General features: G+C 34.9%; 5 protein-coding genes and 3 long non-coding RNA genes across 13 annotated transcripts; 3 read left to right on the top strand and 5 right to left on the bottom strand.

Annotated features, from left to right (window-relative positions):
• Positions 1-3,554: 3,554 nt before the first annotated feature.
• On the top strand, positions 3,555-10,286 carry LOC135130822 (serine protease inhibitor 28Dc). The gene is made up of 4 exons (XM_064058247.1): positions 3,555-3,719; positions 7,245-7,557; positions 7,612-8,074; positions 8,314-10,286. Exons 2-4 carry the CDS (start codon positions 7,245-7,247, stop codon positions 9,236-9,238), a joined length of 1,701 nt encoding a protein of 566 aa, XP_063914317.1. The 5' UTR covers positions 3,555-3,719; the 3' UTR covers positions 9,239-10,286.
• An 11,587-nt stretch (positions 10,287-21,873) lies between these two features.
• LOC135130853 (uncharacterized) lies at positions 21,874-24,040 on the bottom strand. Of its 6 annotated transcripts, none has more exons than XR_010280849.1 (7): positions 23,803-24,032; positions 23,466-23,559; positions 23,222-23,402; positions 22,921-23,152; positions 22,345-22,745; positions 22,128-22,294; positions 21,874-22,072 (listed from the first exon to the last, which is right to left on the bottom strand). It is a non-coding gene; the product is annotated as an uncharacterized LOC135130853 (long non-coding RNA). The 6 variants fall into 6 exon arrangements; XR_010280845.1 differs by adding an exon at positions 23,669-23,708 and having other exon boundaries at positions 21,874-22,294; positions 23,466-23,606; XR_010280847.1 differs by having other exon boundaries at positions 21,874-22,294; positions 23,983-24,040.
• A 62-nt stretch (positions 24,041-24,102) lies between these two features.
• On the top strand, positions 24,103-32,092 carry LOC135130830 (menin). The gene is made up of 4 exons (XM_064058260.1): positions 24,103-25,002; positions 25,059-25,223; positions 28,436-28,962; positions 30,072-32,092. The coding sequence occupies exons 1-4, from the start codon at positions 24,152-24,154 to the stop codon at positions 30,380-30,382; spliced, it is 1,854 nt and encodes a 617-aa protein (XP_063914330.1). The 5' UTR covers positions 24,103-24,151; the 3' UTR covers positions 30,383-32,092.
• Positions 32,093-32,151: 59 nt separating this feature from the next.
• On the bottom strand, positions 32,152-32,701 carry LOC135130847 (NADH dehydrogenase [ubiquinone] 1 subunit C2). The gene is made up of 3 exons (XM_064058284.1): positions 32,507-32,701; positions 32,302-32,445; positions 32,152-32,252 (listed from the first exon to the last, which is right to left on the bottom strand). The coding sequence occupies exons 1-3, from the start codon at positions 32,673-32,675 to the stop codon at positions 32,203-32,205; spliced, it is 363 nt and encodes a 120-aa protein (XP_063914354.1). The 5' UTR covers positions 32,676-32,701; the 3' UTR covers positions 32,152-32,202.
• A 50-nt stretch (positions 32,702-32,751) lies between these two features.
• Positions 32,752-35,113, top strand: LOC135130839 (coiled-coil domain-containing protein 134-like). The gene is made up of 2 exons (XM_064058272.1): positions 32,752-32,981; positions 33,045-35,113. The coding sequence occupies exons 1-2, from the start codon at positions 32,894-32,896 to the stop codon at positions 33,596-33,598; spliced, it is 642 nt and encodes a 213-aa protein (XP_063914342.1). The 5' UTR covers positions 32,752-32,893; the 3' UTR covers positions 33,599-35,113.
• Positions 35,114-35,616: 503 nt separating this feature from the next.
• LOC135130872 (uncharacterized) lies at positions 35,617-36,646 on the bottom strand. Its single transcript, XR_010280851.1, has 4 exons — positions 36,541-36,646; positions 36,200-36,491; positions 36,078-36,149; positions 35,617-36,022 (listed from the first exon to the last, which is right to left on the bottom strand). It is a non-coding gene; the product is annotated as an uncharacterized LOC135130872 (long non-coding RNA).
• Positions 36,647-37,031: 385 nt separating this feature from the next.
• LOC135130878 (uncharacterized) lies at positions 37,032-38,556 on the bottom strand. The gene is made up of 3 exons (XR_010280852.1): positions 38,247-38,556; positions 37,667-38,200; positions 37,032-37,363 (listed from the first exon to the last, which is right to left on the bottom strand). It is a non-coding gene; the product is annotated as an uncharacterized LOC135130878 (long non-coding RNA).
• A 9,114-nt stretch (positions 38,557-47,670) lies between these two features.
• LOC135130885 (chitin deacetylase 1) lies at positions 47,671-52,869 on the bottom strand. The gene is made up of 8 exons (XM_064058337.1): positions 52,695-52,869; positions 49,341-49,459; positions 49,180-49,291; positions 48,994-49,121; positions 48,739-48,944; positions 48,394-48,689; positions 48,101-48,347; positions 47,671-48,053 (listed from the first exon to the last, which is right to left on the bottom strand). The coding sequence occupies exons 1-8, from the start codon at positions 52,852-52,854 to the stop codon at positions 47,750-47,752; spliced, it is 1,572 nt and encodes a 523-aa protein (XP_063914407.1). The 5' UTR covers positions 52,855-52,869; the 3' UTR covers positions 47,671-47,749.
• Between the last annotated feature and the right edge of the window lie 326 nt (positions 52,870-53,195).

Below are 53,195 nucleotides of genomic sequence, written 5' to 3' on the forward strand. Positions count from 1 at the left end.
GGTCGGGGCTGTTCTCCCCCCACGACGGTGATTCTATCTATCGCAAAGCCAACCTGCACGCACATCTCCATGACGAACATGCTGTGCGAAACTAGGCCGTTGGACATCAAATAATTTATAGGTACGGTGGAAACATTCATCAACAGAATATTTAAAAAACAAAACTAGTAACGATTTATGAAAAACAAAAGATCTGGTGTGAAACAGACTTGTCCAAATGAAGACATTATGTGAGGTTAAAACTGTAGAGCATGAAATTTACGTTCAACAAAAATTATACAACAAAGGAAAATGACTGAGTTTAAAACTGTGAGATTAGAGAAATATTATATCAGGTGAAAATTTGCAAAGTTAACAAAATTTACATGAGATTAATATTTGCCACACTTTATCAACGATTCAAACAAAGAGTTTACATTATGTTAAGTTATGTCATAATCCAAGTGATTGATAACTTAAAAAAAAAACAATTTACTGTGAGAGTTTAAAATACCGTGAAGTGGTTACCCCAACAAAACAAATAATAAATTAGCACAAAAATATTCAGTCATCGTTGCGAGGAAAAAGCTTGTTATTTTAGCGTTGCGAGGAATAAGCCTCGTTGATGTTATCAATCTCTAGCGTTGCGAGGACATGCCTCGATGAAGTAATCAATCTGTAGCGTTGTGAGAACATGCCCCGATGAAGTAATCAATCTGTAGCGTTGCGAGGACAAGCCTCGATGATGTAATCAATCCTTAACGTGGTGAGGATATGCCCCAGTGATGTGATCATGATAACGATGCTAACCGCCTAAGGGAAGAAATTATTTTAACCCCCCGCCAGTTCGCAGTATAATGAATTTTGTTTAACTGCCGTAAATGAAGTATTAGCAATCTTGTGTGAAGAATTAAGAAGTGTCATAATGTAATACTTACGTATATGCATCCAGAAACCTATTCATAATTAAACAACAAAGGTATTTTCCTGACTAAATGAATTTCATGAAATCTCCTAGCAAGTGGTTTATTTAAATAATCCTGATTGTTAAACTGTGTTTGTACTAGCTAACGATTAAGAAAAACTAACTCGATTGGTGAATTCACAAACAATAAAACAAATTTACAGCACGTGTTCCGCGTTGAAAGATGTTTTTTGATTAAAAGCCGAAAGAATTAGCCGCGCGGTTTGGGGAAAGCTGTGTCGTCATAGAAATTATGATTGATTGTCATTAAACAAAGGCTTCCTCTCTTTTATTAACTATCAAACCACTTAATTTAAACCTAGCGACTTACAGCGTCTTTTCACCATGCATCCACTACACCGAACAGATAGATAATGAATCACGCTTTCAACATGCTGCCCTCTATCTACCAAGCCGCCCTCTAACTAAACATGCAAAACTAACCCCTAAGCGCTACGTGCATATTTGATTGCCTATGTTTAACGAATTCTTTTTTTTTGTGATTGAATTTTTTTTCCTCTTTCATATTCAAATTATTCAAATGTGATTTCGCGCCGCTGTTACTCTGTTGGCGATTTTTTTACAGACGCAATCTTGTTGCGGAGTTTTTTAATTTTAAGACTGTTCTGTAGGTGGTTAAACGCTAACCAGAATGTATTTATTCATGTGGTCATCTCAAAATTGTACTGGGTGAATCCAAATTAAATTTCATAAAATATAGTCTGTCTATACTTGTGGTTTATTAATTTGGACTTATTATTTATTTTATTAATGTCTAAATTAAAAGAAACAATTCAGAATTATACACGAAAATTTGATAATTAAAATGATTGAAATTTCTTAAAAAAAAAATCTTTATTTCTTCAACAAAATCGAGTTTGAAATTTTCAGTAGTCGAAAATTTTATATTACTGAGATTTTTCAAGTAAACTAGTGAAAAATAATATGGATATTGATCAAAAATTTTTGTCTTTGACTACTGTTTTATCTTTTCGTTTTTCGTGTAAAAATATCTCTTAATGCTTATTCTTCAATGTGCTTTAATGAGTTTGTTTTGTTCTTTTAGTTTGTAAGTAAGTTTGTTTTGTAATTTTTGTATTTCTTTAAGGACAATACTGTCTACTGGAATTTTGTTTAATAGAAACTTTTCAACTCAAAACAGGAATTTATATCTCCTTTTGAGAAATACTAGAATATAAAATAATGTATACAGTTTTTCCAGCACCACTTAAAAATTTTCAAAAAATAAAAAATCCAGCTTGATGAACATTTCGAAACAGGTTTGATGCAGTTAAAGAAAACACATTTTTAAAGAAATTTAACTTTCATCAAATTTATGTGCATACATTTAGTATATATTATTTTGTTGTATTTAGTAAAAAAATATTTTACTTTATCAGGTTCAAGTTTTTCGTTTATAAATTACACACTAAACCTATACTATCTGTAAATCCATACATATTGAGAGCTAATTTTGTATGAGTCTTCAGTTCAAACATCAAAGAAAATATTTATTTAAAGAAAATAGACATACCTATTTAAAAATATACTATTCCGTTATTTTTAAAGGTGAAAATCTGTAATTTTGGGCAAAATTAAAAAAAAAAAACTTAAAACATATTTATACATGACGGCGTGGTTTTTAAATTAACAGTTTTCTTTATGTTTATTACTTACTGTTGAAATTTATCCTAATAATTTCTTTCTCCCTAGTAAATTTGTTTAGTATACATTTAATTATCAAGTATATGTATTAGATATGTAAACCTGTAGCGATTCTTCATTATTTCAATATATGCCTTGCAAGATATATTTACCTACAAATTTCTGAATCCCACCACGTTTTCGTAAACAATTTTTTTAACCTTCGACTACCTGATGCGTGTTCTATTAAAATTCATACTATGACTAAACTAATTCGCATCGCTGTTCTTTGGAGTACCGCCTTTTAAGTGTAAAAAGTAAATTTTAGCTGCCAAGGACTAATATAATGTACTCTAGGTAAATAAAGCGAGAAACTCTTATTGTCCTATAATACAGCAAAACGATATTAACTTGATTTTAGCGGATTTTTGAATATACAAAAAAGGTAAGAACTTGATTTTATGGCTTAAAAATCTTTTCAATATATAAAATTAATTGTTACGCAACAAATATAGTGAAAATTAAAAACCAGACGAAAAAGTTAAGAGTAATCTTCTCATAATTCATACTCCAAGTCGGAAAATGTCTCGGTGCAAATTTTGAATGAATTGACGTACCATTCTTAGAGATATCTTACAATAATAGAAGAACACAAACATGTTGCAAAATTCCTGTTGCAAATTTAAAACAATTCAACAACAAACATCCAAATTGCGAAATACGTAACGTTGATGACAGTAACATTGACCCATATTATTTTTTGAAAACTTTGTTTACATGAAATGTGTGGATTCCTAGATAGTCTACTTCCGAAAAAAAATTTGTTTGCTTGACGATATAATGATAAGTTGAGATGATCTATAATCATCGCTGTTATTTTAAATAACGAAATAGCAATCTTGTTCGGGTCTTCTGGTTTTAATAAATGGCAGGCAGAAGTGGGGACAGAAGGTCAGCTTGTTGCACATGGATTCATTTCTAATCAGATTATTATAGGTTGCGGTGTTAGTGCTGTGTGGTACTCTGTGTTCTTGAAAATTTTGTTTCAAAAAGAATTTGAGTGAATGAAACATGTGTTAATTCCGACATAGATTTATATTTGTTAAGTTCCAATTTCAACGGTCAACTCAAGGTAAAAAATACGAGATTCTCTGTTAATTTGAAACGTATACATATTCACTAAATGTTGAGAGTTTAATTAGTATATTTACCAAAAAGAAATACGCTTCCCATATATTTTCTGCATGGCATTGTTCTTGAAATTTGTTTAATATGTTTTAATGGCAAGGTAGATGTAGTCATTTCCCCTTGAACGTTATCACTAGCAATGAATGTAAATAATTTCAATAAATTCTTTAGAACAAATATGCCACAGTTAGGATGAGAATACATAATTTTGCGACCATGCCACTGGGGACTTTACATTTTAATCTCTCCTTGCAAAACGTACTCGTACGTACGAGAGGAATCCCATTGACCCAAACTGACCTATTCCGATTCTTAAAATTTACGAGCACTAGGAATCACTCTCCGTGTGGGAGATAAAAAAGAGACAGAGATTCTAAGAAACATACATTCAATCGTAAGAATAAGTCAGTAATTACTGCAGTGAACAACACTTTGGGGTATAATCAATTTTATGTAACTGGTTTTTAGTCTTTAACTGAAATATTGGACTCAAACATTTTTAACTTCTGATTACGGATTTTATTATATTAAACCAGTTACATAACTGAATCACCGGTAAAAAAATGTTAAAAAAAGTTCTCTCATTATTGTTAATTTATTTATTGTTGGATCGTATTTCTAAGAAAGACGCATATGCTTCTTTGAAATGTAAAGAAGATTGTTTAAATAAATCATTATTACTTTTAATTCTAACAACTGGCAATAAATTGTCTCTTTATTTTGACCCTCGTCTCATAACTAGAGAGAAGTTTTATAACAGGATCAGTTTAAAGAATGACTAATGTCTAACTTCTCATTTTCTTAGTGTGTTTTTAAATAGGTTTCTCGTTTCTGTTTGCCTGTAGCTTATTCGTTGGAAATTATTATGAAATTTTAAATATACATTCGGATTATCAGTAAAACGTTTAAACACTAAGCAAACTTTATCTTGTCATCATTTTCAAAGAACTGATGATTGACAGTAAAATTTTATTAAGTAAGTCTCATTTAAAATAAGCAGCTTAACATGCTTTTTTAGTTACATGTGGTTCCACCATTTTTCCCACCAATCATCAAGATACGTGGGAACAGATCTTCACTCTTGATAAGACATTTTTAACCATATTATTGTGCTGCTGTTTTTGTTCATAGTAGCAACTACAGTTTTTGCAGAATAATTTACTTAGTTTTGGTATTTCTGCCCAAAATTTTTCTTTCATTGGAAAGTTTAATCTCGGAGTAAAAAAATATTCATTTTTTGAAGTTGGAACAAGACGAACAATACTGTATCAAATATAATTCGTGGCTCTGAAACAATATAATATTATTAATGTAACAGCTAGCGATAAATTTCCTTTACATGTTTCAATAGGTTCATGAAAATCAGTGGATGTAGTCTTACATCCTAATTAAGAATGCCCATTCTGGTAACTGATATTAACCGGAGTAAAAAACATACAATTTTGACCCAAATCTTTGAATTTTATGTTACCACAATTGAATATTTGTAACAATGTAAAAATCTTAAAATTACTAACTAGCAAAACTTTGATTGTGTGTTTTTGAATATTAAAAAATTATAGAAACGTTTTGAGACATGGATAAGTAAATTAGTGAAAGACTCACCCGTGTAAAAAAATATGTTGATAACAAAATTTCCTCTTGGAGAGAACAAAAAATTGATGGGAGTGTTCTGTTTTTCCAGAAGAAAACAATTATATATTCAAGAAGATTTTTTTTTCTCATATCAATAATATCAATTCAAAATAAAAACATTGAAATGTATGCTAATAATAAAGATAAACTTCATTTGAAAGTGTAATGTGTCTTACCAATATTTACTAATAGAAATAAAACGATTTTAAATTATAAACCTTTACAAAAAATAAATTTTTCTTTAACTAAATATTCCTGTATGTTATATGCACCTTTTTTATTTTGGGAGTGATAGTTTCTTATTTGAACATTTTTGTTATGAAATAATTTTTAATTTATCAAAATTTTTTTGTTGCATATGAAATAAATGACTTATATGTTATTATTAGACAGCGGATTTCTGTCGGGCTACGTCACGATTATAGGTGGGAACGCGCTGCATCGCCGGGACTCAGTAGCGGGTGAAAGGTAATCACTGAATTTAATTGTCACTTGATTCCATAAATACAATTAACGATTTATTAATCAAACGGTTAAGTAAATGAGAACTGGAATTAACAGCAGAGTGCAACGAAGCAGCGTTATTCTAATCTCAAATAAACGAAGTGCAGTCCGCAACAGCAATGAATTCCCATCCCGTACGAGCCGTACCGAGTTTGGCCTTGTCTAGCCCGACAGAAATCCGCTCCCTAGTTATTATTATGGAGGATCAGGGACAAAATTAAATCATAAAGACGGTCGTAATGAGAGCAAGAAAGACCAGTCCGCTTCTTTGGATATGATTACTGAGTATTCCACAGTCGGACAGTCGGACTCTGTAAACAATAGTTTTGTAATCCATTTTATTGATTCAGGTTGTAATTTTGTTACATTTTTGTCAAAGTGTGAGGATTTCCGTTTGTGTTTTTTATACGTAGCACATCAAATTTTAATTTATAGGATTATAGTCCGTGTTTTACTTATTAATCATATAGGGGAAGGGGGGGCAAAAGCGGGTATAATTCAGGTTGGACGTTAAATAAAATTAAGAATTTTATATACAGAGAAAACTTTTTTACGTTTACTTAACATTGAAATATTGATTTACTTAATTAACGATTAAAAAAAGAAGTCAAATCTGGAGGTATTGGTTTTGTACGATTTCTTTATTTTTATTTATTTTTTTCCACTATCTTTTCTCTTTTTAGTATGTTTTTTTTCTAAATAGTTAATGTCACGCGCTTAATTTAAAAAACAGGTTAACAGATGAATAATTTTTCAGTATTGTGTCAAAAACATAGTTTCTATCACAAACAGATAAAAAACAGTACACATTATTTAAACTACATACGTAATTATAAAACTATGGTAACTTAAAAAGTGAGTTTGTAAAGTGTACCTAATTATCTGGGTACTTTACATTTTTAAATCAACAACGATAATCATCATGTTTTTAATAACAATGTATAGCGAACGCTGCAAAAATAAAAGATTGTCGAAGAAAAATTTGATGACGCAATGTTTAATAATAACTATTATATGAATTGTATTCCTACTGACTTATACCCAATAATTTATCTCACTCCTAATATGTACAAAATATTTAACACAGAAATTTACTTTTTTCATGAGACCATATAAAAGCAACGATACATTAAAATCATACCACAATGCAAAATTATATTTATTTATTACAAAATTACTTCCTCACTATTGCTACATCCGCTACATGTCAGCACGTTGGAAATTACTCTTAATCTAGGAAGTTCCGTTATTTACAATAATTTAGTTACTACATCATGAAAAATATTTTTGCCTGTACACGTTATACTTATGACTGAATATTTTTTTACAGATGTGGTACAAGAAAATTATTATTATTTCAACACTTATCCCGCTGTTCAACAGTCAATTGTATTTCCCAGACGAACAAACAGGTGGTTTTAAGCAAATGCAAAATGGTCGAGAATTCGCAGCGGCATCACCGGTTTCACCATCATTTATAAACAATTTAACAGAACTCCGAGGCACCTCAGTCTATGAACAATACGTAGATAAAATTATAGCATCAGGAGTACTTAAACTAACTCTGGATGTACAGAAGGCACTTATTGCATCATCACCAATCGACTACAATAACATTGTTTACTCTCCAGTAAATATAGCTGGTATGTGTCCATAACAAAATACATATAAGCAACTTTTAAACGTTTTCATTTTAGGTGCGTTAGCTTTAGTTTTGTTAGGATCAAACGGCAAAACCTTTGAAGAAGTTTCAACTATAATGGGTTTAGCAACAGGAGTTGACATTCAAAGCAAATCTCAAATAGTTCATGAACAATTTGGCAGAATGCTAGAAAAGCTGCAAACAACGTCCGGCTTTGACATTGGTCGTCAAGTCAATTTTGCAACAGCAATTTTTGTGCAAAACAACTATCCGATTAGACAAATCTATAAACACACAGCCGAAGCAGTGTATGACAGCGAGGTCTTAAATGTCGATTTTGCCAGCAATCCAGGAGCTGCACAACAAATAATAAATGCATGGGTGTCCGAAAGAACGAAAGGAAAAATCAACGATATTTTAGGTGAACTTCCATCTGGGGATACGAAAGTGATTTTAGCGAGTGCCATGTACTTCAAAGCGGAGTGGGAAAAACCATTCTTCGACGGTACCACGAAAAGGTAAAGACATGGTTTGAACAAAAAAATCACCAAAACGGTAAAACAAAAGTCGCACTATTAGTAAAGCGCTCCTAAATCCCATTGTTCCGTATGTACCAGTAACTAACACCGTCTAACTTCATAATTCTTTTCTTTGTTGTTTGATACACACTAATATGTCTACATAAACTTAGAACTAATACTTAGCAGAAAATACTTCCCGTTTTCATATGTCTGCTACAATGTCTTTAAAATTTCAGGAAACCGTTCTACACCAATGGTAGACACGTGAAAAGTGACGTTATGGTGGAAATGATGTCAAACGGTGGCCTCTTTCCGTACTACAAAGACAGGAAACTAAACTGTGAAATTGTTGGTTTTCCATACAAAGGTAACCAAACCACCATGTACGTTGTGATACCCAACAATTCAAACAAGGAAAAACTAAAAGAATTAGAAGCCACGCTAACCACTCCAGAAATAGATCGCCTAGTTAGCAATGTCAAATACACAGGAGCCATAATTATATTTCCCAAAATGAGAATCGACACCACTATCGACTTGAAGAAAACCCTTCAAATGTTAGGAATGAAATCCCTCTTCGACCCATCTCAGTCAAATTTAGCACTACTTTCTCCCGGAATTGGAGCTCCTGTTGAAAATCCGGTTATCGGTGACTCATATCAGAATCCCATCTCAGTTGGTAACACCGGAAACGATGTCATAATTTTCAGCAGGTCGGGGGCGCCTGTCAACTGTACACAGATTTTTGATCCAACCAGCAATGTTAACACTTGTGAAGAAGTAGTAAATGGAACGAACACACCACAAACCGTGACGTACAAGAAGTTCGGTAACAAAGTAGGGCGAAGGATCGAAAGAAAAATTACGCCAAGAATTGCAGAAACTTTAGATAACATTCGGCAGTATTTGAATCGGCAAAATGATGCTGAAAAGTTCGAAAACCCGGGACTGTATGCAGATAATGTCATTCATAAAGTTTATATGGATATTACGGAATCGGGGACCGAGGCGGCTGCAGCAACCTCCGTTAGCTTGTCAAGGGATGGAGGCCGAGTTACAGTTAGAGCTGATGTTCCTTTCTTTTTCTTTATTATGCATGAAGAAACTAAAACTCTGTTGTTTTGGGGATCTGTAAATACACCAACTCCTAATTTTAAATGATTCGCGTTTCCAGAGTGATTGGTGCAGCAGATGCAATACTTATAACTTTATTTTTCCATCGGTTATTTCAAAATTTCTACCCATACTTAAACAAGCAAAAATAATAAATATTGGAATGTCAAATATTTAAACACTTACCATTACTTTTGCAGAATTTTATGAAGATCGAACTTAAAAATTATTTAAAGTGTCTGTGAAGGTAATATGAGAGGATAAATGGCTACAGCCGTTGTTCAAAACGCTTAGTAAATAATAAAAAAATGTAATTATATTTTTTATAGGATAAAAGTGTACAGTAGTTACGAAAGAACAAATAATTCATTTTAGACAGCAGTGAATAAACATTGTTTTCATTTTGTTAAAAACTGGCTCTACTTCCAGCATATAACCATGTTGTCTAAGGCACTCCAGTCTTATTTGACAACTATCAATAGGAAGACAACCATGGTTCCTTACGATTTCGTTTCTTTGCTATTGTCGGAGCTTTAATACATGCAAAAATATTTAAATAATCCGATTAATAAGGTGTCTAACTTTCATAATACCCTTCTCTACACTATTAATATTGTAATAAAACAAGTAACCAGTGGACAACATTAAAAAAGGTAACAGTTTCAATAATTTCATAGTTAAAATATAACGTAAGTATACTCGTACTTGCTCCACTAACGCATCTTTTTTCCAAATACCTTATCTTAGCAGGTCGTTTTTTAGAACAGTTAAGTATTTCGAGAGATACAGATTGACATTTCGAATCGAACGTACCTAACAATTTTTAAACGTTCAAGTCTTAGTTATGTATTTAAATATCAAAAAATCAACTTCAGAATTACACACTTTTAGCTAGTAACGATTTCCTAGCTGCACTAGTCACAATGCTTGTATATTATAAATAGTTATAGTAGCATTTTTACATGACATTGAGTAATAGTGAAATAGTTACACATGTGCACACAATTGTGATAAACTTCTTTTCTTTTTTACCGATTATATATTTACCTATTTATTTTGTTGATGTGTAAGAAATAAAAAGTTTTTTTAATAACAAGTGAGAATTTTTTGATGCTGAGGAACACAAAATAAAATTAACAAAGATTCGCCAATTTCTTAATGTAAACATTACGTTATTTTTTTTGGAATGAGTAATCAAATCCATCGGGAGACTGGTTAGTTTCATTTTTCTCGATGCGTCATGACTCCTAGAGTACGAAAAAATGGGTCGCCCGTTTCCGTCTGTCGTCTGTCTGTCGGTCGGTCTGTCTGTTCGCCGTCCGTGACGATTTTTGTTAGACAGATATTCTCCGAAACTACTGAACCGATCCGATTGTTGTTAAATTTTTAATGTGTATTATGAATATCATGTAGGTAGTAAAACGCTAACCAAACATTAGGTATCTAATCATCCCCACCAAAGATGTGATGACGTCGCCCCAAATTGTACATAGTAAATTGTATAAAATAACATAGTCTTACACGTGTAGTTTATGAATGCGTGAGTGTTGAGTTTTTAGCCGAGATACCCAAATTTTTAAAAAAACAAATCAGAGTTATATAAGTACATTTTGCAAATTAATTTTGAATCTGGCAAATGTTTTAAAATTATTATAAGCATAGTAAATTTTTAATCAAAATATATTTGTTTATCCATGTGAGAAAACGCACGTCCTTACTTAATAATGTTTAAATAAGAATTATAATGATAATATGTAATCAGAACATTTTGTTCGATTGTGGCTTAATTAATAATTTTGACCCTCTGTTTTAAGGAAACAAACTTATTCAAACCAAAATAATTTCTACCTGACATTCTTCCGATGTATAAACATAAACACTTCACGTTTTCAGCACTTATTGCTGAAAAACCATTTTCACTTATTGACCGTAAGCTAAGGAAGCAGTGGCGGCTCATCAGGGGAGGCAGGGGAGGCAGTGCCTCCCCTGGAAAAATTGACTATTAGTTTTTGTTTTAATATCTGTCAACTTCAAATATATTTTAAAGATATAGCAAATAACTTTTATAGAAACTGTGATTTATTAAATCGCGCCTTGATAACATATTTTGAAGTACGCGCTTTCGACAGGAATAAGCGCCGATCATCACCGTGTAGGCCAGCTTCAGACGGAGGCATGCCTCAGATAGACGTATATCTTCGGCACGATTAGTCAGTGGTGCTAATATGTTTTTGAAAAAGACAATAGTCAGCAGTGCTTTACCAAAGCGCCAGCGGAGGCACCAACGCCTACCGTCCTTAAACCAATCAGATCGAATTTTTTAATCTCACAGTGCACAATGCTGAACAGGGATGCTGAATGCATTTAGTGTCATAGAATACCCTCCCTGATTTAGTGTGCATTTAGTTGAGCAGTAAATTAGACGCGAGAAAAGGTGTTCACTGCATGTGCATTGTCAAGGTTATGTATTAAAACTTTTAAGCTAACTTGAAAACATTAGGACAATGAAAATGTCAGGTTTGCAATGCTGATAGGAACATAACAATCTCTAATTCTCTAACGACATTGTAGAATTTCTTATAAAGTTTAAATATTTAAGCACGGTTTTCTTACGACGAACAATTGTATGTCCAAGATTTAGCAACCTCTCATCCCAGATTTGAGCAGAACTTTATTAATTAATTGATTAATATATTTAAATCAGCCCTAGATCATATGAATTAATATTTAATGTTAATAAAGCAACTTTTGTAGTCTTTACACCTTCTCATTGATTTGTGTGAAGCAATTAAATGTTTTTTATTCGAGAAATGTACCTATTCCTATCGAGATATGTTACTGACTCAGAGTTATTTGTATTGTTTTCATAAGAAGGGATAAATAATCTGTCTTTTAACAAAAGTAATTGCGAACATGTTAATTAATACCTGCTGATTTTGAAACGAAAAAGTTGCCTCCCCTAACCAAAAGACCACGAGCCGCTACTGTAAGGAAGTATAGTAATCGAATCTCTCAGGCGACTTGATCCGTTCATATTTTCTCGACGTTTCACAGAATCGTAGCTAGAAAAATGTTTGCCTCCCTTACTCCCTTATAATTAACCAAATGGAGTTGCAGCATCGAAAATCAAAATAAAATGCAATGTTTTATTTAATATGCGAAAGTTATTGCAATTTATAGAAAATATCGTTTAGTTTTGTTTCTCTGTTACACTCTCACGTATACGATATCGACAAGCGTTATCACTATTTGTCTTAAATTACGAGTACTTACAAATGCTTTTAAGTTGTTTCGTTATTTTATTTATTGTTTCAATCAAGATTCAAGAACGACTCACTCCATTTTTCTAGTATTATTATTAATATTATATTATACACTGCATCTGTCCAAACTGATATGTGTCCTTGCAAAAATGTTGATGACGTCATCACAAAATTTTGTAATGGAAAAACTCACTTGAAACAAACACGTAACACGCCTCTTTACCTTTACTTGAACATTATACGTATACTTATTTTTAACTGATAAGTTGTTAAGGGTTATCGTAAAAAAATAAAATTCGCGAAATCAATAATTCTTATAATATTTCGAAACAGCTGGATTTGCTGTACTATACTTTATGAAAGAGGGAAATTCTGTCGAAATAATCTTCGACCAATTTTTAAAGAAGAAATTTATTGGGCTATATTTCAGGGCGAAGGAAAGTTCTGTCTTGATAACCTCATTTTAGATCATTTTTTTAGAATGATTTATACAGGTGATTAAAAAAAATTAATAACTAAGTCAAATTATTTTATTGATCAAATCAAGAACAGCTTACCCCATTTCTCCGAAAATTTAGGAGTACAGTACTGATGTTAATATGTAATGGAAAATTAACTTGAAACATACGCATCGTATGCCTGTTTACATTTACTACAGTTGCACCTAAAAAGGTGAAAAAATAGCCGCTATTGTTAGATTCATTTTGAACAATGCAGGATTTGTTAGACTTGTACTTTAGGCGCGAGTGAAGTTCTGTCGAAATAAACTTCTACCACTTTTTTTGTAATATTATAAAATAAAGAAAACTATGGTTAAATCATAATATTTTCAAAATTATTTTGAATAATGAAAGTTCGATTGATTTAATGTACCCAACACTAATTAGTAGTGAACTAAAAAATTAAATACTACTCTACTAAAAGAAAAATTAAAATTTGAAGGGCTACATCCAGCTTCTACATCTGGATTCTGGACCCAAGGATTTTTTAAATTATTTTTTCTATGCCCAATAAACAGTCCTTAACAACGTGTCCTAGAGTTAAATGCGCCATTTTTGAATCACTGTGTATTGTATACCGAGTGTCTAATTAAAAACCTGGTCAAGAGGGCTGCCTCCTATTTTATTTTATTTTCCGCATAACGTAGTATTTGCCATTCTGTTCGAGACAGTTGTCATTTCATGTCAAACTAAGTTTAAAACATATTTACAAAAAAAAATTAATTCGCAACAGTCGATATATGACAAGCAGATGAATACGAAAAAGAAAAACAAAAACTGGTGACATAACCCTCTTGACCAGATTTCATTTAGACACTCGATATTACACACCGCGTGTTTAATAATTAATATTGAAGACACAGTTAAATGGAAAAAATTTAATGAAAGCAGTAAATACATTCTGCGTTCCACTGCTAACATATTCTTTTGGAGTCATTAAATGGTCCAAAACTGATCTTGAAAATTTAAACATCGCAACAAGGAAAATCTTCACACAGTATAGAAGGCATCACCCAAAATCGTCGATTGAAAGATTCTCATTACCAAGACAGAATGGAGGAAGGGGTTTCCAGAACTTAGAAAACTTATATCAGAGACAAATCTCAGATTTGAAGAAGTATTTCTTGAAACGAGCGGAAAGAAATGAAATGTTTCGCACCATCACAAGAGCAGATTTGAATCACACACCCTTAAATCTGTCGAACACCGAAGAAATCCACACCCCCCACACAATAGATAAAATAATAAGTGGGCTAAAACAAAAACAACTACATGGAAAATTCTACAAAGACTTAGAAGAAAATCATGTCAATAAGAAGATGTCATTGATTTGGTTAAAAAAATCAAGTTTGTATGCCGAAACAGAAGGATTTGTGTTTGCTATTCAAGACCAAGTAATCAATACCAAGAATTATAGAAAATACATCATCAAAGATCCGAACATAAAAAACGACTGCTGTCGCCTATGCAAAGCAAAACCTGAAACGATCCAGCACATAATCTCTTCTTGCAGCATCCTAGCACAAACTGATTACAAAGCTAGACACGACAACGCAGCCAAAATCATTCACAAAGAATTAGCAACACTTATGAACTTGTGGAAATGACTAACACCAGGTAGGGTTTCTCTATAGTTTATTTACAAACGGATATCTTACACGTGGAACAGGAGACGGTACCCATCTTCTTCGTTTCGATGTCGGCGGCAGAAGAGAGTACTTGCCGTACTCGCGCCTCCTTGTGTCCCCAGTTGGTCTCTGCGTCGGCGCCAGGCTAACCAATCACGAGTGGTGTTCGGTGAGCATATTGAGTTGCCTACTCGTAGGCGAGAGGAAGTAGTACGTGTGCGTTGTGTTGCCTACATTAACATCACAGCAACGCCACATACCCCCCCCCAAGTAACGGGTGACAGCTGTCAAAACGGCTGTCAGTTGTCATTCTCTGAAACGTGCGGGGAGCGTTGACCTGCGGCCTGACCTGGTGGTTTGAGTAACTTCCTGTGTTCGTACTGGGGATGGAGCCGGTGGTGGTTCTGGTTCTTGGAGAATAAAAGCGGGTTTTACTCTGTCGATATTCACTGTTGTTTCCCTACCGCCTACATTGACCTTTATTGTCTTAGCAGTACGAGACAGAACAAGGTGTGGACCGGTGTAGGGCTGTTGGAGCGGTCTTCGCACGGTGTCGTCTCTTAGGAAAACATGGCTACATTTACTGAGCTCTGTGTGGACGAAGGTGCTTTGCCTAATGTGGTGCGACGCTGGAGTTGGGCGAAGTTTCCTCATGTGGTCCCGTAGTTTTTCTACAAAGGTAGTGGGTTCTACGGATCTGTCGATATTGCTGAAAAAGAATTCGCCTGGGACTTTCAGTTGCGTTCCGTAGGTCAGCTCTGCTGGTGAGTGACCGATGTCTTCTTTGATGGCTGTACGTAACCCTAATAATACTGTAGGTAGAACGTCTAGCCAACTTTCTGCTTCATGGCACATGATGGCTGCCTTCATGGTTCGATGCCATCTCTCGATAAGGCCGTTGCTCTGGGGCCTATATGGCGTCGTCCGAGAGCGCTGAATGCCCAAAATTTTCGCCAAGGCATTCATGGTGGATGCTTCAAATTGTCGCCCTTGGTCGGTTGTAATTTGTCTTGGGCAACCGAATCTTGAAATCCATGTTTCGTAGAATGTCTTGGCGACTGTCTCTGCGGTCATGTCGGTCATGGGTGCGATCTCTGGCCACCTGGTGAAACGGTCAGACATAGTGAGGCAATACCTGTAGCTTTGAGAGGGAGGTAGCGGACCTACTATATCGATGTGCACATGTTGGAACCGTTCTGTGACGTCATCGAAATGCTGTAATGGGGCTTTGGTGTGTCGGCCAACTTTGGATCGCTGGCAAGGGATGCAGCTTCGTGCCCACTTCATTATGTGACTCTCCATAAATGGCCACACAAATCGCTTCTTGATGAGCTTACTGGTCGCTCGGCCGCTGGGGTGTGAGAGGTTGTGAAATCCTTCAAAAATTACTTTTCTCGAATCTTGTGGAACGTATGGTCTAACCACCCCCGTTGACGTGTCACACCAGATAGCTTTCTGGCCGGCCTGTGGGGTGAGTTTTTCTAACCGCAGGCTTGTTGTATCAGAGTTTAAAAGTGCTTTTAGTTCGGCGTCTTTTTCTTGTTCCTTGGCTAAGTCGTCGGTGTCAATGAACGTAGGAGTTGTGATTTCATTGACCCTTGAAAGTGTGTCTGCAACTGTGTTTTGTTCTCCTGAAATGTGGATAATGTTGGTGGAAAACTGGCCGATGAAATCTAGCTGCCTGACTTGTCTTGGGGATGCTTTGCCTGCTTTCTGCTGAAACGCGTAGATGAGGGGTTTGTGGTCGGTGAGTATGCAAAAGTCTCTGCCTTCCACCATGTGCCTGAAGAATTTTATGGTTTCGTAAACTGCAAGCAGCTCACGATCGTATGCGCTGTAGTTGCGCTGCTCCTTGCTAAGTTTTCTGGAGAAGAAACCTAAAGGTTGCCAGGTCCCATTGGAGTGCTGCTCTAGTACGCCCCCGATTGCGTAATCAGAAGCATCGGTGATAATTCTGAGCGGCAGATTTTCGGCGGGATGTGCCAGAAGCGCGGCGTTGGCTAACTCTGTCTTGCACGTTTCAAAAGCGGCTTCAGCTTCTTCTGTCCACTCGACTATTGTTTTGTCATTCTTCCGCGCGTTGTTCAGATATTGGTGAAGTGGTGTTTGGGTCTGGGCTGCGTGGGGAATGAAACGTCGGTAGAAGTTGATCATGCCAAGGAACCGTCGCAGATCTTGAACTGTCTTTGGTTTGGGGAATTCGCGGATTGCACTGACCGACGTCTCAAGTGGTTTGGTTCCACTCCCGGAAATCGTATGTCCTAAATATTTCACTTCGGCTTCACCAAACACGCACTTGGTCGGGTTAATCACTATGTGATGCTCCCGTAACCTAGAAAATAACATTTTTAGATGTTCGACGTGCTCTGCTTCATCTCGGGAGAACACTAAGATGTCGTCTATATACACGTAGCAGAAATCAAGGTCACTTATTAGAGAGTTCAGGTGTCTTTGGAAAGTCTGTGCGGCATTACGTAGTCCGAACGTCATAACTGTAAACTCGAAGAGCCCGAACGGAGTGCACACGGCTGTTTTAGGAACGTCTTCTTCAGCCACGGGAATTTGATGGTATGCGCGCACTAGGTCTATGGTGGAGAACACACTTTTACCTTCGAGTCTGTAGGTGAAGTCCTGTATATGAGGGATGGGGTAGCTGTCAGGCACTGTCACGTTGTTTAGGCGCCTATAGTCGCCACATGGACGCCATTCACCAGGGAGTTTCTTTGGGACAAGGTGAAGCGGACTAGCCCAAGGGCTCTTGGATGGTCGGCACCAGCCCTGTTCCATCATATATTGGAATTCGGCTTTCGCCACTCTCAACTTCTCGGGTGCAAGCCTGCGAGGAGCTTCTGCGACCGGGGGACCTCTGGTGATGATGTGGTGGAACACGTTGCCCCTGTGCTTCGTTCCAGGTGGCGGTGGGCGTGTAATTTCTGCGAAATCCGCTAGCAGTGCGTGATATGGCGTCGTCTTGGCCACTGTCGTGATCTGAGGCGACTTGCATATAGCCAGGGTTCCGCGAGTTGATAAGAGGGTGGCTGCGTCTACGAGGCGTCGGTTGCGGAGATCAGGTAGGAGGTTGTGATGCCTCAGGAAGTCTGCTCCGATGATGGGTTTGCCTACGTCTGCCACTATAAATACCCACTTGAACGGACGTTTCAGCTTGAGATCAAGGAACATTAGCTTTTGGCCGTATGTTCTGATCGCGCTGTCGTTGGCCGCGAAGAGCGTTGTCTCAGCTGGGCTGAGATGTTGTCTGCCTGAGAACAATCTCTTGGGTAACACGGAAACTTCTGCCCCCGTGTCGATTAAATATCGGGTACCTGATTTTGGGTCGGTGATGAAGAGGCGTTGTGTTTGCGCTGCGTCGTGGACCACCTCAATCGTCGACGGCGCCTCTAGTTTAACGGCCTTTTGTAGTCACAGGGTTTGGCGCATCTTCTGGCGTTTGCTCCGAACCGATTGTGATAATAGCAGATATTATCGTCCTGCGGATTCGACCTTGACCTAAATTTGGCGCGATTCCAGTTTTCGCCTTGCCCATGGCGCCTTCTGTCGTCTGCGAGTTGGTTTACTGTGGTCGATAAAGTTACGAACTGCTTCTGCAGTGCCGTAATGGCGGCAGCCATTCCATCTTCTTGCGCCGATGTAACGGTTTGAGAGGCGTGCGCGGAGGTACCCCGATTTAGGGCACCAATATTTGCTGTGATGGCGCTGGTATGGTGGATTTCGGTCAATTTGTCCGCTATGGTCGCCATTTTGTCCAGCGTTTCTTTATCATTTGCGGCGAGGATCATCTGTAGTTGTGGGGGTAAACGCTGCAACCACAGAGTCTTGAGGACGTCACCGCTGATCCCCTTACCCGCTAGGGCTTCCATTTCTCTTAGTAGTTGTGACGGCTGCTTGTCCTCTAACTCTATTTCGTACACGAGCTTCCGTAGTCGTTTTTCGGGGGTGTCTGCATAGGCGGCGATCAATCTGGATTTTATGCTTTCGTACTTTGTCTCTTCTGTTGGGGGGTTGGCGACCAAATCGGCAACCGGCTGGAGCGTCGCGCAGTCTAAGGCGGTTACCACGGTCCAGTACTTGGTCTGGTCGGACCTGATTCTCGCGCAATTAAATTGGGCTTCGACTTGTGCAAACCAAAGCACCGGGTCTCGCTGCCAGAATGTCGGTAGCTTCAGATTTGAACCACTTCTTACCTCATCCAGGGCTTGTTTGTTGGAGATGGTAGCCAGTTGTGTCTGGAACTGGCAAATTATTTCTTGTTGTTCCTGCAGTTTCTTTTGCATTTCTTCCATGGTGCTAGCTCTTCCTATTTTCTTTCCGGGGTCACCAATGTGGAAATGACTAACACCAGGTAGGGTTTCTCTATAGTTTATTTACAAACGGATATCTTACACGTGGAACAGGAGACGGTACCCATCTTCTTCGTTTCGATGTCGGCGGCAGAAGAGAGTACTTGCCGTACTCGCGCCTCCTTGTGTCCCCAGTTGGTCTCTGCGTCGGCGCCAGGCTAACCAATCACGAGTGGTGTTCGGTGAGCATATTGAGTTGCCTACTCGTAGGCGAGAGGAAGTAGTACGTGTGCGTTGTGTTGCCTACATTAACATCACAGCAACGCCACAAACTTAATCGAAGATACGACACCCTATTACACTTACATTCCGTCTCCATTCCTTGAAAATAACAAATACAAATTATACTGGGATCGCACAATACTTACAGACTTAAACATTACAGCTAACAGACCAGACATCATACTTATCAAAAAACACACGAACGAAGCCATTCTCATTGACATTGCTATTCCTAACACAAACAACATTATTCAAACATACGACACCAAGATTTCAAAATATCTACAATTATCAATAGAAATGAAATCCATGTTGAATCTTAAAAAAATTTCAATTCTACCCCTAGTTATCTCTAATGTAGGTGTAGTTCCAAATAGCTTAGTTGAGAATTTAAAGTCTTTGCATTTGAATGATTCAATAATTGTCAAAATTCAAAAAGCTGTTTTGTTAGGAACATGTCATATTGTTCGTAAGTTTCTTGAACAGTCTGATCATGTCAGTCAGATTAGATTAGCACCAGTAGGTCAGAGTAGTGTAGGTCACTTTTCATGTGATGCGCGGATAAATGGTCGGTAGTTACGCTGGACTCTTGGGGATGGGGTGAGATTAGAGAATAATAGCAGACTAATTTGTATGCTGTAATTCTAGAATCTCGAAAGTTGTTCTGTTAATCTAATCAATGCATATCATTACTTGGTCTTAGTACCCGTAATGATAGAAGTCTTGCCTGAATGCCGGTCATTTCCGGGTCAGTGGTGGGTCTTAATATAAATTTAATAATAAAAATTTGTGGTGAAAAAATTCACTTGAAACTTCGCATAGTACGCTTCTTTATCTTTACTTTAACACTACAGACATATCTTATAGCAGGTTATCATAAAAAATAAATAAAATTGCAAAATTAAATTTTATTATGTTTCGAAAAAGTTTTAGAGTCGATTTTTAGATATTCTTCATCTGTAAAGGCTGTTGAACTGCTGTTTCCCTTCTTTGATTCATCTAAGCACTTTACGTCTCTTGCAGATCTCGTTTCTTTAAATTCTACGTCTTCAAATGGGTTTATGACTCGATTGAAGTTGTCATAAAATCAAAAACCTCACTTGGAACTAAGCATAGCGTGCTTCTTTATTTTTACTTTATCATAAAAAAATAAATAAAATTTGCAAAATTAAATTTTATGTTTCGAAAAGGATAGATACCTATGTTTTACCTACTATATTTCAGTGGAGAGGGAAGTTCTGTCTAAAAACCTTATGTCAATTTTTTTATATCAAAAAAGCAATAGATTAATGTTAATGACAATGACTAAAAATCACGCCGCAACAATGATCCTGAAACAAGGACATTATTTTTTATTTAATATTAATACAACGTCCTTGTTTCAAAATCAAAATCGTCGTGAACATCCGTTCCATTTTCGGTTAATTTCGCCAGTTCAAAAACCCGGTATTCGCAACGCCACCTAGAAACAAGGCCTTGCCACTAAAGAATTGATCTGTCAAGATGGCGTCAATAGTAGGTTTCTAGACAGCGTCAACCCATCGCCGTCAAGCTGCAGCTGCGCAAAAGCAAGATTTTTGAATTTGAAATTGTGGTATATTTTTATTGTATTTGTTTTCTTTTGTGAATAATTGTTTTTCGTTTTGTGTTTTTGTGTATTTGATTTGTTACTCGTTGTAATTTTAAGTGAACAATGCCTTTTAAGTGTTGTGTCAATCAGTGTAAAGACCAGAAAACGTTGTTTTCCTTTCCAAAAGAGGAAAGTCGGAAAAACGAATGGCTACACCGATTAGGCCGTAAGGATTTGCTGAATAAAAATATTAAAAATTATAGGGTACGGTACAAGAGAAGCGTTAATATAAACTTACAAATGATCAAATGGAATATTTATTATTATTAGGTATGTGAACTTCATTTTCAAGAAGGGGATGTAAAAAGAAGTGAAGAAGTTTATAGTGAGGAAACCGGCCAGTTAATGGCAGTACCCTTAGATCGCCCTCGTTTAAGAAAAGGTGAGTTTTCGATAAAACTTTCCATAACCAAAATTTTCCAAAATCCATTTTCTGCTCTTAGAACCAACCTAATCTCAAACGTTCATCTATTCCTCAATATTTCCTTATTTCTAGATGTAACACCTATTTCCCTCCCTTCAAGATCATCCTTTCAAAAAATTCCTCCAAAAAGAATTTCTCCAGAGAGAAAACGACAGAGGCTGGAATGCGAAATGCTACAGTCAGCAATCGCAACCAGCATTGCCTCTGAAGAAATATATTGGAAGGAGAGAACCTTTTCCAATATTGCTGATGTGACTAATTTTTTGACAAAACATCCCCTATCAGATTGGACCGCCTCATTTAAGCCCGAAGCAATTTTTCTGTTTTTCATTTTGGAAGATGCTAATTCTTCCGAGTTAAAGTGTGGCTTGAAAATTTCAAACGAATTGAAATTAATATTATTACATGGTAGTGTTGAAAGCAGCATTTTAAATTTTTTCTCGCCTTTGACCAATGCAGTTCAGTTAGAAAATGGACTAAAGGAAATTGCAAAATCATTGACTGACCCAATAGATAAGGGTGTTGATGAAAAACTGAACTTAGTTAATAAAACATTAAATAGTTTGTTGTCTGAATTGCCACCAGAGACACACAATACAATAAAATTCATAACTGATCAAGTGAATTTATTGAAAACTTCAAAAAACCGACACAGATATTCATGGGAAACTGTTTTATTTTCTAGTTTAATACACTCAATTTCGCCACATTGTTATAAGTTTATACAAAATTCAGGAAATTTAATACTTCCATCTTCAACAACAATAAGAAGAGTTTGTTCAAAATTTTCTGGAGATCCACAATTAGAACAGCACAATGCCCACTTTCTTCATTATATAAAAATGAAACAGCAATTCCTAAATGAAAATGACAAAATTGTTGCAATATTATTGGATGAAATCCATATCAAACCATATATGGACTACAAAGGTGGTACTGTTGTGGGGAAGTCTTACAACAGCGCAGATTGTGCTACTACTGCTCACGTTTTCATGTTAAGTGCAATACGATCAAGTTATAAAGATGTTGCACATATTTTACCAGCGTGTAGATTGACGGCCGAAGTTTTGCATGGTTTTCTACAAAAAATTATATTAGAATTAGAAAACATGGGCTTTAAAGTAGTAACTGTGGTCACTGATAACAACGCCATAAACAGGAAGGCAATGAGTTTCTTTTCAAATCCACCACAAATTTGTGAGAGCTATAAACACCCTGCAGATAATGACCGACCACTTTTTTTCATTATTGACACAGTGCACATTTTGAAAAACATCCGGAACAATTGGCTGAACCAAAAAAATGGCCAAATAATGGTATATCCCGATTTTGATGACTTTTCCATAAAAAGGGAAGCACGGTTTGAGGCAGTAAGAACTTTACATCTGGTAGAAAAAGATAATCTGCTCAAGTATGGTTATACACTGTCCTTGAAGGCACTTTTTCCCACTACGATGGAGAGACAAAATGTAAAACTTGTTCTTCAGGTGTTCAACCAATCGATCGTAACAGCTCTCAGACAGTTTGGGCCTAGAAAAAATTTGATAAGTTTTGAAGACACTGCCATTTATCTACAAATTTTTTGTCAATGGTGGGATATTGTCAACACAAAAACTTTATTAAAGGGCAAAAGATCTAGAAACATCTTCCAAGAACCATTGACAAAAAACTCAACCCAAATTTATGAGTTCTTAAATAAATTTACATTGTGGCTGGATCACTGGAAAACGTTTGAAGATGGCAAATTAACAAAAGAAACCCATCATGCCATATCTCAATCTGTGTCTGGACTGATCAAACTTTCAGAATATTGTCTACATCATCTAGATTTTAATTTCTTCCTTTGTGGAAAAATTCAAACTGATAAGTTGGAGGAGCGGTTTGGAAAATACAGACAATATTCAGGAAGCCACTATCAAATTAGTCTTCGGCAAGTGCTGGAAAATGAGAAGAAAATTAGGATGCAAAGTCTTGCACCTTTGTTAATTAAATCAGAGAACGTTCACCTGCAAATCTCTGCACAAGATGTACTCAACTCTAGTACCAGTGCTGACGATAACGATATTAAAGGCTATGATAGTTCTGCTTTTTTCTTTGAAGCTCTTGTGAACAACAGCGACTTAGATGAAATTCCAGATTCTACTTGGCCCATTCTAACATTTATTGCGGGCTATGCTTCTTACGTCGCTAAAAAGAAATTTACTTGTGGTTACTGTGAGGAATTTTTAATTACCAATAATAATAGACTACCTTTTGAAAACCTAGACTACAGCTTAATTGATGTCAGCGATAGAGGTGGTTTATGTTATCCCACAGAAGATGTTGTGACGATTTGTGCATACACCTACAAAACCGTGGAAAAACTTTTAGCGAACGAAGAACTTTTTTTGTCTGAAATAAATCAAAAACAATTTGTTCGAAATGTGACATTTGAAAACATGTCAGATACTGACTTTTTTTTGGGGCACAACTGTCAAAAACACGATACATTTGCTATAAAAAAGATTATAATCAGTTGCACGACCAACATTTTGCTAAACAATTACTGCAAAAACAAAAATAATGTAAATATAAAGACACAACTAACCTCTTTGAAGAGAGGTAAAAGACATTAACAACATCAGATTTTGCCGAACTATTTGCTGCAACTCCAATTATCCGGTAATTTTATGTCATTTGAAGCGTATAATCTAAATAAATACTTTTCTATTTCTTGCAGTAACATTTTATGCGGCTTCGACGTCGAATTTTCCAAACGTAAACAAACCTTCTATTTCCGCCATCTTGTTTCTGCGCACAGGCCTTGTTTCTAGGTGGTGTTGGTATTCGTCACTAGAGCAAATAAACAATATTGCGCAATAATTAATTGTTTTTATGTTGGTAACAGCCGCTTGGCTTTTTAATTTGACAAGTGACAGAAAATGTAAAGCATCGACATGGCGGGTATTCGGGAAATAGACAAAGCATTATTTCCAATAAAGAATATATCATCAGTTATCCAACTTTTCAAGAATCAATTAGAAGATGCTTGCGAACCGGATTTAGCTTTACTGTCAATAGTCGCAGGTGCTGTCGAGAACTCGTTGACATGCCGGTCGAACGCGGGCTTGCAGGTATGCGAACCAGTGGAACCCACAAGTCTACCAGTCCTGGAGTTTCACACCATCGAGACCCTCTACAGTAAGTTCCACACCATAATGAAAAGTGCCGTCGAGCCCAACAAGGGTTTCAAATCTTACGCCACGAGAGAGCTCGTCAAGAAGGTCTCAGACGTCGTTTGGAACTCCTTAACCCGCAGCTATTACAAAGACAGGGCCCATTTGCAAAGCTTGTACAGTTACCTAACGGGCAGCAAGCTGGACTGCTTCGGAGTCGCTTTTGCCGTGGTCGCCGGCTGTCAGACGCTCGGCTACACAGACGTGCATTTGGCACTGTCCGAGGACCACGCATGGGTCGTCTTTGGAGAGAGAGGCACGGAGACGGCAGAAGTGACGTGGCACGGTAAAGGCAACGAGGACAAGAGGGGCCAAGAGATCGGAAAGGGAGTTTCGGCTAGATCTTGGTTATACGTAAACAATAGGCCAGTAATATGTACGAGGCACATGGAGGTGGCTGCTCTGGTTTCGGCGATAAATCCTTCCTTAAATGCCACTCATGACGCTTTCGAAGTGGCTTTACTACAACAGGAGTTACTGTGGCTTTTGTATGATCTGGGGCACTTGAAGAAGTATCCCATGGCCATTGGCAATCTTGGAGATTTGGAAGAGATTGCTCCTAAAGAAGGAAGGTGAGAACGTTACAGAGTCGTGGGTTTGAGTAATTGCTAAGTTTATTTTGTTTTAGGACGCCATGTAATGTGTTATTCGAAGAGGCCATATCGTCTGCACGTACCTATTATAATAATCAACATGTATATCCTTATACTTATCAGGGAGGTTACTTTTACCGTAACAAAATGTACAAAGAAGCTTTTGAGAGCTGGGCGAACGCCAGTGATGTTATTAGATTGTAAGTATTTATATTTAGAATTTTATGATTAAAATTTGACATACTAATTTTATCTTATCTGCTTCCTATGACTTATTTTTATAGTATTTTTATCATTTTACATGCTGAAAATAACTGTAAATTGCTTCTAGAGGGTAATAAAAGCAGTATATAAAAATATATTGCAAGGCTTCAGAATGCTTAAAGTTCAAAATATTTTGTAGGAACAAATATTTATACTTCTTTACTAAGTTTTGTGACAGGTGTATAATCTACAATTTGACTTTTTAATAGCTGTAGACAAAGTTGGGATTATAATTCCTTTTTCTAGAGTATTGTTGCGTGCAGTCTATGAATATAATTGCCATTACACCATAAATATGACGTGTTAACGTTAAAATCAATTTTTCAAATTGTATGCTTTCTGTCCAGTAAATAATATGAAAATAAATGTGCCCTTCGCACTTCTCATTTATGTGGTTATTTGCTTCAAGTTAACTTTAATTACAAATAATAACCTCATTTTTGACTAAATATTATAGTTGATACAATTACCATTATTTTGTGAAACTTGATTCTTTTTTTAATAATTGGTTTTATAACCACTAAGTAATTGCGTAGGAACATTGTTGACGGAAACACTTTGCCACTTTAGCCATGCAAACAAAATTTTTGTCAAACATGTCAAATCATAACCCAATTTTTGAAATTTTGCCCAAAAGAAAAAAGTACATAAAATATAAATTATTTAATATTACCAACTGGTAATAACGTTTTTGATTTCAAATTCGTTCTTTATATTTTTCTGGAAATTTATTAGACTACTTTTGTTTAGAGATGTACCGACTATAGTCGGCCGACTGTTCGGCTTTGCTAAAACCCGTTAAAATTGGTTTAATCGACCGAAAATTGGTGTCAAATTGTAGATAATCTTCCGCTAGTTACGATTCTGAAATCGCCGTCACGATATCTGGTCCAATAAACACGCAAAGTGAATTCAAAATTTCCAAAAATTTTCCAAAAAAAGCGGTTAGAATTGGTTAAAGTATTGTATAAACTGACTCTAAATTGTGTTATTCTTTATTTTTGTACTGAGTTACTACAAAAAATTAAATGTTAAAATTATCCAAACAAATTTAACACATTTTTTGGAAAACAAAGGAACTTTAGTTATTCCTTTTATTAAAATAAAACAAATTTTAAGGTAGTCAGAGAAATAGAAAAAAAACACACTGTCTGTTGCATTTATAAACCGGTTTTAGCAAAGCCGAACAGTCGGCTGACTATAGTCGGTACATCTCTACTTTTGTTCACAATGAAGTGCTGAAAGTATCAAAAAGTTGGGGATACATTTTTGTATATGATTAAGAATAGTGATTTTCAATTTTTACTTCCCCAGTGTAAATTACGGAACTACTGTAATAAGGTCCATCCGGTGCACGGCTACTTTCATGTTTTATTGACGTTTCATGGTCATGAAAACCCGAGAATGAAAAAAATAGGTGTCTCATTTCCGTACTTCGGTCGTTTTCTGTCGTCTGATCTGTCTGTGTCAGTTTGTATTTGTTGTCAAATTTTATATGTGATGATTAGCGTAAGCTAAAGAAGTATTGTAATCGAGTCCATCGGGTAACCGGCTACTTTATATGTTCTCGATGTGTCATGACTCTTTGAGTATGAAAAAATAGGTCCCCCGTTTTCGTCTGTTTGTTTGACTCTATGTCCATCCGTCAGTGTCGATTTTTGTAAGACAGATAATCTCCGAAACTACCGGACCGATTGTTGTCAAATTCTTGTACATATTATGAATATCATGTAGATGGTAAAACGCTAACTAAACTTTATCCAATTAACCAACAATGTGATGACGTCACCTCAAAATTGTACATAGTAAATGGGTTTTAAATTGTAAAAATAACACAGTCTTACAAGTGTAGTTTATGGATCCGTGTTTTTACAAGAGACATCCAGATTTTTGGAGAAAAATTGAAATTCTATAACAACTTTTTACAATTTGAATCTTCAAAATCTAATGCTTTGTAATCTTCCAGACGTATTAAAGTTGTCGCAAGCATGGTAAATTTTTTATGAAAATATATTTATCCCATCCAAAAAACTGATGACGTCCTCAAAATTTTGGCGAATAAATCCTATTCAACATGTGATGAGTATACTTGTGATTTACAGTTTTTAGAATTGTTTATTCAAGGTAGCGCAAAAAAAAAACAGTGAATGATGCGATCAATTTTCTTTTGTTGAAATTTTCGTGAAAATTTGGAAATACAGTACTATTATTATTAGTATTCCGCCTTACCCAACCAAATTGATGTCCTAGCCAAAATGTTGATGACGTCATTACAAAATTTTGTAAAGTAAAAACTTATTTGAAACATACGCATAGCGCGCTTTTTTCATTTACTTTAACATTCTTCTCATAAATAAATATATATACATATAATTTGCACAATCAAATTTTATGATTTTTCGAAAAAGGTAGATATGTTTTATTGTACTTAGGGAACGAGGGAAGTTCCGTCGAAATAACTTTAGACTAATTTTACACCCTATAGATATATTAATATAAAAAAAAATAAATTACAAAATCATATTTTTTCGTTTCCTAATTTAACTTTGAAACTGCAAAATCGAATGCCCTGATGTTTTACAAACGATTTAAGATCAGTGCAAACATAATAAATTTTTAATCAAAATTTGTCCCCCAGTGATGACGTCATCATAGAATTTTTTAATAAAAAAACTCATTTGAAACATACGCGTAGAATGCTTTTTTACCTTGCTACACACATTTATTTTATTTTAACTGACAGTAGTTCTTATATAAAAGGAAAATTGGTAAAATCAGATTTTATAATTTTTCGAAAAACTTAGATATGTTGTAGTCGGGAGCGAAGGAAGTGTGTCAAAATAACTTTGAACTAATTTTTCCGATTAATAACGTTTAATTATTTGAAAAAAGTGTAACCTTTGAGAAACCGTTCTATTGACTCCAGAAAATAAAAGTCTGGAAACAATAGATAGCATCATGTATATTTCAGTTTTTAAAACTTCCTGTCCTACATCTCAGTGAATACAAAGAAATAACTTTTGTGAACTATTGAAATGTTTCTCTGTGTGGTAGGTATATACAGTGTGTGCGAAAAAAAAAAACAAGTGGATTAATTAAAAACAATTTATTTTTTATGTGCATTATTGACAGTCCCCGTTTTTTTAAGGTATAATTATTCTCGGGACGACGAAGAAATTTATAAGGAATTCTTAGAGATAGCGAACGAACTAATACCTCATATAATGAAAGTTGAAAGCTCAGGTTTCAGTGCAAATACCATACTAAAAAAGCCTGAATGTTTTGCGAATTTACTCCGTTTTTACGACGGAATTTGCCAATGGGAAGAAGGAAGTGCCACTCCTGTCCTACATATAGGATGGGCAAAACCGCTAGTAAATACGATATCAAAATTCGACGCAGAAGTCCGAGCCCAAGTCGACATAGTTTGTGGCAAACCAGAAGATGACACCAATAAACGAGCAAACGGAGGTTACTACAATAACAACAACAACTACGAAAAAGAAAACGGAACCAACGAAACCGACATTTTGACTTCGCTGGGTTCGAAAACTCTCAAAGATGATCAGTCTACGTCGAATTTTCATCCGAGTATTGAAGCGTTGACCGCCGCTTGCTCGGAGAAAATTCTCAACCCTGATTATTTGCTACAAGGGGATGGATCGCCTTTTGTAGGTAAGTGAAATTAATTTACCATATATGTTGACATTCGACTATGGTTCGTAGTGTACTTTTGATATCTCTTAAACGGGAAAATTATATAGTACCTTTTTTGTGCGCGGTTGTAAGCAGTAAAGTCATCAGTTAAGCTTATTTGAAACTCAAATGGTATCTACACAGTTATCAGTCAGTTTAATCCCACAATATTCCTAATTTAGCATCAACAAATTGGCATATCTAAAATCTTGTTAAATCTTAACTAAACCTCAATTTATCTTTAAGAATTTCGAATTTTTACTTTTAAAATATGAAGAAATGTAATAAAGTAACTCAGAATAAAAGCCCCTATAAGATATCCTGTTTTTTAAACAGAAAATTCATTCGAGGAACAGTGACTTTTGTATTTTTTTTTTCATTTTTAAGAATAGTAAATAGTTTTAAGTTTTCATTTAAATGTTACTAATTGTTGTAATTATTGCGCTTAAAAGAATTAATATTTAACAAAAGAAGTGTACCCTACTACTCACGAAAATAATTTGCACCGTAGATTGAAATTCTTAGTTAATTCTTAAAGTATCGGTGCAGCACTTTCAGAAACAAAAGCGAAACCGTGACAACTATAGAACTATAATTTGCAGCAAAATAAATCAGTTCATTATTTCGTCTACTCGCATACTGTAATTCTTTTGTTTTGTCATCATTGTGTCATAAAGTTAATTTTAGTTTTTTTTTTTTTTTTAATTAAAGAATTAAATTTAAAATTCTTTTTGTGCATCGAATTTCCAAATAATAAATTGTTGTGAACGGATTGTGCACGCCCCATTGATTGCTATTTTAAATATAGCAAGCTAACATTGATTTAAAATGAAGAAATACATACAGTTTACTTATTACCGCTTTTTTACTTTACATTCTCAATGTCATTTTGTAAACTTGTTTAGATCGAAGTTTGGAGTTTGCTTTAAATTTTTTTTATTTTAACATGGTTATATATGTTTTAAATAGATACAATCTCAAATAAGCGACTCGGAACAGAGCAATACGCAAAACATCTAAATATAACTTGGCAGTTGTTTTGCTTGCTTCAAAACAGTAATGTTATAAATAATGTTAATAATAATTAGGAGGTGACGAAGCTGTGCCATTGGAAAAAGAAAACGGCAAGCCCAGCACTTCTAAGCAAGAAGTGGAAGAGAAAAAGGAGGAAGCGATCCCAGAAATAGAAAAAAAAGAAGAGGTGAAAGAAAATAAACGACCGACAATCATCCTTCACAGTCAAAAAATGAAGGAACTAAAAGATCTTCTGCTGGCAGAAAAACTGAATACTCACGCGATATCTCTACATTTAACAGCGCAATCTCAAGTACAAGTGGGTAAAAAAGGTCGAAGTGAGTCTGACGGTGGTATCCGACCCAAAAGGGCCAGGCGAGAATAAAGCGTTTATAAATTTTGGCGAGAATCGATACAGTACTTAATTAGCAATGCAGGGCATTATAATTTAAATGCAATATCATTGGTGGCTTTCGAAGAGATTTTTCATCAGAGTTTATTTTCTTCTTTTCTTTATAATTGTACGCTCATCACAGTTTTACTAGATTAGCTAGCTTCATTGAAGGCCTGAATTCAAAATCTGATGATAACCTCTTCATGTTTGAAGTAAAATAAAAATCCACAATTGACATTTTTTTGGGAGCTTGCCATTTGATCAGTAGTTGCACATTATGATAAAAGAAAAATCAGTATTATGTTGAACAGAACTGATAATTCTCATAATTTATTAACATAATATTAGTCTTTTGACATAATTTTCTTAAAGATAGAAGTAAGGATATTGCAGTTAATTTGAAAGTTATTATGAACGCCTCATTTACTTATGTGATTGCACTACCCTCCTGCTTGACGCTTGTTCTTGTTCAGAATATTTTAATTGCACGTTAGTTAATCTTCTAGTTAGTTGTTAGGTTATTGTTAAACATTCCTCTCGTGATTAGATCACAAAATGAGTAGTATTTTTCGGTTGTTAATGCATTTTATGCATCTAAATGTTTTATTGTGGTATTTATTATGTATTTTATTAAGTGTTGTTTGTAAGTTATTTTCGACGCTAATTTTAATCAAATGCCGAGCAGTTTAATCCTGCGCATCTTCTCTATATATTTCACAACATTATTACAATCACGCCTAAACTGATTTTGTGATGGTTACTATTGTAACCAGTAAGGCTGTTTTCGGGGTTAATATTTATTTGCCGCTACCTCCCCTAGCACCATATTTTAGTGCATCTGTGCAATCAAGTCTACATAAAATTAACCTGTTGCCGATATAACACGAATTTAGATTCTTTTGCTAAATCTATGATTTGTGCTTGCAGTAGTACACTGTTTTTGATTTTGTTTTGTTAATACATTGTGGAGTCTTAAATTTAGGAAACATCAACCTATAGAATCATCTTTCTTGTTTAGGAGTAAGATAAATTTAGTGAGTAGCTTGAAAAGCTAATTTTATTTTTATATTCGGTATTATAGTGAAACTGAGAAATGGTACAATAATATTGAGATTCAATGACAAATTTTACAATCGCGAAGCAGAACGGTTTTTAAATCGAGGAATAAAAAGAGCGCTATAGTATTCTATTTAATTTTGGATTTGGTTCGATTTAACGACGTTGCCAAAACGACATTATTTGAAAGACAGTGCTTTGCATTTTGTTCTTTCATAGTTCTGTTTCTCTTTTTTAACATGATTCAGGTTTAGTTCTAGCAATTTATCCTTTGAACTTTCAACTGTACCACAGCAAAATTAAATTATTGTAGTCTGTGATGAATTAAAGGGTGACTAATGTATTTATTGATTAATGTATTTTGTAGAAATAGAGGTATTATTGATACATGTATTTTTCTAACCAAAAGTAAATTTATCAGATTCTTCCATTTTGTTTGTTAATGTTGAATTATATGAAGTCTAACTTTGAAGTTTGGAAATGATTGTATAAGTATTGTTATATTTTGTAGGCTTTTCTCAATACAAATAAACAATGTACAACATCACATCTTAGAGTAACTCTGATTATTTACAACGTATACAATTTAGGAGTTAAATACTTGTATTTTCGCCCACAATTATTAATAAATGAAATGCATACTTGCACGCGTTTTCCTTGTCAATCCCACCATTTAAAATAACAGGATTAAAGCACCAACGACGTTAGAAATCAACAAGTTTATTTAATCTTACTACTAAAATAGAAATTCCGAATTAACGAATTGGAACCCAAGGTTCAAGAACTTCCGAGTACTTTTTACGCGCTAAAACAAACAAACATTAATTACAAGCGACGTACTTGAGACAATTTACCGAATTCTGGAAAATCTTCAGGGTGTAAGTCTACATAATGTCGAAAAACGGCGTCCCTCTCGGCAAGATATTCGTTTCTGTAATCGTCTACATATTTACCAATAGCTGCACCCCCCGCGGTTACGAGTACATGTGTCTGAATTCCTAAAATTTAACATTATGTAAGCTGTCACTACAACATCTGAGGTTATGTTATTGTGCCTACCGCTCATTAACGGCCTTCTAATGGCCCAGTTCGCTGCAACTACACCGAGGAATCCCAAGCCACCACAAATAATTGGGCCCCAATACTTGTTCCAAATTGGGGCCGCCCGAGTGCCGTCATTACGTAGTACTTCGAGAGGAGAGGTTGCAACTTTGGGTCCGGTAGCCATTTTATTTCTTATTTTAAAATTGGCATAAAAGTTGATAAAACAGGTGTCTAGATTATCGAAGTTACGAGAAGTACATGGGAGGAGCATATTACAAAGTAAAGTTATATGCGAACGGTACCCCCATATTGTGTATTTTTTGATACAGTAGCATTTCATTGAATTTCAGTTGTGTTCTAAATACGAAATTCGAGTCTTGAGTTAGGTTATGTAGAAACGAAATGAAACATTTTCATGTTGTTTTAGTTTTATTTATTATTGATTTCTTTGGTGTGAACACAAACGAGTCAGAAATAGCCGAAGAGTTATGTATCCTTTATATTTTTATGTAGTAAATCTATGTGTTCTTGTTGGACACTTAACTCACTTTAGATAAAAAATTATTTAAACGACAACGAGCTGAACAGTTGGAAGCCATCAAGAGTTTTCAGAAAATTTCTAACTATGAGAAACAGTATTCAATGATAATGCTCATGGCAGAAAAAGTATTTACTGTAATCCAGGACAGCCGAGCGACAATCGAAGCCTCACCATACATCCCTGGTGTCTCAGAGTTTCCTTTAGATGATAGAATTAAAGATGCCTTATCGAATATTTTGGAGAATACTGCTCTATTTTCGGAAATAATTTTAAGATTTCCAGACATATCAGTATCAGTATTAAAGACCAATAATAACTGGGATGTGTTGCTACAGTGGAGTATTGCATTTTGCAATCAAGTCAGATATCTTTTGGATAATAGTACAATTAAAGCGCTGTCTTTAGCTAGTCAAGAACTCAATCACGTTGAACGAAGTCCACATTATGTTAACCCATACAGGAAGCAAGGTCCTCAGCTTAATGCTGAAATAAGTGCAGCTAAAAGCAAAAAGAAAAGGAAAGAAATTAAGAAAGGTCCACGCTTGTCTAGTCACTCAGAACTTTAGGTAAATTATAAGACTGCCACATGTTTCCTATTTTTGATTTAATTAGCATCATGTAGTGGAAGGTATTATATAAATACGTTTCCATTGTAGGCTTGATGTAAATTTAGTTGTTCTTCATGAAGCTCAATTTAAATAGCGCGATTCTATTATAAAAAGAAATCAGTTTCATAACACTGCATTCTTTGAAAAGAAATGAAACAGAAACTGCATAGATTGTAATATTTGCTCAATATTATTATAGACTTATTTTTTTGCCTTTGCTAGACATATGGTGTGTTCATGAATTATGAAACAAATTTTGTAAACGTTTTACAACACTTTTCCAATTTATGTTGCCAAAGTTATCACATACTTACACTCTTTAAAAGCTGTAAATTTAATGGCATCACACGACCAGATTTATACGAAATTTTGATACTTAAACTGAATTTAGTGCAATATTGTACCAGCTGTATCAACACTGGTCTGATCCGATTTTATTTTAAATTTTACATTCACGGGTTATATAGAAAAAAAGAGTTACATTTTAGGTTCAAATTAAACATTTTTGAATACTCAAAGTGTTGGTCAAAATTTCGTAATTGTCATATTCCGACCCTTTAATTTGGAGGGAATTTGTACCATACATCATGGAGACACTATATTTACATATAAATATAAGAGTGAAGCCTTTCATAGATCGACGAAATGTCTGAATTTTAAAATGCTATTCATAATTTGTTAGGAATGATAACAATATAAATGACAATTGTTGCTCACTTCGGTCTAATGGTAAGTTAAATTTTTGTCTTCTCACAACTATCATATAGTGATAAATACGGCAATACAGTTTTCACAAAAATCCGTCGACGTATATTTAAATTATGAAAACATTGTTACATAGTACTAATTGTATTTTTAAATAAACTGGATGATCGAATAAATTTAGCATCGCCGACGACCACGAAAAACACAATTCTTCTTTGCAATGAAGTTTAACATAGTTGTGGGGTTGTTGAGTATTGAAAAAAATATTTTGTAGTTCCTTGTTTAAGATTGGTCGTGTTAATTATACAGTGTATAGTGCTTCACTGCCCCCTTGTATTTGTTACCATTACAAATTTTAACAGTAATAGGAACGAACAAATTATAGTTTTATTTGACCGTAGAGGATGTTGTGTAACACTTTCATATGTACTAAAGCTATGAACCATTTTATCGTACCTTACTTATGATGTGGAATTTATTTGATCATTGAAGTGTCTCTAAATCAGATAATGGCTTATGTGTACGTACTAATCCACTACGTGCATTATTCATTTCCTAAATGCAGTCTTGAAGTTTTTTTTCCTGTGATAAACAGAGTAAATTCCGTGTTATATTACTCCATGTTTTAACATGGTGTTCAATATAAACATAGTTGTATTAACATTATACATTGGTTATATGATATGTATACGTTACGTCGATTTATACAAATACAATTTATATTTAATTTTTATGGATTTCAACGAATTTTGTAGATACTGTAAATAAAGACACAATGTTAGTATACAGATCTTTTTTTTTTACTATTGCCCTAGCGTAGGTTTTAATAATTATTAAAACCTACGAAATGATTATAATCATTTCGATTTTTCTTTCATTATTATTCGTGTAAATTAACGGCGATTATTGGCATTCACTTTTAGTAATTAAGCTAAACTTTTATACTTAATTAAACAAAAATTGGTCGAAGATTATTTTGACAGAACTTCCTTCGCTTGCGTCACAGTATATCACATAGAAAAGGAAAGATATAGAATGGCATCTCTTGTCTGAAAATTTGTTCGTTGACAACAGCGCCATCTTAATACCTATTACCAGTACTTTCCAAAAATCATGCATTCGATTCCTGTAAATTACTACAATAAAAAATGGCGGGTGAATTAAATGTGATTCCTTTCAATAAGCAAAAATAATTTCAATTGAAATTCAAATGAATACACAAAATGGGGAACAAACATTTATTATACATACATTTATTACACACGAGTATTATTATATAAAAAAATAATGTATACAAAATTTGTAAAAACTTAATTGGAGCAATACAAACAAAAACAGGGTATGTTTTCATTAAGTCTAATTACAACTATTTTTTCTAGCTTTTGAGAAATTTTAGATAGGCTCCCATTTAACAATCATATACATATAAGTATTTAGTTAAATACACAAGTAATTTCAAAGTGGTTACTCGTAATTTTACGATAAATATTTTCAGAAGCATAAAATTACCTGCTAAATGAGATACCGATGTTGCTATTAACTACCTTCTTGCAGTTTTCCCATAAACTTTTTTTTTTGAGGGAGTCGTCCTTAATAATTTCACTTCAGGGCTTATATCTTTTGATGTTCCTGGTACAGCTAACATTTCCGTTTCTGCAGATATAGGGCTTGGAACTGCTGCACAAAACAAGCAAACATTAATTCAAATCTAAATATGAAGACACGATTTTACCTTCTGTAGTCACTTCTGTTGATTTTGCAGGAAAATAAAAACAGTTTTCACTCGTTGGATCCTCATGAAATCCTACAATTTGCAAATAATATAGACTTTGTAAACAATTTCTATTAACAAACCTGGAATATTCAATGTCGGAATAGATCCATTTAAAATTCTTTTTGTTGATTGTCTGTTTATATTGATTTCTGCAAAATGTGACTCGTATATAAACTGGCTAACTGCTGTTTGTCTAGAAGTCAGTGAAGCATGTTTTGGGTTGTTTATTCTTGCAATCCAAATATCTAACAATCCTTATTGCTTGGAAAGCGATGTCTACGAGACGTCGTGTCTTCGCAATTTGGGATGCAACATGTACGTACTCTTTGTCCGGACATTATCACACAATAATAAAAGACTCAACGATGCACACTGAAAACGTACCAATTATTATTTTTATATTTACCAATGATTAGTTTACCTTAAACTCTCCAGAAGGAACTATAGTTCTGAAAAAAACTGATTTTACAAATCGGAAAAATAAAACAGCTGACTGCAACAGTTGAAAAGAAATCTCAAATTTGAAAGTGGACTCGCCCGAATAAAGAGCACAATATGATTCTATACATATCTTTGTCGCTCCCATTGGATTTGTACTGACACTGGTGCCATCTCTTGTCCTATTCCACAAGCTTTCAATGTTCAAGGTCATTGTATTAAGTTTCCACCCCCGGTATATCATACAGTAAAGACAGCTCGTCAAATATTGGAACAACGTGTCCTTACCCAACCGTTTTGATTAGGCGGGATTTTTGAAACGAAGTGGAATATTGGTTGCCTAAATTACAAATAGAGCTCGTCCGTAAAACAATGTAAAAGGAACTGATATAAACATCGAATGAACTGAAACCAATTTTTGGAGTGTGGTATGAAGACTACGAAAAAAATACCATTTTGAACAATAAAAAAGAATTGTGCTTATATTTATTTTATTCATAAATAAAAGTCTATCACTTTACCGAGTTAATTTCAACATAAACATATCAACTACCTATTTTGTCAATGCCTTCAATTTTCGCCAAGTGTGAACCGTTTGAAGAGTCAGAAAGTGAACGCTGTTGTTTTCATCTTCCTTGGGAAAAGTATTTTGATGTTTTTGGTTGAATTTTTGTTGTAAGTTAAATTAGTGAAGTGATTCTGAGAACCTTTTCATAGTAACATGGATTACAGTGGTAGACCACCTCGTGATTGCAGGCACAATGAAAAAATCTGCTTCAGGGGCTTCTTTAAATTTCCCTTGGAATCTGTAAGATAAGAAATATAAAGAAGTATATTATTCTATAATCAATAAAAAACTATTTGGTATGCAATTTTTACAGCACAGTGAAAATTCCAATAGTTGTAATGATTTAGGATCTATTTTACTCGCAATTGAATCTAAAGAAAGTAACCAGTGTCAAATTATTAATAGAGTTTTAAGCTGAACAACTTTTGCACATAAATCTGTGGAAGTAAATACGACAGACTACAGACATCTGGACATGGGGAAACAAAATTCTTTAAGTTGTCTGTGGATACTTAATGAAGAAATGCTTGATGAAATATACCTGTGAAACATGTAGTTATTTTGCCGTTGCATGTAATGTCATCATATATGATAAACTTCTCTGTCACTTCAACGCCTTTGATGATGATCCACCATTTTGGTAATCCTAAAGCTGGCCATTCACGTTCCAACGTCCCACTACGATTGTAGTGGATGCAACTGTTGTACAATTCTGTTAAAAAGCAGCAGTACACACACGTTACGACCTTGCAGTTAAAAATTTGCGATCGTGATGACAACATGTCCGACAAAATGACGAAAATGTACTTTTATAGCTGCTCTCACGGTTTGAATAACATACACTGTCAAGTCATGTCCACACATGATCAAATTTCCATCCAATTCAAAACGATTGTACTGCTGCAGACAGACTTGTTCACCGACCGTCCACATCCAACCGATTTGCTTGATCTCATACACAGACGTTCAAAAACACTTCAATTTGGTCATATCCAACACAATTGTTCTGCGGCGTTGAAACGTGAGTGGCGGGCTTAAGATGCTACATGAAGCATTCACCTTTTATGTTGCAGCCCTAGAAAAACGATTTGCTTCACTATTTTCTACCAACTCAATTTTACCTTCATGTGGCCGATATATAAAAGCAGTCCTCGTAACTGTGTCCAGACCAGCATACGGCACCCCTGTGCCTTGTGTACAGTTTCCACAAGATTATTTATTCTATTTATTTGTTCGAACGCGCATTTTCTATTCGGTAAAAATAATAAATCACAGTTACAATATTAAATGCCAAACACCTAAAATGTCAAATTTGACGCACAATGTTGACATGGTGGTAAATTTTATTTAGTAACAAGGTTTGCCACTACAGTTTCAAGCCAAAATTCAAGGTCATGTCCTTACCCAACGGTCGATTATTGTTCTGGTCCGTTACGTGTATTTCTTATGGGGTTTTCAAAAGCTGTCATTACTGTATGATATTCTGTGCTTGCGTCGCCAGGGCGCGAACCGAGAGTACGGATAATGTGAAATATACTTCAAGCAGATAACCAATGGGAAAAGTGTATTTTTATCAGCGTATAGGGACATCGAAAGAATGTGACGTTTATCACGTAGCAGTTTGTTTAATTTAGATGAATTTGTCTCCTTAACTTAAAACAGGACTAATATTATTAATCAAGCCCCAATAGAATGAAATGTCCTGAATATTACGAGTATTATTTGTATTCTTATTTTGTCCTTATTAAAAAAAGACAGGCGTATTCTTACATTTTCGAGAAAAATGGGGTGACCGGCCTGCTGGCCTGCCTAATTTTTCAAAGAAGCGGAATTTGTAGGACTTATACTTCAGGCGCATGTCGAAATAAACTTCGAGCAATTTTTTTCTAAAAATATTACATTATAGATTTAGTTAAAATGTAAGTTGTGATAACCCAAACTTCCCGCCTTTAAATTGACCTTGAAAAAGTTTAAAAAGACCCGCAAAAAATTCAAAATTTGGCCTTGGCTGTGATCGTCTAACAAATAGGAACCTACGTTGTGTGTTTTTTTTTTAAAGTGGCGATAAGACGTTCTTTCATACAAGTGCATACACTACGTGTGGGTCGAGAGCGCAAGAAATAATAGACAAAATTGTTTTGGAGGGGTTACCACGGCACCCCCTCACAGGAGGAAAGAGCTGCGAAGATTTACTCCTCAGCGCAAAAACCCCCTTGCTTTACTCACGGACATATTACATTTCAAACACCTTAAGATATATGAAAAAACACGCGCGAATTGACAGACATACACATATGAAAACGAACAAACGCAAAATTCTATACAGCTGTTTGGAATCAATGCAAATATTTGAATATCACAAATTTAATTAAACAACAAAGCAAAATCTGAATTAAGTAACTGGATGCAAATATACGTTATTACGGGCGTGTGGCGGCAGATTTTTAAAGTTGTGGCAGTTAACAGGAGCACAATAAAAGTACCCCTGGGGCGTTGTAGCATAAGCGGAGTTTGGGGCTACCGGTCTGGGGCTGTTCTCCCGCACACATATCTCCATTACGAACGTGCCCTGCGAAACTAGGCCATTACGGTCGCCAGACCCGCAAGTGGATCTCGACTATTGGTTCAAGTCGAGAGCACTACAAACCGGCGATCGCCCCCTGACTCTACACAAACCCGCGGACTTGTGCAGGTGACGGGATTAATCTCGCCAGCTCGACTAGGAATCGAACTTCGCTTCTGCCACGTTTTCTATGTTATTTAACCTCAATTCCATTTTTAAATATTCAATCTCTTATAACTCTGATATTAACAACAACTAAACAAGTGTTACAGTTTCAACGAGCAATAAACAACATTTAAATTCGCCATATAATCTTGTGAAATTTTGAACAACAAATAATTCTTATGTGAGATTAATTTATATGACAGAAACATTCATCAACAAATTATTTACAAACCGAACTTAGCAACGATTTATGAAACAAAAGATCTGATGTGAAATGAACTTGTACAAATAGAAATATGTATTCTGTTAGGTTAAAACTGTAGAGCATGAAATTTACGTTCAATTAAAATTATACAATAAAGGAAAATTACTGAGGTTATAATTGTGAGATTAAAGAAATATTGTCTGAGGTGAAAATTTGCAGAGTTAACAAAATTTACATGGGATTAATATTTGCCACACTTTATCAACGATTCAAACAAAGAGTTTACATTATGTCAAATTAGATTATGACCCAAGTGATTGGTTAATTCAAAAGAACAATTTACTTTGAGACTTTAAAATACCGCGAACTGGTTACCCCAACAAAACACATAATAAACAAACACAAAAATATCCAATCATCGCTCCGAGGGAAAAAGCGTCTCGGTGATGTAAATTTTAAATCGTTGCGAGGAAAAAGCGTCTCGGTGATGTAAATTTTAAATCGTTGCGAGGAAAATCTGTGGCGTTGTGAGGGCATGCCTTGATAAATTAATCAATCTGTCGCGTTGTGAGGGGATGCCTTGATAAATTAATCAATCTGTAGTTTTGTGAGGACAAGCCTTGATAAATTAATCAATCTGTAGCATTGTGAGGACAAGCCCCAGTAACGTGATCATGATAACGACGATAACCGCCTAAGTGAAGAAAACATTTTAAACCCCTCCCGCCAGTTCGTAGTATAATGAACTTGTTTAACTGCCGCAAATGAACTAATAGCAATCGTGTGTGAAGAATTTAGAAGTGTTATATGTAACACTTACGTATATGCACCCAGAAACTTACTCGTAATTAAACAATAAGGTGTTTTCCTGACTAAATGAATTTCATGAAATCTTCTAGCAAGTGGTTTATTTAAATAATCCTGATTGTTAAACTGTGTTTGCACTAGCTGACTATTAAGAAAAACTAACTTGATTGGTGAATTTACAAACAATGAAACAAATTTACAGCACGTGTTTCGCGTTGACCGGAAGTCCACATTTTCCGATTAAAAGGCCGCACGAATTAACCGCGCGGGTTGGGGACAACTGTGTCATTATGAAAGTTACGATTGATTGTCGTTAAACAAAGGTTTCCTCCCGTTTCATTAATTACCAAACGAACTAATTTAAACCTAGCGCTTATCACGTGGTTACAGTCGCACAAGCACACTTAGAATGACCTTAGGCCATGCTGCCCTGTCTCTACCAATCCACCAACCCTGTAACTAGAAACCCCTAGCGCTAAATCGTCCGGTTACCAAGCAAGCATTTCCGTGCACCAGGTTGCCTATGTTTAACGATTTCATTTTTTGTGATGGATTTTTTTTTCTTTCAAATTCAAATTATTCAAATGTGATTTCGCACCGCTGTTAATTAATTTCAGCGCGAAAACTTTTATTTAAATTCGGTCACCACAAAGTATGTATTAGCAATCTTGTGTGAGTAATTAAGAAGTGTTATAATATAACACTTGAGTATAAGCATCCAGAAACTTATTCATAATTTGATAAACAAAGGATAAGTCCTGACTAAGTGAATTTTATGAAATCTCCTATCAAGTGCTGTATCTGAACAATCTCTGACGGTTAAACTTGTATTAGCACCAGTTAACGATTAAAATCCTAACATGAACTGAAAATTCACTTATTTCCGCTTGAAAAAAATCGCAAGAATTAGCTACGCGTGTTGCGGAAACTGGCGTCATCGTCGTTACGATTAATTGTCGTTAAACAAAGGCTTTCTCCTTTTTATTAACTTCCAAACCAACTAAACTTGGCCTAGCTAACTCACCACGTGGTTGCACTCACAACAAACAAAACAAAAGTGACGTGTCACGACCCTCTAGCAACCCAGCACACCTCGCTACCAACTCTCTAACTAGATACTACCAAGAAAATCCATAAGAGCTACCAACTATCAGACAAGAACTCAACGTATACATATTTGCCTATGTTTAACGATTTTCTTGATTGAATTTTTTTCAAATTCAAATTATTCAAATGCGATTTCGCGCTCTTGTTAATTTTTTCAGTGCGAAATTTTAATTCAAAAACGGTCCCCACAGCGGCAAAGCTTTTCTCAGAAACTGGGAATCTTGTAGGAAAACCTGGGAGTGGAGCAGCTAAAAATCGTTTGTGAATATAGCTCACAACAGATAACGTAATTTTTAATTCGTGAACAATATGTCGAATATCGTGGTTTTCGTTCCTACAACTATCTTACTTCTAGTGGTGTTACACAGGGTTCAAACTTGGGACCTATTCTGTTTGTAATCTTCTTTAATGATGTATTCTTACAATTTAAATGTCAGGTCTTCGTATACGCTGATGACTTAAAAGTAGCGAATTGTATCTCTAACCTTGATGACTGTCGTACCTTACAATCTGATTTAAATAATTTTAAAGTGTGGTGTGATAACAACGGTCAAATCATCAATTACAAAAAATGCAAACTTATAAGATTTACTAGATCAAACACTAACATTCTGTATCAATATATGTTCAACAATACTGAAATTGTTACAGTCAGTCAAATAAAAGACCTTGGTGTCATTGTAGATTCGCAGTTGTCCTTCGTACCACATATAAACTATATTACTGATCATGCTATGAAAATGTCTGGTTTTATCTATAGAAACACCCTGCATTTCACTAATATTGATGTTTTACTCTCTCTTTATTTTGCGTACGTGAGATCCAAATTAGAATATTGTTCCATGGTATGGGATCCGTTGTATAATGTTCACATTAATAACTTAGAACGTATTCAACGGAAGTATTGTAAGTGACTTTATTGTATTAAGTACGGTGTTTATCCTGTAAGATCATTCAGTCATCCAGTATTATTATCGGCTTTTGGCTTGTGCTCATTAAAAGCAAGAAGAACTTTCGCAAATGTATTATTTTTATTTAAATTAATTAATGGCGTTATTAGTTGTAGTAGTCTTGTTAATCAGATCAAATTTCATGTGCCTAGATTAAATTCCCGTTGTCCATTAACTTTTGCTCTTAGCATTTGTCAAACAAATCAGCACATGAATGCCCCACTAAATAATATGTGTCGGTGTTATAATGGCATACCGGAGGTCGATATATTTACGTACGATATTAAAAAATTTTGTTCACAATGTAAAAGCGTCCTTGGTTGTTAGTTTGTAGTTTTATGTGTTACTATTTTGCTAAGTCTTCTTTATATTTATATATGTCTTCTATATTGATATTTTGTATTTATATAACTCTTACATTAATCCTGTTAGACACTAATGTCTGTTGGATATTAATAATATATTTATTTATTTATTTATTTATTTATTTATTTATTTTATTTATTTATTTAGTGATAAAGCATGGTTTTACGTAAATGGGTGTTGTTTCTGATTAATTAGATTTACTTGGGTTATCAAAGAATCAGTCGCCGCGGAAGGTGTTATAATTACTGGTTTATTTTCAGAACTACTACAGTTTTTGAATAACCGGACCTATATACTGGACGGTGAAGGTGAATAACTTTATTACAAGCCCCTGTCGGACACAAATTGTTTATTGACTGCGGTCGAGCATTTGGACACTAACAATAGTTATTTACATTATGCGAGTGCGGTAGGTAATATTTTGCAGGTTGAGGTCCTAATTTGCCACCCGACGCGAAGCGGAGGGTGGCATGGGACCGAAACCTGCAAAATGCCTAACGCACGAAAATTGTATTCAATTTTTTCCCCGACATTGAGTTTATTTTAAAAAATATTTCATTTTAAAAATATTTTCCGAAATGGCAAGAAATGAAGTGACAGTTTCGGGACTTGACGTTTACTGAAGGAATCTATAATACCGACAGTCACGAGGTGGCGCCATGTGATTTTTTTTTAAATAATTCATTTTTTCTAATTCAAAAGTTTTGATTGAACAAAACATGATGTAAAGTAGTGTTCTAGTATGTTTTCTTTTATTATTCATACAGAACTTTTTTTATTAGAGCTTCTACAGGCTAATGCATATTGAGTTACTTTGGCACCCAAAGGCGGTAAAGCGACGGTAAATTGATATTTGGTGCGTAAAGTCACTGTTACGCGGCATGTCAAACGTGTGTGAATGTTTTGTTTACATGTCAGGAGGGGAAAAATTATTTTTATTTTTCTATTAGGCACTAATCTAATCGGGTACCCTTACGCTAGAAAAGCCCGACCGATTTTGTACACGATGTCTACCATGTTTTCTTGTATTAGGGTTTTACACAAATGCAACATGGAAATTTTTCTAATTCATTTCTTCAAAATCCAGCAAAAATTCGGACAGAGATTCGCCTTGGGGAAAAATCGTAGAAGACGCTGATAGCACAACCGAAAGCATCTCGAGACTTCCGCTTTTATAAGAATTTTAGCTAATTTATTTTGTGACATTGGAGTGTAGTAAAAAGGTGTAATAAAGCTTTTCGTGGGATGTCTAGTTTCGCCCGGTAAACGATTTCTTCTCCGATGAATTTAAGCGAGTTCGGGTCAGGTCCACTTGTAAATTTTTCCGGTTTTTTAGCTTGCATCATTCAGTTCCCATGCTTTCATCTCTTTGTTGCGTCAATCTGTATCATTTTGGTTAGTAAAGCCGGCGCTCTTTCTTCCAGTTTTTTTTTTTTTAGATTTATAGGTCTGGGTTTCGCTTGCTACTGCTTTAGTTTGGGTACAATTTTTGTGCGGTTCGGCGCATTTTGTTCACTATGTCTGACAAGCGCAATGATAGTTGATATTCGTGAATGTGCGAATTTTGTTCTTAGATTTGGGGATGGATGGTCGATTGTGTGTTTGGATGGTACTGCGACAAAACTCCGGTGAATGGGCGGCTGGTCAGTTACAGTCCGGAATTTCGCCGATATCGCGTGTGGGTGGCGTACCTCAGTGCCAAGCCCTGGACCGACTAGTGAAGATACACGTCGAGCCGACTTAGCCCATGAGGTAGAGGTTACCTTCATGCCACCGGGGGTGGCGCCTTAGGTCGGGAGCAGCGGTGCTCGGGCGCCAGCTCCCTCTCTGGGGAGAAAGCACCTACGTGGTTCTAAAGCCGGAGACACGGATCTCCAAGTAGTCTCGTTTCCGCCCGCGGAAACCAGAAATAACACTCCGGAATTTTTAACAATAACCGGATAACCTTAGGGCTAATCTTAAAATACTTTTTCAACGGCAACAAATACAAAGTGTCTGCCGCCCTCACAACAGACTCCTGGTCCTGGGGGCGGCGACCCTGGAACGGAAAATCGCGCGGGGACGGTACCACGACACGGTAGGGGAGCGCGAGGGCAGAGAACGACGCGGACGCATGGTCAACGATTTCTTCTTGTGTTAAAGAAACAAAACAAAAAAACGGAGACGGCGGTACAATTTCTCGTTCGGAGGCAGCGATTTAAAAACGGGCAGGTGACCCAAAACGGTACTTACAGTGGTCGGAGAGTTGGACTGCACAATCTTATCACACTTTCCAAAAAGAACTTTTACACTTCTCTTGAGCTTACTTCCACCCAAGCGAAGACTTACTTCTTGAATTGTTGTTGCATGGCAGCGTCGGCGCGGCAATCGCGGATTTGTCCCAACTCTCGGTACGCGTCTCGGTTTCCAGTCCGCGAAAATTCGCATCGTTCCTGTACTATATTCAGATTTGAACATGCGTGTTAGATAATTAAAAATGTATCCTGGTGTTTGCCTATTTAGTCCTAATACCCACTTCAGATATTTCACGTGCACTTTCTCTAATTCATCATATTCTTTCCCACACTTCCGATCCAGACATCAATATGTATACTCTTTACCAAGCTATCAAACATCATCACCCTTCTCTTTGTGTCATCTCCATATTTTCCCGTACCCCAAACCTTATGCCTTATTAGCCTTTTCGGCCAGTTGACTTAAGTAGCTTTTATTACAGTTATTACACTACTGAATGTGCATCCCCTGAATGGTAGTATTTGAACTCTTTTATCTCCCCAACCTCTTTTCCCCCAAACCCATTTTTTCTTATTCATTCATTTTATCAGATGTGGGGCAGCTTTGTATTTGCATTTACTTCCTCTTGTCTTGTTAAAGCACATTTACTGTCGTCTGAACTAACTCGGTAAATTAGTCTTAACACGCACTCTGCCTGTAAAGCGTTACCGTGGCAGCTTTACAGGCCTGTAAAACGTTATCATGACAGCTTTACAAGCACCGGAATCAAACGCACATTCGCTGCGTCGGCCTTTTTCTTAATCTCACTAATACTAACGTTAAAATCACGTTCAAACTCTTCATCTTTATCGCATTCCATAATTAACAGAGTTTACAAATTGACAGTTGCGTTTCAAACAATTCAATTTTCCATAGTTACCAGAGCAAACTATGGAAAATGACTATAATTTCTATGACTGTAATTTCAAGTAAAATTTCTAGAGATGCCAAAGTTGTTAATTTCCAGGATTTTCAGCAAGAGGAAGTAAAACGTTGTACGCGGCTCGTTTACAATTAGGTTTTACTGGGGTTCACCGGATTACAGCAAACATTCCGGCTCGCCCGTAAAGGCTAATTTACTAAGCTTGCCGCGTAAATAACTATTATTCCTTTCGTGTTTTCTAGATTTTGTTTTCCATGTGAGTATAGAGATTGCAGTGGTATGGCCAAAAAACACTAGCGTTTTTTAAAGTTGACATAAATCTGATATTTTATGCGACTTGACAGATTAAACCGAATAACACCTATTAGTAGAACGTTTTTAAATCTTCATCCTGTAGTCATACATAATAATAACGTGATTTGCAGTCATCTACTGAAAACAGTGGTGGAGGCAACGAATAAATGAATATTCCTGCTACAAATAGCTGTCAATGTTTCATTCTGCTAAAGGCAAATTATTCAAACAGCACATCATATTGTATTTACATATTAATAATATTTAAATAATTATTTATTTAGTCTTAATTTTAGTTCATCAGTACATATTTTTATATATTATTTATAAAATATTTTTGTATTGGGGTTTCTTGTGATTAAATTAAATTATGAAACATAAGTACCTAATTTTACCCGAAACTTGAATTTGTCTGCATATTTTCAAATCTTGATCGATATCGACAAATTGTCGACTAAATCTTGCTTTGCTTAATGTTGCATTTATGAATACCGCGTAAATTTTGAAGAAATATTTAATGCAAATGTCTCAGTTATAATGCTGTTTTTAAGGTAAGGCTAATAATTTTGAACTGTCAAAAATTTGCTTTTTCTGTTCTTAAAATATTATACTATAAAAATTATAAAATAAAGCTATATTTTTTCATTATTCTATTGCATATCGAATATTATATTGAAATCTTGGGGCATTTATTATTTTATAGGATGTTATGAGACTCATAATAACCCTCCACAACATTAGCATAATTTACACTTGTATAATTAACTGTGAATACAGAATTAATTCATTTTCAAACAGACACTCTTGGCACGAATACGATTTCCAAAAAGTTATATAACAATAATTTATTTCTTATTTTTCAAAAACAACAATACAAAGTTTATACACCTGGTTCATGTTGTTATATGCCTATAATAAATAATAGACAATCTTACTGGTATTACCTATTTAATTTAAAAACATTTTGGTTTGAACGTTAATAAAAAATATTGCTAAAATATGACGTTGTACTATTTCCTAACGTTATCAGGAACATAATTATCCCTTCCTGGTATTCCAGATCCTTCCGCATCGCCCAACCAAGGATATTGATTGGGACATTCATTGCAAGTTTCTAAATATCTCGTATCTGTGTAATTTAAATCAGGCGTTTTAAAGTTAAGAGCACATTTATTTGAATTGTTGCACGTTTTAGGGGGCAAATTCGCCTTGTTTTTACAACCCCATCCTTCGTAATTATTCAACTCCTTAAGGGTTTTCGGATCCGTCATCCACGTTAGTGCTTGAGTTCCCGTTACATACCAAACATCAGGCCTGAAATTGCAAATTTAAAATTATTTCCACCTCTTAATATCACTTACAGTGTCACGGTCCAGTCTAAAAATTTCTGTAATCCTTGTTCCAATTCTTTGATTGAAAACCAGTTAGTATGGAATGGCATCATGTATGGAGCTCGATTTTGTTCGTAGTGTTTACTAAAGTCTTCTTGTAACCATTCGAAAACGTCTTGAGCATCGTGGTTGTGCAAGACACACTGATCAAGGTATGGACAGTGTCCCCCTTCGTAGCCTTCCACATAATGAGCATTTAATGGAAGTTCCCAAACACCTACAAAGCAATTAAAACTTTTCTTTTTCCTTATTTATTAACTGACCTGGGAAGGATTTAGTTGGGCATGTTCCGGATTTGCATTCGTGAGGTATTTTATAATCTAAAGTATACGGCCATACTGGTACTGCTAAAGGCGGTACTCCGATAGAACTGTCGTAAATGTATCCAAAATCTTCTAAAACTTTGTACTGAGTATTACGCCCTGGTTTCAAAAAGGGTGCTCTCATTCCTACAACTTCGCTTTTGGAAATGTTCGAAAAATGTCTCAAAATTTCTCTCATTCCAATCATTTCGCCGACCCATTCTTCGTAGCCTTTGTCTTGTAAACCCATTTGCAAGCTTTGATAAACATTAGTTGTTTCGGAATGACATTTAAAAATATACTTACGAGATAGTTTCAGTAGCCATTTCATGACCTTCATTGGCAAGGCGTTGGATCATTTGATAATTGCTGTACTCGTGAGATACAAAAAAGGTTCCTTTAATATCACAACCGTTAGGGTTCTGCCGTTTCTTATTGAATACCTTCCTGTAATGGTCATAATTGTTCAAGTTTACGGCACCATCGAAAGTTAGAAGCATCATTTGTGGAGTCTAAAATCGACAATATTACTTTAGGAAAGGACTATAATAAGAAATTTACATCTTCTGGTTCTAGGCCTCCAGGGATTAAAGTCCCGTCTTTCGAACAGAAGCAATACGGAAGTGCACATTCGCCTGGATTACACTTTACAGCTAAATCGATCGGTGGTTCAGTAATAGGAGCTGGTGCTATGTGCAAACACTGTTTACATCTCTTATTGAAGTTTCTATAATTCTTTGTACTTACTTGAAGCGATAGGTCCACACCGTGCTTCATTCTTAAACGTGCAGAATTTGCTTATGTCATCAAAAAACAATCCAGAAGGACATCTGTTCAAATAAGGATAACCATCTACACACTGAAAAGCCTCGTTTAATTGGCGCTTAAATTTATTACAAAGAGAAAACCTGATAAAATCTTCTACACGTTGCTGGGTCTGCAAAATTTCCATTACCGACTCCCTGCGGGCATTCGAATTCTTCATTTTTCTTCTCTTCTTTCGCTCTCCTGTCGTTCTGGCTCTTAACTGCAAATATCTATAGATGACAAATCATGTGAAATTGTTGTGACCATTTGCTAAATTACAGTTTTTCGATTATTAAAAAAAATCTTCATATTGTCACAAATTCTGTTTTCTGTTTTACACTGCGACATCCATATGGGAAAAATGCGGTCATCCATTTCAGGTTAAATTAATCTTCAATGGAAACTCAAATCATGAATAGGAAAGTGTAGAGTACGCTCTGGTATTATGGTCGTGTTGTAAAAGTGTGACTTTCGTAAGCATAAAGTTCAAGTTCACTTTTACCGAATCGTCTTATCGTCCAAGAAAATATCTTCACGGCAAGCAATTTATTAAATTTTGCAAGGTTAAAATTAGCCGGAGTTAAATAATTACCTGCCTACTTAATTATACAAATTAGTAGCTTGAAATGTATTCAATTATGCAACGATGATATTATTTAAACCTAAAAAACCTGTACATTTTTATCGACTGTAAATTTTTCAAGTCATAAAAGTCGCAGAAATTCTGGGAACAAGTTACATGAAAAAGGTTTTCAATATTACAGAAGACAACTATGCGAGTAATTTCGCATGAATGAATTTATGAATATATTTTCTGCAAAAAATGCATACACTCCTTCAATCAAAGATGTTCTTTGAATTTTTAAATAGCAAAATGTGGGTCACATTCTGTGAATAGTAACTACGTTGCCAACTGGTGTTACCTAAGCCAGGTGGGATTTTCTATATGGAATTACTATCATTTTTATTATTTCGCAAAGATTTATTGAATTGTTTAAATTTTAAGATGAGTCTCTTACAGTGTCATTAAACTTTCATGGTTACGTATTATTAATGTTATCATTATCATATATTTGACAGGGAGATACCACTTTACAAAACTGAACAGGCAAAGGAACATAACAACGCACCTGGACTTAACATATCAATCAATCAATTATAATTTGTTTATTAATTTCAGTAGTAAGAGAGGTTTATTAGAAACTAACTAAACCCGTATGCTGCAGTATATGAATAATTATAAACATGCTTTACGTAAAAAATGACTTAAGTCGTAAACACATTACAGGTTCTCTTTTTATTGCTGAGCTGAAACTGGTATCTCTTTACTATGATGGGTACATATAAAGAGAGTTTTTTTCTTTTTTTTTGTAAGACTGACAATCGACAAAAAGTTTAAATTTTTATATTTGCAAAATTTTCTATGGTTAAACAAACTAATAAGTCTATATCCTAAGTGCAAAATATCTTAAAAAAATATGTTTATATGCCGGAATGAAGTTAGTGTTTAGTATTCTAAAATATCTTAATCCAGCATGTCGGCTATGTAAAATATTGTATAAAATGTATTGTGTTGTGAAGTAGCGTACTACGATACCAAACATGATGCTCCTGTTTCAGTTCCTTTAGTACCTATACTTCTAAAACTAATTAAAAAAAAAAATAATAATTTTCGTTTTCATAATCTCTACAGTGGAAAAAAATAAACATCCCACAATTTGTGGGCAATTTTGTAGATAAATGTCCATAAAAAATATTAAGTAATTCTTTTTTAATTCTAGCCCATTATTATAATTACGTCCAAAAAAAATCTGACAAAGTTAATATTAGAGTGAGAATTGGTTAGCAAATTATATTGGGTTCTTGTTTCTTTTTTTAATCTTTTATCTGTAATTTCGGGTATCATTACATAAATATATGTCATATAGACCGCGTGTGAAATCTTGAATTTGATTACATCTTTAAATGACCATAACCACAAATTTTCATGTAATTTACTTTCATTTTCTTCGTATCTAATTAGCAAACCATGTAACAACTCAGAAAAAATCATGAAAGCGCAAATGAAAGTTAAATTTTGTCTGTAAAACATAAATCTTCTTCCGATTACAGATTTTTTCTTTCACCAGTCAAAATTTACAACTCAATTCGAATCTTGGGAAACATACAAGGTTTCTAGACTTTTTTGCATGTTTATTCACAGCACGATTGAAGAGAGAGGAAAATAAAACGAATTACAAATGTTAATTTGTCAAACATGTATATAACATGAGTTCAGAAAAATATAGGAACGACTGATGATAATAGAACCTGTAAATATAGCGAAGTAGACTAAAAGAATGCAAATGTAACTAGAAAGTAAATATTTTAAGATGCACCTTACTAGAATAGTATTAATTAGCGCCAAATTTTCTCTTAATTTGTGTTTTTGCCACTTTACTCTTTGTGTAAGTAAATGAAGTAAACGTCCCAAATTAACATTACTTGTACATTTTTCATATAACTTTCCTGTCGAGTAGATTTCCTGTAAGTGTAAACCAGTCAACCTTGTATGATTTTAATAAGATATTTCAAAACGCTATTATTAATTTTGTGACAAATGTTAAGGAAGTAGAGAATAAAAGTAAAAAAATAAATAAATAAATATCGAAAGCTGAGGATCCAACACATACCATCATTACTTTCTACTTTAACCTCGATTTACTGAGACGAAAATAATAACCTTACGTTGTCAAGGCCCCTTGTTTAAAAATGCTTAATTAAAAGTGAAATTATAAATGTCTGTCGCGTTGTTTAGAGTAATTGTTATTAATCGGTAAATGTTGTCATTAGTTAGGAAAACCGGTTTTTCAATTTTCTAGAACAAGATAAGTGGTGCCAATTTTGCATTTCAAGAATATTTTAAAAGCGTTACCTACTCAATTTATTATTTAATATAAATGAAGAGATTTTATTTTTAAGCATTATGGCAACAGTGTCCTTCAAGATACCTTGTCATCTATTCTGCAGTTTGCAACTTGAAAGGTGAATTCGTAGAATTCTTCGAAATTCAATAAAAACTCGCCAGCGCAACCTGTTTTATGATTGTCAGAATAGGTACTGACAATTTCGTGTAAACCTTCTTCATTTGTTTGTTAAATGATGAGCATAACTGAATTTCGAAATAACTGTGAATTTATTAGCTGAAGAACAAACTCTGCATACCTATTTGTTGTTTATCTAGACACATTGACTGTGGAAGTGATAGAGGCATAGTTAGGGTGATCTAACAGCTCTAGCGTAACATACAAAACTGACAAATTGTGTGTAAAATTCTACAATAATTATTCACTTTCACATCCATTTACTCGTGTGCAACGGTAATTCGTTGCGGATTTTAATTCTTCCTTGTTCATTGAGGCAATGATATTTTTTATGCGCTTTTCGTAAACCGTGGTTATCAGCTATAAACTTACCAAAGTCTGTAGCTAAGCACAGTACACTAATTAACACAAATATGTTACACGTATTTCGCAGGAACTTTGCCATTTTTCCTGCTGCACAATACACTAACTGACCGCAACGTTGTTGACGACTGCACTTTCCTCTTCTTGTGCCTTCCTGCTGGTCATTCATTGGCTATACTACTTTCTTTGCCATAACCATTAGGTCAAGGAGATATACCGGTTTTACAAAATTTAGATATGTGCGAGTTTTATTCAAAAATCTTCGTTTGCAGATAATATCAAGAAATTTATTTTTATAAAATATGGTAATTTGTTTAAATTAACTAACTAATTGTGTTTTTTTACTGGGTTGTGTCATTGTGTGCGGTAGAGGGTATATGAAAACTGACGATTATTTGAATTTATAATGTAGAATAGTGCAAATAAATAAATTTTAATTTTACTGTTATTTAAATAACGTTGATTCTCGATCCATAGAGATAGCGTTGTTTTAAAATGAAAATATAAGTT

The sequence above is a fragment of the Zophobas morio genome, unplaced genomic scaffold (assembly GCF_036711695.1).
Source record: "Zophobas morio isolate AGI-343-1 ecotype UQ-CSIRO unplaced genomic scaffold, CSIRO_AGI_Zmor_V1 ptg000002l, whole genome shotgun sequence".
NCBI lineage: Eukaryota > Metazoa > Arthropoda > Insecta > Coleoptera > Tenebrionidae > Zophobas > Zophobas morio.

Bases quoted from the DNA above. Each gene is read 5' to 3' on its own strand.
- LOC135130830 (XM_064058260.1), top strand. From the start codon at position 24,152: ATGGCGGGTATTCGGGAAATAGACAAAGCATTATTTCCAATAAAGAAT. The intron at 25,224-28,435 runs GTAAGTATTTAT...CGTTTTTTTAAG, and splicing joins GCCAGTGATGTTATTAGATT to GTATAATTATTCTCGGGACG. The intron at 28,963-30,071 runs GTAAGTGAAATT...AATAATAATTAG, and splicing joins GGATGGATCGCCTTTTGTAG to GAGGTGACGAAGCTGTGCCA.
- LOC135130822 (XM_064058247.1), top strand. From the start codon at position 7,245: ATGTGGTACAAGAAAATTATTATTATTTCAACACTTATCCCGCTGTTC. The intron at 7,558-7,611 runs GTATGTGTCCAT...TTTTCATTTTAG, and splicing joins CTCTCCAGTAAATATAGCTG to GTGCGTTAGCTTTAGTTTTG. The intron at 8,075-8,313 runs GTAAAGACATGG...TTAAAATTTCAG, and splicing joins TTCGACGGTACCACGAAAAG to GAAACCGTTCTACACCAATG.
- LOC135130885 (XM_064058337.1), bottom strand. From the start codon at position 52,854: ATGAATGACCAGCAGGAAGGCACAAGAAGAGGAAAGTGCAGTCGTCAA. The intron at 49,122-49,179 runs GTAAGTACAAAG...GTTTGCACATAG, and splicing joins GTGTGGACCTATCGCTTCAA to CACCAGCTCCTATTACTGAA. The intron at 48,945-48,993 runs GTAAATTTCTTA...TGTCGATTTTAG, and splicing joins GAGGCCTAGAACCAGAAGAT to ACTCCACAAATGATGCTTCT.
- LOC135130839 (XM_064058272.1), top strand. From the start codon at position 32,894: ATGAAACATTTTCATGTTGTTTTAGTTTTATTTATTATTGATTTCTTT. The intron at 32,982-33,044 runs GTATCCTTTATA...AACTCACTTTAG, and splicing joins AGAAATAGCCGAAGAGTTAT to ATAAAAAATTATTTAAACGA.
- LOC135130847 (XM_064058284.1), bottom strand. From the start codon at position 32,675: ATGGCTACCGGACCCAAAGTTGCAACCTCTCCTCTCGAAGTACTACGT. The intron at 32,446-32,506 runs GTAGGCACAATA...GTTAAATTTTAG, and splicing joins TAGAAGGCCGTTAATGAGCG to GAATTCAGACACATGTACTC. The intron at 32,253-32,301 runs GTAAATTGTCTC...TGTTTGTTTTAG, and splicing joins TGAAGATTTTCCAGAATTCG to CGCGTAAAAAGTACTCGGAA.